The 72,089-nt window shown below is 39.6% G+C and overlaps 1 long non-coding RNA gene across 1 annotated transcript; it reads right to left on the bottom strand.

The window, feature by feature from the left end:
• Positions 1-32,458: 32,458 nt before the first annotated feature.
• Positions 32,459-69,600, bottom strand: LOC132279805 (uncharacterized). The gene is made up of 2 exons (XR_009471406.1): positions 69,375-69,600; positions 32,459-33,190 (listed from the first exon to the last, which is right to left on the bottom strand). It is a non-coding gene; the product is annotated as an uncharacterized LOC132279805 (long non-coding RNA).
• Positions 69,601-72,089: the final 2,489 nt, after the last annotated feature.

The raw sequence follows: 72,089 nt of genomic DNA, 5'->3' as shown, positions 1-72,089 counted from the left end.
ATGATATGTCTACCTAACCGACAAATAAACTAAGCGTAGTACAACCCATCAATTCTAAGCATGACCCATCAAACTAGTCACAATTGTACCACATATCAATCTAGAGAATCATGAAATTTGTAATAATAAGCCAAGAAATAGCAAATCAAGTAAAGATTGTCTACCTACCTACAAGCATGAATTAAATTGCAGAACAACCCATCAAGTATAAGCATAATCCATCAAATTAATAGACAAACCTATCTAATAAAAACCATACCTAGCCATCATTAGATTCTCAATCAACCACACATAGACATGCAATTAATATAGAAAAACTAGTGTAGAGATCAATTCCCAAATAATCATACATAAGACAACATGTAATCACATAAAGAATTAATAGAAAGAATTAATCATTAGAAATCAAAGGAGAACCTAAGATTGATTAAATTCACAAGGCTAAAACACTAATCACAAGATATTATTCCCCAAAAAGTATGAAAGAGATAGAGGTTTGATTATAAACTTGGGACTCATTTAAGCCCCAAGGAGAAGTCTAGCCAATCATGGAGGAGGTGGGTGTGATCTTGGAACCCTCATGGGCAATCTCTAAACATGGCTCCATCTTCTTCCTCTTCTTCATTGTTAAATTCTAGAGAGAGTGTGTGTAGATTTTGAGATGTGCTCTTGGTGCCTCCACTCTTCTCTTTTCTTCTAACCCTAATCTCTAATTTTTCTAGAGAGAGAAACTAACTATTACAATGAAATAAAATTGAAGACAAAAGATATATTACAAAATGGTTCAATTCCCTTTATATACAAGTTAGGTAGATTCTGATGCACTCGGGAATTAACAGCTCAATGCCAGCAGCCAGTTCGATCGATCGAAGCTGACGTGGCATGAATAAATCTTCTTAGCCTTATCCAGATTACTGAGCTGGCACCGTCTTCACCTCGATCGATTGTAGCTTTCTTCGATAGATCGGGACTTCCTTTGATCGATCCAAGCTTGATCAGTGTAGATTTTCTGACTTTTTCTAGATTTTCTCCTTAGCTCAAAAACTGAGTTAAAAGACTCTTTTTAGCTTGTTTGAACCTTATTAACGTGAAATAGAAAAAAAAACACAAATAAGTACTAAAACGGGAAAGTAAGATAGATGAATGGACTGAAATACCCTAGCTTAGGTGCTAAAATGCATCACATTTGAGCACTCGTCAACTTTCCATAAACTACGCTCTCTTCTTTCTTCAGCTCCTATCATGAATCCTGCAAACCGGGATCTTCCATCTAAGATCATGTGTGACGCATCTGATTATGCTATCGGTGCTATCTTGGGACAATAAGTAGATAAAATTCCTCATGTTATTTACTTTGTGAGCAAAACTCTTTCAGATGCACAATTGAATTATACCATTGCTAAAAAAGAGTTGCTTGTAGTTGTATTTACTTTGGACAAATTCAGATCTTATCTGTTGGGTTCCAAAGTAGTGGTCTATTCAGATCATTCTGCTTTGAGAAATCTTCTCTCCAAAAAGGAAACCAAACCCCATTTGATTCGATGGATCCTCTTGCTTCAAGAGTTTGATTATGAAATCCGGGAGAAGAAAAGATCAAAGAGTGTGGTAGCTGACCATCTTTCTTGAATTTTGATTGAGGATACCTCAACTTCACTTCCAGTTTGTGATTCCTTTCTGGATGAACAGCTGTTTAAGGTTTCTCATATAGATTTGCTTTGGTTTACTGATATTGTGAATCACCTTACACTAGGCAAAATTCTTTTGTCTTGGTCAAAGTAGAAAAAAGATTGATTCTTCTCTCAGATTAAGATGTACTATTGGGAAGATCCCCAGCTCTTTAAGTATTGTGATGATCAAATCATTCGTAGATGTGTCCCTGAAAGTGAGTTTCATAGTATTCTGACCTTCTGTCACAGTTTAGCTTGTGGAGGTCATTTCAGTGTAAAGAAAACTGCAGCTAAAATTCTTTAGTGTAGTTTCTTTTGGCCTTCACTCTTTCAGGATGCATACTTGTTCTATATGTCATTCCTTCGATGTCAGCAATTAGGATCAATTTTCTAAAGAAACATGATGCCCTTATTTAGTCATTGAGGTTTTTGGTCTCAGCCTGTTTGAACGTTATTGACCTGAAATAGACAAAAACACAAATAAGTACTAAAACGGAAAAGTAAGATAGATGAATGGACTGAAATACCCTAACTTGGGTGCTAAAATGCATTACATTTGAGCACTTATCATGCCCCCAAACTTAGATATTGCTAGTCCCTAGCAATGAACTACAAGGAAAGGAAAGAAATAAACAACTAAGTAACTATAAACTAGAAAATAATAAAAGGAACTCCACTTTCGTAGGGAACGCGATTGCATTTAGTATATGCAACAAGCCTTTTAAACCCCTAGGTTACCCCTAGTTGACGAGTGAAGTCTCGTGAGGGTTTCCAAAAATGATACCCACAAACATTGAGTTCTTTCTCACTAAAGAGGCACCAGTATACAAAACAAATATTGGGAGAAAATTACCTCAAGTATGCAATTTTTAACCCTTTCCAAACAATCTCCCAAAATCTCAACATCAAGCAAGCAAGTATAGCCTTCCACACATTAAGACAATGATTATGCGAATCAAAACAACTCTAGAATCCTTTTTAAGTGAATCGGCATCAAATATGTTGCTATCTAAGCCAACTAAAGAAATGATCACATCCGGTCTCAAACTAGCACACAAATCTAGTACCGATCATCAAGACAAAGAATGGACCTTTTATTAAAGCTTTATTGAACTAGGTGCACTTATTCTTTTCACTCAATTTTTTTTTTTTTTTTTTTTTTTTTTTTTTTTTTACTAACATAAAGGATCAAAGATGGAAGTATGGTGCAATGTAGTGATCTATTAAGCTGTCTAGCGATCCATAAGGTCGAGCGTTAGGTTAATGACTCCCAAACCAGACGGCTTTAGGGTATTAGGTGTTTAAACACCCCTAAGGACTTACAAGCTCAAATCAACTAGGTTATAAATCAAAACAACCTCCATCTAATCATTTCTCACTTCTCACCTGTTGGGAAAAGTCCTCATTTTATTTGCTTTTGCAACTTTTCTCTTTATTTTATTTTTTATTTTTTTATTTTTTAAACCTAGAGTTTGGGCCCTCCACCTTTCAACGCAATAAATTCAGTGCTTGATGATGCTAGAATCCCGGCTACTTAGTGAAAAGGGATTGTTATTCACCTTTGTGAAGAATGAAAGTTTTCAATGGACTACTAGCTCAATTGGGATATAATCAAATCAATAGTCAACAAAGCATGTACCCCACAAATGAATGCTAGTGTGCACCTGTGCTAGTGTAGAATCCTAGAGTGAATCTCAAAATAATCAGAAAATCAGGATGATGTGGACCACAACTGCAAGCAAGATATCAATTTCTGAAAAATTTACTCCTAAATGGCATCCACAAAGCATTCAAGGAGTATTGGACTCTCAAGTCAAGCAATTTTTAAATTCAAAGTATCATGGTCCTCAAAAGATTAAAATCGTCGCTAACAAGGATTTCACATCTCAATCATGCAATTAAAGCCCAATGATAAGCTCCGAATATTGCATATTCAAGCGCCCTTAATTGCATTATTTAAGTCCATTGTTTGTTTAATTATGTAGATTACCTTCATATGCATGTTTTTGCATATTTTCAGGTTCATTGGCCAAAAAGAAGCAAGAAGGATGCTTTCTGGAGTTTTGAACATCAAAGGTCACAATGCTGAATTTCTGGCACCTTGGAACCTGATTTTTGTTGCCATTTTCGACCTAGCAACCTCAAGAACTGGACTTCTATCATAACATGAAAGATTTAAAGCTCTGAATTAGCTTTCTAAATCTTCAAACGGTTCGTCATTCGGAGCTCGGAGCAGAGAGTTATGGCCTTGTTACCAGAGGTGCGCAGAACTGCCTGGCAGCACTGAAGTACTGCCTTTCTCCCCATTTTCGACCAACCAGACTTGAGATTTGGATCTTCATCAAAACATGAAGTTTTTAAAGCTCTGAATCAGCTCTCCAAATCTTTAAACAGTTCATCATTCGGAGTTCGGAGCGCAAATTTATGGCCATTTCATCAAAGTAGGTCTGGGCGGAGCAAGTGAAGCATGGAGCTTTTTACACTAAATTCGAGTGCTCGAGGCCCTATTTCGAGCACTCGAAATTTGGGCAGTTTGCTCCACGAGACAGCCCACTTGTGCTCTGAAATTTCCAATTTTGGATGGCCCTCTTTTATGAGATGGTTGGGGATGTTTTTGGAGGAGAGAGAGAGCCTTGACTTGAGCTTGATAAGAGAGAGGGAGGACCACACAATATGATGATCCTACATTTTCTACAAGATTAGAGGAGAGAGAAGAGAGCAAAAGAGGTGTGTTCTTCAAGCTCCAAGAAGGTTGCACGAAAATGGCCATGAAGATGGAGCTTCTTCCTTCTTCTAGCTTAGCAATGGGTAACTAACTCTTTCTCTAGGGAGGTGATGAAGTCCCTCCCTCGTAAGCATGTCCTAGGGTAGTCTATATTGGGGGATTGCAATGTATATTTATGGTCTTTTTCATAGCTAAGAGCACTTCATTTGGTGTAATGAATGTTTATATATGTATGGATGATTTCTTTAAGCTCATTATCTTATGTTAGGTGATGTCTTGTATTAATCTTTTTGCTTGAGTTTACATGGTGAGAATGGAAACAAGGTTATGAAATGATTTAATGGCATGTTGATAGGTGACTTTGATAGACCATTGCTTAGGAAATCCTTTGATGGTGTATGCTTAATCTCTAGCTCCATGTGCTTCATCATTTTGTCAAGAATTTGATAGTCTTTCATTTAAGTAAACGTGTATAAGCTACACCTTAGTTAGGTAGTCCCAACATGTTTACCCTTTTGATGGATTATACTTGTTTAAGACCTAATGTACCTCTTGATTACTTACATGGCAACTATGTGTTGCTATGTAGTTCTTGACCATCATATGTTGTTTTTTCCCCTAATTTAGGTCTAATCTAGCATGTGTATAGGGATGGAGGCGGATTCACTTCCTTAGTCTTCTTTACTCATCTTTCATCTCTTAAATTCTTGCAAGTTTTTCATTAATGCATATTTCAATTCATAGTATAAGTGACAAACCAACAAAACTCTATATACCCCCTCATCATTCTAAAAGTAATCTAGACTCTTAGGTTGCCATAGACTAGCGCAGTCTCAGTGGTTCGACTTACTCGACCAATAGCCCTATTTTACAATGATTCGTGCTATTGCGAAGGTTGATGTATAGTTGATCAACCGATCAACTTTAAATAGTATGTAACAAAGTCACCTTACCCCCAAACTTAAACCGTATATTATCCTCAATATACAATGAGAACAATGAAAAAGATGGAAAGAATATAGCGTGGTAGAAAAGACATCAAGCCAGTAGTGATCCATTAGGAAAGAGTACACCCCCAAACTTGGAATCAACAACTAACTTGAATAACCACACTAGCAAACTCACATCAAATATCAAATGGGATAAGATAAGTAAATTAAGTATTCTAAGGCAATATAGCACAAGATGGAAGAGAGATATGAGATCAAGCCCAAGATAAATCATAAAGTATGCATGACTACACAAAAGGGCACAACGGTGAAATTTTTTTTTTTTTTTTATTTTAAATGAAAGCAAGTATAAACAAAATTCAAGAAAAACAAAGAATAAAACATATGAACAAAATACAAAAAGAAAAAAAAATAAAGAAGGTTAAATGCAATAAAAGAATATATACAATGCAAGAAATAAAAAAATAAAAAAAGGAGTAAGAAAGGATGTAAGAACTCTTTATTTATTTAATTATTTATTTTTTATTTTATTTTATTTTATTTTATTTATTTTTGACATAACAAGTATGTACACACACACAAAAATAAAATAAATAAACATGCAAGGAATGAAAATGCAAGGAAATAAGGGATACAAATTTTTTTTTTTTATTATTTTTTTTTTTTATGAACAGTGCTCGATCGATTGAAAGGGGTGCTCAATCGATCGAAAATCTTGTAGAATGATGCCCTGGGAACAAAAATTTCTGACGTAATTCCAATCGATCGAAATTATTTTCGATCGATTGAGACCATTTTCGATCGATCGGAATAAGCGTTGATCAATCGAAAAAGTCTTCAATCGATTGAACTGGGCGCTGCTTGGGCACAAAATGCTGAATTTCAAAAATTTTTAAAAGGCAGAAATTTTTCTTAAGGCTCCAAAATGCAAGAATATGGTCTAAAAACCTAATTTTTGACAATGAAGTGCAATGGAACATATCTAGACGATGCAAAAAATAAAAAGAAATGGGAGAGGAATATAGTTGAAAACTCTACGAATGCTAGTGTTTAATGTCTCTAATTAAATAGTCGAAAGTATAAAAAAAACTAGATATGAAACATCTTTATTGACCTTCTTTTCAATTTTCTCATTTAATGCCTCACTTACAACAATGAAATCATCCTCCAAAAGAATGACTCGAAAAGAAATGAAAGAGATGATTTCGTTCCTTTCATCTACGGTCTTGAAAACAAAATTAATCATGGTTGGCCTTGTCTCATTTTTATGCTCTTGAAGTGTATTCAAAGAATCACTTCCTTTGTGAATTGGCAAGGCGATGTCTTTCAAAGACTCAATTGGAATATCAAGAAAAAGTACCTTCTCTTCATCCTTTTTCTCTTCCTTAAAAATCACCATTTCCTCACCTTCCAAGTTAGCTAAGGAGTCCATTAGAGATTTCACTTCATTTTTTGAGCTTTCAAGGTCAAAACCACAATTTTTATATATTTCAAAAAGGCATTTCTCGAGAGGGTCTTTGGAGATAATAGAAGGAAGTCCCTCTTCAACAAGTTCCTCTTCATCCTCTCCTACCTCTATAGTGGTCACCGTCTCCTTACTCTCTAAAGTAGCAATGGCCGGGATAAAATCATGATCAAAATAAGGAAAGTCCTTATTAATCATGTTATGCTGTATTGGATTAGCCACTAACTCACTTGCTACTTCCTCCTCTATACAAGATAGAGTGTTAGGCATTAGCTCACTTGTCTCATCCTCCTCTTCATTCTCATCATCCTTATCTATATAAATTGAAGTTCTTACCATTTTTTCATTTCCCTCTTCCTCCTCCTCTTGAAGAGAAAGAGTACTTGCAATTTGCTCAACTTTGAGCTTCAAGCTTGGCTAAGATTTGAGAATGTGAAAGAATAAGTTGAGTTTGTAAATTAAGCACATCAAGTAGAACTAACATTTTTTTCTTGAAATCCGGGTGAGTACCTAGAAGGTGGTAGAGTTGGTTCATCATAAAATGGTGGGGGAGGGCAATAGTCACAAGGAGGATTTAAAGAGTGATCATGTCCATGATAAAAGGATGCATGTTGAACATTGGACTCAATCTCATAAGGATTAAAATATGATGGAGGGGCATAAGATGAAGGGAAGAAATTCCCCCCCAAGCTTGGATCAAACAATGGCTCCATTCATATAAAAAATCCAAATGCAAGAAAAAATTTTGGCCTCCACATGGGCCAATGGTTGGACTTAAAAAAAAGTAATGAAATTAGCCTCAACAAGGGCTATCACAAGCAAGCAAAGAAGTGCAAAATTAAAATACAAGAGTTCCAAGAATTGCTCACAAAGGTCTTTAAGCAACTTCAAATTTTAATGTTAGCTTTAAGTTCCAATGATTGCTTCAAGTTCCAAAGTCTGCCTTTCTTTTAGTCAAGTACCTAATTGACAAATAATATCAAGAATGAGAAATGAATATACAATGGAAAATAAAATAAAAATAAAAACAATCAAATGAACACTATTTTCTAGTCTAATTCTAACAAAACCGTTAATCCTCGGCAACGGTGCCAAAACTTGACGAGCCCCACTTTCTATGTGTTTATAAAATGGACTTTGTAATACGAGAGGTCGTTTCACAAGGTCAAAATATAAATGTGGTTTAGGAAGCCTTTCTAGTTAAATTTACATTTATAAAAACCACTACTACAACTAATGAAGCATAATGAGTAGGTATCATCCGCACGGATTATGTGTTGGAATTTAATTTTGACTCTAATGTATCAATTGATTGCAAAAGAGAGAGAGTTAGGTTGGCTGATTAATCTAGAAAATAATTAATTAAAATGCAAGTAAAATAAAACTAAGTTGAGATAGGGATTTAAGAGATGAGAAGTGAGATCTTGGGGTGCATTGGAATCACCACCAAGCTCGTTCACTAAACCACACACTTTTAACTAATTTGGAGAAAACCTTCTTATGAACAAAATGTGACTACCAATTGCAATATTAAGCATGGACCATCAAATGCAATAATGAATTGTCTACTGATAGGTTAAGATTAGATCTATAATAAATCAACCATTTGCAATAGTACAAATCATTGTAAAATAGGGCTATTGGACGGGTAAGTCGAACCACTAGGATTGCTAGTTTATGGCAACCAAGGTTTTTAAATTCACTTTTAGTTTGAGAAAAGGGGTATAGAGTTTTGGTTGGTTTGTCACTAGAATTAGGAATTAAAATTGCATAAAACAATAATTTGCAAGAAATTTAGAGGAAAGAAATCTAGGTAGAGAGGACTAGGGAAGTGAATCCACTACCTACCCTATAAATATGCTAGAGAATGATTTACTTGGGAAAACAACATATACATATGACCATGGAATACAACAACACAAAATTGCTACATTACCTTCAAGAAATTCATGAAATCAATAGGTAAGAATAATCTATCAAAGTTTCAAATGCTTTGACCACCTAAACTAGGATGCAGCCTTAGACATATCCATTAAGCTAGAGATTATCAAGCCTTTAATCATATGATAAAAGCACATGAAGCTAGAAATCAAGAATAGTCTATCAAAGGAAGGCCCTAAGCTATAGACTATCAAACTTCCTAAACATCATGCCATTAAAACCATTCCACAACCTCATTTCCATTGTCACTATGAAAAACAAGCCATATAATCATGAGAAATTAAAATCTAAGACAAAACAATAACTTTAACATAATCATTTATAGAGATTGGAATTCATTACATCAAAATGAATGCTCTAGATTATGAAAAATCATAAATATACATCATTTCCCCCAAAATAAATCAAGACTAGAGCATGCTTACTAGAGAGGGCTTTATCACCTCCCTAGATGGGGAGTTAGTTACCCATACGAGCAATGGAGGAAGGAGAAATGATGAAAAACCCTTCCATTTTCGCTACTACAGCTCAAGAACAGCCCACACACTCAAGAACCCAATATTTCTCTCTCTAGACTTTGCAAAAATGTGAGATATCCTTTTACAATGTATATCCCCCATCTTATATCCACTATAGCCTTCTATCTACCCAAAATATGTGGTCCTCAAGCCCCAAGACCATTCAGAGCAATCCCATAAATTAAGGGATAACATTTGGTGAAGAGAAAAGGAAACCAAGCTAGCTTATCTGCAAAAAAGGCAAGTGCCCCCGGGTGTAGGGCAGGCGCCCGCGGACGCCTACATTTTGAGGATGGCTACTGGATGATTTGGCAGGCACCCATGGATCTATGGCGGGCGCCCGCGGGAGCACGTTGCCTCTGGAGACTTTGGTGGGCACCCGCATCTGCTGGCTTCACTGCTTTCACCCCTTTTACTTGAACTGCTTTGGATCGGTCCGTTGACATGGTCTTCATCTAGGCACGATGTAGCAAAACTCACGAGCGTAATGAATCACTTGGCTTGGCTAAAATGATGGTTCCCAGCAACGGCGTGCTTTGATTCTTCAAGAATTCCTCAAAACCGCACTTTTAACTATTTTTGGGGAACCAACATGAAAGTAGATAGAAACATACAAATAAAGCTAAAATATACATTATAATCAACTAATGGACTTAGCTAATGCAAATAAGGGCGCTTAAATATGCAATATTCGGCGCTTATCACACCCCCAAACTTACATTTTGCTAGTCCCATAGCAAAACCAAAATGCAGAACCTAACAAAAATGACAACATTTGAAATGCTATCAACATGCAGCAACCATAGCACACGAAAATACCTACAAAGCTCAAATGTGACTTGGAACAGACATAATGACGGAGACAGGATCATTAAGCAAACTACCTTGCATATATGAAGCTTTGATATACAAAATGGCTAAAAACATTTCAACTCTCATGCATCAACATCATAGTTTATATAAATACTTCAATTGTCATCTCTTGAATATAATTCAACTTTAACTTCAGTGAAAGTGAACCGGATTCCCAATATGTGACTTTTACCTTTTCTTTCCAATTTCAAAGCACAAGTCCTCAAATCATTGAATTCCCTTTTAAATAAGGTCACTAAGGCACGAATTTATTCAAACTACAATATTTTTGAGGTTTTTTTTTTTTTAAATATTATTATGGTTGTGCAATGCCGAAGTCCCTTAAGCTTTCTAACCGACCCATGTAGCAAGCGTTAGGCCAGCAACTCCCAAACTGGCTGGCTTTAGGGTGCTATTTGTAAAGACACTCCAAGGGCTTAATAACTCGAGTTGGCAAGGCTACAAACTCCAACGAACCATATTTATTTATTTTAATTTTGTGAATGACCGTGCAATGCTTAAGTCCATTAAGCTTTCTAACTAACCCATGTAACAAGCGTTAAGCCAGTAACTCCCAAACCGGATAGCTTTAGGGTGCTAAGTGTAAAGATACTCCTAGGGCTTAATAACTCGAATTGGCAAGGCTACGAACTTAAGCTAGTCATTATCCAAAAAAAATTTTATATATATATATATATATATATACATATATATTTATTTATTTATTTATTTATTTATTTATTCAATGCCAAAGATACCCATTCATTAGGGTCATCAATTCAAATCGACTGTGTCAAGGTCAAGGTCAATCAAGTTGCATGCCTTACAATTGAGTTTCCGATGTGCATCTGTGCAGTGTGAAGCGCAGAAGAGTATGAAATCCAATGAAAATCTAATTGAAGCATTTATACAAACCAGTTTGAATCCACATGATCATTTCAGATTTTTCTTTATTTTCAAAAATTATCATTTGCCTTTATACACAAAGTATTAAACATATGTTTTAATCTCCAACAAGTTTCAAGATTACTCTATCATTGCTTTTCCAAAAAAAATTGATTTTATTAAATACATGAACAATTTAGCACATACACTCAAAAATGCTACCAAAATGCACCCCCAAACTTGAATGGCACATTGTCTGCAATGTGAGAAGACAAAAAATGATAAATGAAAAAGAGAGAGGGTAACAAAGAACAATAGTACCAAGTGGAGAAGGAAACTCAGTGGCGGTTGTAAAAATATGCCACCATGTGAATTTCACAAGCACGCCTCCAAACTTGATCCTAAGAATCTGTCAAAACACAGCTACAAATAGCAGGCATCATAAAAATCCAGACAAATAGAAATAACTGCAATTTTATTTACCTAAAAACCAAATATCCATGCAAAATAGCAAAAAATTTGTAGTTATAAGTTCAAAATATGAGCTAAAAGTAAATGTCAAACGCAGCCTAAAATAAAGCAAAAGAGTACTACTAGAAAGCAAAATAGATAGCGAAAGCATAAAATCACTCCATCATTGGAGTGGAAGATAAACCACCAGCGCCGCCTAGGGCGGGGTCAAGCAAGGTCTACAACATGGCCTGCAATGTCTTCTGTCCCTCGTTAGTCTCCTTAAGGGTGCTCTCGATGTTCCCGACTCGCATGTGAAGGGCATCAATATGAGCACTGAGAAAGAAATAATCAGCTCGGGACATAGTCAGTGGAGGCGGTTCAATAGAAGCAGCCGGTACAGCAGGGGCAGGGGCAGGGGCGACAGGGACAGCCGGAGCTCCTCAATCAAGCACACCGCCAATGTGGGCTTGACGAGATGTCTTAAGCTGAACAGTGCTTGACTTTTAAACCCCAAGGCCAAAGTTAAACACATGTGTCAGCTTCTCCTCGCCACGAGGTAACCAGAGCCCTTGGTTCTTAAGCAGCCTTATGACAAGATATGGGAATGGGAACACCTAAGTGGTAGCATTATTTGTCCTCAGCAAAATTAGGTCACTATAGACCTTGAGAATTTGGTCCCCGACAAGTAGCAGGACGCAGAACCATTACTCCTTCTCAACGGCATATAGGGTGTTTAGGAAAGCCCCCTTATGCTTAGAATGCCCAGGGATGGGGAAGACATTCTTTGTAAAGACAGAGTCCACGAACCAAAGCCGGCACGAAAGGAATGATTTATTTGTGCTTGTGGTTCCAGTGCCGGTATACTGATTGTGGCAAATTTCTTCCATAATGTCCGATACGGTCAGCCCATCTAGAGGGGCAACATACAGAGACTGGCCCGCCCCATCCATCGAAGAGTCCATTGGACATGCCAAAGCCATGGCAAGGTCCTCAATATTGAATTCAAAAGGAACGTCATTTATGGTGGTCTTAATGATGTCCGGCTCGGTACATGAATGGAACATGTTTAAGAAGAATTGGTGGACTATGCATGGATAGTAAGAGTGAGCGCATGGCTTGAATAGAGATTGGAGGCCACGGTTCATCAATTCTTGGACCGCCCACGCCGTTTCCGAATTGACTTTGAAGTCGTCGTGGATGGCAAATTTGGCCTCAGTGGCAATGGGTCAATCTGCCCAATTTGGTGGTGGGGCATCCTCGGAGGGTCCCTCGGATGAACAAGCTCACTTGGAAGATGCTTTAGGTGCCATTTGGAGAAAAAAGCTGGTTGAGACAATTTATCGAACACCTAGAGTGCACAAGAATTATTAGGAGAGACAAAAGTGGGTTAAAGATGTGAAAACCCAAAAATTTGGCTCTATAATCAAGAAAATACAAGTCCCAACACATACAACACATCTACACAGTGATCCTATCCTCCATTACTCTGAAATTTCAAAGAAAGAGAGAGAAGAGACTTACCCAACAATGGAGAACAAAATACCCCTTTTTGCTTGGTGGTGAATGATGGAATGAGGAAGAAGATGGAAGAAGGAAGGATGGGAGGATGATGGAGATGGGGAAGGAAGAGATTAAGGTGAGGGATGAAGTTTAGAGGGTAAAGGAGATAGAGAGATCCACTCGAGAGAGGGAGAGTTAGAGTTTTAGAAAGTTAAAATGACTCAAGACACCTATTTTAACCAAGCTGGTAGGGGCGGCGGGCGCCCGCGGAAATGATGAACCCACTGCTCGAAACAGCAGGCGCCCGTCTGATTCTGGCGGGCGCCCGCAGGCCTATGAAGAAACTGCCTTTTGACGAGATTCTTGGCCTACAAAGGCCGGGCTGGGATCGAAGGCACCTCAAACATGAATTTGAAGCTCTTATAGTCCCGAGCCACCGTGTAGAACCGCCGGAACTGGATTCGGCGCTCAATTGCACAACGGATAGTCCAGAGATCTGAAGGTCACATAAATTTTGGATTAGACAAGAAAATAGCCGGGATGACCTTGAAAAATTCTGAAATTGGTACCAAGACATTTAAACGACTAAGAAAACCAAATATGACTGAGGGAATGCTATACGAGACAATTTCGGAAGAGTTCACCTTTTTATTAAACTTAGCGAATTTCTCGATAATTCTTGGCCAAGGCAACTTGAAGGAGAGGGAAGCTTGGAAGTTGAAAGAATTGCTTCCCATGAGTGCTAAATTTAACGTCGATAGCTAGACGAACCAGGATTTCGCATTAGTCTTCATAAATTGGGTCTGTCAATAGGACTTTCTCAACTTTTCAGATCGGGACTATGCCATCCACAAAAGGTTTAAGCTGTTGGCCATTAACCTTAAAGAGAGATCCATCTATAGGATCTTGGAGTTCAATTGCACCACGAGGAAAGACGGAAGTGATGACATATGGACCATCCCACCGTGAACGGAGTTTACCGAGAAAGAGTCTCAATCCAAAATTGAAAAGCCAAACTTTATGTCCAATGGCAAAAGACTTGTTGACAATGTGCTTGTCATGAAATGCTTTAGTCTTTGCCTTATAGATTTTGGCGCTTTCATATGCATCATTACGAATTTCCTCAAGCTCATTGAGCTGCAATTTATGAGTAGAGCCGGCTTGTTTGAGATCAAAGTTGAGCCTTTTTATGGCCCAATAAGCACGGTGTTCTAACTCAACTGGGAGATGACAAGCTTTGCCAAAGAGAAGTCGATATGGCGACATGCCAATGGGCGTCTTATACGCTGTCCGGTAAGCCCAAAGCGTATCGTTTAGTCTTAATGACCAATCCTTACGGTCTGGTCGTACTGTTGTTTCTAGAATATACTTGATTTCCTAATTAAATACTTCCACTTGACCACTCATTTGAGGGTGGTAGGGTGTGGCAACCTTATGAATGACGGAGTATTTAGAAAGGACGGATTTAAGGTAGCGATTTCGAAAATGAGATCCACCGTCACTGATGAGTGTTCGGGGCGCACCAAAACGACTAAAAATGTTCGATTGAATGAACTTGACCACAACTTTATGATCATTGGTTTTGGTAGCTTGAGCCTCAACCCATTTAGACACATAATCCACCGCTACAAGAATATACTCATAGCCTTAAGAAGATAAAACTGGTCCCATAAAGTCAATCCCCCACACATGAAAAATTTCTATGATTAAGATGGGGGTAAGGGGTATCATGTCTCTTCTAGACATGGAGCCGAGCTTTTGGCAATGCTCACAAGATTTACAAAAATTGTAAGCATCCCGAAACAAAAAAGGCCAATAGAATTCGCTTTGAAGGACTTTGTCAGCGGTCTTCTTGGCACTAAAGTGACCCCCACAAGCAAGAGTGTGGCAGAAATTTAGGACACTTGTGAATTCATTTTCAGGAATGTATCTCCGGATGATTTGATCCGAGTAATACTTGAATAATTCTGGATCTTCTTGTGATACCCCTCGGATCCGAGACACGGGTTGATCAGGCCCAGGCCCAAACCCGAGGGAATATCAAATAATTAAAGTATTTTAAAATGAACACAGATGACAAAAAGAAACAATAAAGATAGAATAAAGCTGAAAGAAATAATAATAATAAAACCCTCCATGTATAACTGAAAATTGAAACTCCAACCCTCCAAAACTTTAAGGTTACAACTTGGGAATCCACTGATGGACCCCTAACCAAAAGTTCAACTGAAACTGAAAACTGAAAATAGATAATGATAGAAACATCGAGAGAAGTCCTACGTAATCAGATGAAGGTGAGACTGTCCTCGACAAGCACGATCAAGCTCTAAGGCTGGAACCGTCCTATACCTGAAAAGAATATTGAATGAGTGGGTCAGACCTACGAGCAAGTTCTAATCTAACTGCAATCCATACAGTAACCCGATACGCAGCTACACCGTAGACACCTCACAATATCTATCTAGTCCATATGTATAAATATATCCACACTAAGGGACATTCACTAGTCTATGATAGGGGTCTCAACCTGAATAGAAGGCAACATGCGAATACGTACCCAAAGGTGGGCATAAGTACCTAGACCTAACAGGGTACACCTCTACCTATTATAACCAGCTACGCATCCACTGCATATACGCACCCTAACCAACGAGTCTGAGACACAAGCTCAACTCGTGGTACCATAAACATATATATAAAGTCCGTCCAAATCCAGGGTATGCAGTTCAACTATTTATTAAACTGACATACAATAAACTAACTAGTTAGTCACTCAACTTATTCAATTGCTATAACTTACTACAATCCATTAATCCAGGAAGCCACTCAACTTAGTTGCAGTTGACATGCCTTAAAAAAAATTAGGATTCAATATTTATAAACCCATTCCTTTAATCCGTTAGGTTAGGTTTAGGCGTTTTGAGCTAAACCGTCCCTAGTATGTCACCGTCCCATACCGGTGCATACAATCCTCCATATCCTTGTAAATTACATCATATATAACATTTTAGTAATTTACAATCCAAAACTAATAACCAAATAATTGCAGAAAGAAGTTTAACAATCTAGCAATTAAAATCCAGTATTAATCCATGTAACTGCATTGAATAATTTAATATTCTAACAATTAACATCCAAAACATGCATAGTTTTAATTTGATATAACAATGACCCTATCATGTTTTTTTTTTTAAATCAGTTCTATAATAATATTATAGTCCAATAAATCGCTAAATTAATTTAAGCGATTTAGTTCCTTCCATCCGGTAATAGCGTACTAAGTTGTATACTTATTTTCTGTTTTACCCTTTAGCACCGGGCCACACACTAAGCCACAAGCCAAATTATTAACTAAAAGACTTCATCATACATCTAAAATTTAATTTAGATTCATATTATAGCCCCGTACGCAAAGTTGATCAATAACGCACTGTTAATTCCACTATTACAAAGAGGGTATTTGATGCAATTCAAGACCTTTATTACATCATAAATTATTTATTAAAAAGCCCATTAAATTCTTAAAACTGTTCAAGAACCACAAGTGCCCAAACAGTAGCCAAAAACACTGTACGCATCAAAAATGAAAGAGCCTGCTCTAGAAAAATAGAGCAAGCTCTAAATCAGCATAGAGCCGGCTCTACCACCACCTTAGAGCCGGCTCTGAACAGGTGGGAGCCGGCTCTTGGCATTCCAGAGCCGGTTCTCTCTCCCCCTGCGAGCTTCCCCTCCGTTTCAGCTTCGTTCTGACCTCTGTTCCAACTCCGGCCAATTGAAATCTTTCTGTTGGGTTTTAAAACTAATTTAAGAGTCTTATTTAAGCCTAGTAGCATCCCCAAGATTTTATTACAATAATTTGAAACCAATTACAGAGATTAAACGAAGCCATTAATTTAGTATGCTTGAAGCACAACACTGAAAACTAATTTAAGAAAATTTCAATTCTCTTCCAAACCCTCTGTTCCTCTTTACCACTGAACCTAAAGATCTTATATCAATCCCAATAACATCACCATGGTTCATTTACAGAGATTAAAAACAATTCCAAAGACTAAAGTTACAACATGCCTAAAGAACAGAAAACTGAAACGAGACATGCATAAACTGTAATAAATTGATTTTCAACATAAACAGACCATTCACATGACATATATCAAACATATATCTTCCAGTTATTGATTAATTAAACCCTAGAGATTATCTAGATGCACAGAACATGAGCCAAAGAGAAAGAGAAAGAGAAGAACTTGCCTGTAGTTTTAGACTCAAAACTTGTCGCCGTCGTCCTAACTTCCGGCAACCACTGTAACACTGTCTAGCCTCCTATTACTTCTGTTCTTCCCTTTTCCTAAGCCAAATCTTGAAGCCTCGGTTGGAAACCTCACAAACTTGCTCTGCTCTCTTGAAACCTCACTCTGTAACTCTCTGTCTCTATGTTACGTGAGTAGGGGTTTTCCAACCCTTAATACAGATACAACTATGTATAAATAGGCATAAAAATCCTAAACCCTAAGCTTTGTTTAATTCAGCCAGAGCCCTAATGTAAAACTCTAGTCAGTCGGCCCATATAGCAATCTAGGTTATAAGATACTCGGCTATATACGCGTAACCTCTTAGGGAACCCTACTGTTTAAAATTAGACCAGTTAGTAATTTATTTTAATACAGTAACTGATACTAATTTAAACTATAATTTAATCTAATTAAAATATTTAAATAAACCAATTTACACATTAGAATGACCAACTAAACCAATTACAGAAAATACACATATAACTAAATACACAACCCAATTAAAGAAAATAAGAAACAATTAACGAAAATAAAATTCATAATTAAACAATTAAAATTCATAATTAAACAATTAAAACACTTAAACAATAAATGCCAACTAAATACATGTCACATAAAATTAATAAATAAAAATAATTAAACCAAATAATCACGCAAAAATACAATAAAAATAATAAATAAATGCCGAGACTATCCTTTTAAAATTAGGGGTATTACACTTTCCAAAAGAAATGCTTGACTTGGGAAAAGAACTGGTCTTTCTCTTGTTTGGACCATTTGGAAGGAATTTTTCCTACCGCAAGGTAGTTAGCAATATCCGCGAACCAAGGAAGACTCGAATGAGAAATCTGAAACAGTTGTTCATGCAGGAAGGAATCGCGAACCGTAGCAAATTCGGAGGATTTCTCAATGAGTAAGCGAGAGAGATGGTCAGCGACAACATTGTCTGTCTCTTTTTTATCTCGGATTTCATTATCAAACTCTTGGAGTAAGAGTATCCATCGAATTAGGCGAGGTTTGGTATCTTTTTTAGCGAGCAAATGCCTTAGAGCGGCATGGTCAGAAAAGACAATGACCTTGGATCCTAGAAGGTAAGAGCGGAATTTATCCAAGGCATACACCACAGCTAGCAATTCTTTTTTAGTGGCTGTGTAATTTAACTGAGCATCAGAGAGAGTCTTGCTAGCATAATAGATAGAATATGGAAGCTTGTCCACACGTTGGCCCAAAACCGCTCCTAAGGCATAGTCTAATGCATCACACATGATTTCAAATGGAAGAGACCAATTAGGCGGTTTCATGATTGGGGCAGATGAAAGAAGAGTATGAAGCTTCTTGAAAGCTTCCAAACAAGCTTCATAAAAATTAAATGGAACATCCTTGGCAAGGAGATTACACAAGGGCCGAGAGATTTTGCTAAACTCTTTGATGAAGCGGCGATAGAAGCCGGCATGACCAAGAAAGGAACGGATTTTTCGGACAGATGTTGGAGGAGGAAGATTAGAGATCAATTCGACTTTGGCTTTGTCGACCTCGATTCCCCTTTTAGAAATGACATATCCCAAGATAATGCCTTCTTGGACCATAAAATGGCTCTTTTCCCAACTTAGAATCAAATTTGTCTCTTTGCATCTTTGAAGCACAAGGGATAGATTATGGAGACATGAGTCAAAGGAAGATCCAAAGACGAAAAAATCATCCATAAACGCTTCCAAGAACTTTTCAACCATATCAGAAAATATGGACATCATGCACTTTTGGAAGGTTGTCGGTGCATTGCATAGCCCAAAAGGCATGCGCCTATAAGCAAAGGTTCCAAAAGGACATGTAAATATGGACTTCTCTTGATCTTGCGGATCAATTACCACTTGGTTATAATCAGAATAACCATCAAGGAAGCAATAGTAGCTTTGTCCGGCTAGCCTCTCTGGGATTTGATCAATGAATGGGAGTGGGAAATGATCCTTCCTAGTGGTAGAATTTAGCTTCCGGTAGTCAATGCACACACGTCACCTGGTGGTGGTGTGTTGTGGCACGAGCTCACCAACTGAATTTTCAACAACGGTGAGGCCAGATTTCTTAGGAACGACTTGAGTGGGGCTCACCCACTTGCTATTAGAGATGGGGTAGATAATTCCCGCATCTAGTAGCTTGATCACTTCTTTCATGACCACTTCCTTCATGTTGGGATTCAACCGGCGCTGCACCTTTCTAGAAGGTTTAGCATCATCTTCCAAATAAATGTGGTGCATACAAGTAGAAGGGTTAATTCCTTTCAAATCAGCCACTGCCCAGCCAATAGCTTCTTTATGCTTTTGTAGCACCGCTAAAAGGTAATTTTCTTGGTCCTTTAAAAGGTCTGATGCAATGATGACTGGAAGAGTTTGACTTGCACCAAGAAACACATACTTGAGGTAGGCTGGGAGCGGCTTTAATTCAAGTTGTGGTGCAGATTTCAAGGAAGGGACCGGAGGAGTAGTGGAAAGTTGAGGAAGTAGTTCTCTTGGCACCTTCCAAGGGGGAAAGTCCATGATAGCACCAATGTCAAGCAACGAATTCACTTCTTGGATGGCTTGGTCAATATAAAAGTTCGAGAAGTCAAAGTGAGACATGTAAGTTTCCAAAAGATCTTTGCTTAGAATGAAGGGGAGAGATTCTTTAACCACTTCATCTACTACATCAATAAGGAAACAATCATCTTCTTCGGAAGGATGTTGAGTTGCATGAAAAATGTGGAGTTTGACTTGTATATTGCCAAAGGCGATATCCATCACTCCGGTTTAGCAATTAATTGAAGCATTAGCCGTAGCTAAAAATGGCCTACCTAGGATCACGGGAATATGCTTCTTTGGGTCATGGATTGGTTCCGTGTCAAGAACCACAAAGTTTATCAGGAAGTAGAATTTGTCCACTTTGATTATGACATCTTCAAGAATGCCTCATAGTTGCTTGACCAATCTGTCGGCAAGCTGCAAGACCACAAACGTTGGCTTTAGATCTCCAAGACCACAAACATTGGCTTTAGATCTCCCAACCCAAGTTGTAAGTAAACTGAATATGGTATCAAGTTCACACTACCTCCTAAGTCAAGGAGGGCCCTCTCTATCTTATTGTCACCTATGACACACGAGATAGTTGGGGCGCCCAGATCTTTATACTTTGGAGGAGCACTATGTTGAGTGATTGCACTCACATTTTTAGTTAATCTTACTTTCTTTGGCAAGTGATTGTTGGAAGTGCACTTTTGAATGTACAAATCCTTGAGAAATTTTGCATAAGGAGGGATTTGCTTTATAACATCCAAGAGTGGCTAGTTGATCTTTACTTACTTGAAGACTTCCCATATGTCTTGAATTTTACAATTTTTGTTCCCAAAATGTGTCGACTCTTGGAGACGTTGAGGAAAAGGAGCCTTAGGCTCATAAGAAGTCTCCACATTTGGGTTGACAAGTTTGAAATTGTCGGTGCTAGAAAATGGATTTTCAGGAGTGAACTTTGGATTAGAAGAGAGGAGATTTGGATATTTAGGAGGAAGAACTTTGTCATCTCTTCTTCCATCAACCTTGTTGTCCACAACTCGACCACTCCGAAGAGTGGTGATTGCTTGGACTTGTTCATGAATAGGCCCACTCGAATGAGGGACTTCGTCAATCACATGCATCCCTCTAAGATTCTCAAATGGTTGAGTGGGAAGTTTCCCCTTATCTCTTTGAAGAAGTTAGTTCATTAAAATCTCTATTTGTCCTACTTGATTCTCAAGTTTAGCTATCGATTGCGTATGAGAATGAACCATTTGGAGAGTGGGCTGCAATGATGTCAAAAGTTGCTTGTTGGATTCCAACATTTGCTTGTTTAGAGATTCCATCATTTGCTTGTTTTTAGCCAAAATCTCATCAGTTAGAAACACAGGAGGTTGATTAGAGACATTTGGATTATAAGGGGGAAGGTAACTTGAAGAGGCCAGAAATTGCCTATTTTGAAATTGAGAAGAGGGCTGATTTTGATGCCCTTTATTTGGAAAATTTGAATTTTGCAGGGCGGGTTGCCTCTAGGAGAAATTCGGATGATCTCTCCATCCCGGATTATAGGTATTAGAATAAGGATTGTTTCTAGGCTTGGAAAACATCGCATTTGCTTGCTCTTGATTGGGACTAGGGAATTGCTCCGGTGTGGGGCAATCTTCCGAGAGATGGAAAGGACTAGTGCATAATGCACACACCGCACTTGCTGAATTTTGAGACAATGAAGGAGAGAGATGTGGTGCCATTAATTGATAGAATTTGTGAGCTATGGCATCCACTTGAGAAGATTCTTCTGTCATTGTTTTTTGTTGACAAGAGTTGGTGTTCTTTATATTGGTTGAGGTTGGAGCACTACGAGAATTATGTTGCAACGAGTTTTCACTCAAATTCTCAAGTAGGGTCCATGCCTCATCCGCACTTTTGGACATGAACATCCCTGCACATGATGAGTCAACCATGAATCTATGGGTGTCAGTTAAACCAGCATAGAAAGCTTGCACCAATTGCCATTTTGGAATTAGGTGGTGCGGACATTTCCTAAGGAGGTCTTGTAGTCTTTCCCAAGTCTTATGGAGTTGTTCTCCATCGCTTTGTGAAAAGCTAAGAATGGAACGCCTCATTAGGTTGGTTTTACTCACTGGATAATACTTTTTTAAAAATTCTTGTTGCAATTGAGCCCATGTAGTAATGGAATTTGCAGCAAGGGAGTTCAACCAATATTTTGCCCTATCTTTTAAGGCGAATGGGAAAAGATACAGATGGAGGGCATTTTCAGGGAAGCCCCTATGCTTGATGGTAGAGTAGATTTCAAGGAACTCATCAAGGTGCTTGTAGGGGTCCTTATGTTCCAAGCCATGAAAGGAAGGAAGCATTTGAATTGTACAAGATTTGATCTCATATTGGGCTACATCGATGTTTGGCATCACTATGCAAGAAGGGGAGGCATAAGTTGTATGGATGAAATGATCCCTAAGAGTCATAGGAACAACATTTGGGATTTCAGCCCTATTATTAATTTCCTCATTCCCGACATTTTCTTCATTATTAGCCATTGGATTAAGCTCAAGATCAAGTCCTCTTAAATTTTCAGATTCTCTAAGGTTTCTTCTAAGAGTTCGTTCAAGTGAATTTATATCAATTGGCACTTCAAGAGTAGGCAAAGATAATGACCAACGGCCCAACATTAACAACACAATTCACAATAAACATAATATCCCTTTACCATCACATCCACATACAATGTTCCTGTTCTTCTCAATTATCAATCAAGATAGGAAAGTAAATGGCCACGACAAGGACCGATGCTTTGCAATATACAGGAATAATAAATAGCCTCGATAAGGGCTTCACAATGTAACTATCTCTAATTTAACCGCATATGAGATATTCACAACTTTGAAACTAGAACATCGAAAACTTACCGGGAATCTTTTAGACTTACAAATTTGCTAGCTTTTCCCACGGCAAGCCTTGAGTACCTAGAATCTCACAAGAACACTTCAAACACAAATCAATCGAAACTAACACGAAAAATATCCACAAGATCACTATATTCACAATCAAACCAAAGTTAACCCAAAAACCTCGGTTACAAAACCGTTTGCAATCCCCGGCAATGGCGCCAAAATTTTGTTCGGTTAAGATTCGATCTATAATAAATCAACCATTTTCAATAGCACAAATCATTGTAAAATAAGGCTATTAGACGGGTAAATCGAACTACTGGGATTGCTAGTTTATGGCAACCAAGGTTTTTAAATTCACTTTTAGTTCGAGGAAAGGGTATAGAGTTTTGGTTGGTTTGTCACTATAATTAGGAATTAAAATTGCATAAAACAATAATTTACAAGAAATTTAGAGGAAAGAAATCTAGGTAGAGAGGACTAGGGAAATGAATCTACTACCTACCCCATAAACATGCTAGAGAACGATTTACTTGGGAGAACAACATATACATATGACCATGGAATGCAACAACACAAAATTATTACATTACCTTCAAGAAATTCATGAAATCAATAGGCAAGAATAATTTATCAAAGTTTCACATGCTTTGACCACCTAAACTAGGATGCAGCCTTAGACATGTCCACTAAGCTAAAGATTATCAAGCCCATAATCACATGATAAAAGCACATGAAGCTAGAAATCAAGAATAGTCTATCAAAGGAAAGCCCTAAGCTATAGACTATCAAACTTCCTAAACATTATGCCATTAAAACCATTCCACAACCTCATTTCCATTGTCACTATGAAAAACAAGCCATATAATCATGAGAAATTAAAATCTAAGACAAGACAATAACTTTAACATAATCATTTAAAGAGATTAGAATTCATTACATCAAAATGAATGCTCTAGATTGTGAAAAATCATAAATATACATCATTTCCCCCAAAATAAATCAAGACTAGAACATGCTTACTAGAGAGGGCTTCATCACCTCCCTAGATGGGGAGTTAGTTACCCATAGGAGCAATGGAGGAAGGAGAAATGATGAAAAACCCTTCCATTTTCGCTACTACAGCTCAAGAACAGCCCACACACTCAAGAACCCAATATTTCTCTCTCTAGACTTTGCAAAAATGTGAGATATCCTTTTACAATGTATATCCCCCATCTTATATCCACCTTAGCCTTCTATCTACCTCAAATATGTGGTCCTCAAGCCCCAAGACCCTTCTGAGAAATCCCCTAAATTAAGGGATAACATTTGGTGAAGAGAAAAGGAGACCATGCTGGCTTATTTGCAAAAGAGGCGGGCGCCTGCAGATGCCTACATTTCGAGGATGGCTACTGGATGATTTGGCGGCGCCCGTGGATCTGTAGTGGGCGCCCGCAGGAGCACGTTGCCTCTGGAGACTTTGGCGGGCTCCCGCAGATTCCATGCGGGCGCTCGCATATACTGGCTTCACTGCTTTCACCCTTTTTACTTGAACTGCTTTGGATCGGTCCGTTGACACAGTCTTCATCTAGGCACGATGTAACAAAACTCATGAGCGCAATGAATCACATGGGTTGGCCAAAATGACAGTTCCCAGCAACGGCGTGCTTTGATTCTTTAAGAATTCCTCAAAATCGCACTTTTAACTATTTTTGGGGAACCAACCTGAAAGTCGGCAAAACATACAAATAAAGCTAAAATATACATTATAATCAACTAATAGACTTAGCTAATGCAAATAAGGGCGCTTGACTATGCAATATTCGGTGCTTATCATCTACCTAACTGACAAATAAACTAAGTGTAGCACAACCCATCAATTCTAAGCATGACCCATCAAACTAGTCACAATTGTAGCACACATCAATCTAGAAAATCATGGAATTTGCAATAATAAGACATAGAATATCAAATCAAGTAATGATTGTCTACCTTCCAACAAGCATGAATTAAATTGTAGAATAACCCATCAAGCATAAGCATAATTCATCAAATTAATTGACAAGCCCATCTAATAAAAACCATAACTAACTATCACTACATTCTTATTTAACCACACATAGTGTAGAGATAAATTCCTAAATAATCACACATAAGATAACATGTAATCACATAGAGAATCAATAGAAAGAATTAATCCATAAAAATCAAAAGAGAACCCAAGATTCATTAAATTCGCAAGGCTAAAACACTAATCACAAGATATTAATCCCTGAAAAGTATAAAAGAAATAGAGGTTTAGATTACAAACTTGGGGCTCATCCAAGCCCCAAGGAGAACTCTAGCCAATAATAGAGGAGGTGGGTGTGATCTTGGAACCCTCAAGGGCAATCCATAAATATGGCTCCATCTTCTTCATCTTCTTCTTTGTTGAATTCTAGAAAGAGAGTGTGTATATATTTTGAGATGTGTTCTTGGTGCCTCCACTCTTCTCTTTTCTACTAAACCTAATCTCTAATTTTTCTAGAGAAAGAAACTAACTATTACAATGAAATAAATTGAAGACAAAAGATATATTACAAAATGGTTCAATTCGCTTTATATATAAACCTCTTTGAGTAGGCACCAATTCAGAAATACAGCCTATGATTGGAGAAAATTCGCAGCTACACAAGTTAACTAGAGTCTAGTGCGCTCAAGAATTAAGCAGCTCACTGCCAGCAACCAGTTCGATCGATCGAACAAGACTTCGATCGATCCAACAATTTCTTTGATCAATCGAAGTTGACTTGGCATAAAAATATCTTCTTGGCATTATCCGGATTGCTAAGTTGGCACTGTCTTCATCTCGATCGATTGTAACTTTCTTCGATTGATCGGGACTTTCTTCGATCGATCGAAGCTTGATCAGTGCAGATTTTCTGACTTTTTCTAGATTTTCACCTTAGCTCCAAAACTGAGTTAAAATGATCTTTTTAGCCTGTTGGAACCTTATTGACCTGAAATAGACAAAAACACAAATAAATACTAAAGCGGGAAAGTAAGATAGATGAATGGACTGAAATACCCTAGCTTAGGTGCTAAAATGCGTCACATTTGAGTACTCCTCTGCTTTCAATAAGCTTCACTCTCTTCTTTCTTTAGCTCCTATCATGAATCCTCCAAACTAGGCTCTTCCATTTGAAATCATATATGACGCATCTGATTATGCTATGGGTGCTGTCTTGGGACAACGAGTAGATAAACTTCCTCATGTTATCTACTATGTGAGCAAAACTCTTTCATATGCACAATTGAATTATACCACTGCTAAAAAAGAGTTGCTTGCAGTTGTATTTACTTTGGACAAATTCAGATCTTATCTGTTGGGTTCCAAAGTAGTGATTTATTCTGATCATTTTACTTTGAGACATTTTCTCTCCAAAAAGGAAACCAAACCCCATTTGATTTGATGGATTCTCTTACTTCAAGAGTTTAATTATGAAATCCGAGATAAGAAAGGGTCAGAGAATGTGGTAGGTGACTATCTTTCTAGAATTTTGATTGAGGGTACCTCAACTTCACTTTTAGTTTGTGATTTCCGGATGAACAGCTGTTTGGGGTTTCTCATATGGATTTGCCTTGGTTTTCTGATATTATGAATTACCTCGTAATAGGCAAAATTCATTTTTCTTGGTCAAAGTAGGAAAAAGATCGATTCTTCTCTCAGATTAAGATGTACTATTGGGAAGATCCCCAACTTTTCAAGTATTGTGATGATCATATCATTGGTAGATGTGTCCTTGAGAGTGAGTTTCATAGTATTCTGACCTTCTGTCATAGTTTAGCTTGTGGAGGTCATTTTAGTGCAAAGAAAACTACAGCTAAAATTCTTTAGTGTAGATTCTTTTAGCCTTCACTCTTTTTGGATGCATACTTGTTATGTTGGTTATGCCTTCGATGTCAGCAATTAGGATTATATTATAGAAGAAACATGATGCCCTTAACTCCGATCTTAGTAATTGAGGTTTTAAATGTATGGGGTATTGACTTCATAGGTCCATTTGTTTAGCCAAATCATAATGAATATATTTTTATAGTTGTTAATTATATGTCTAAATGGGTTAAAGCAGTAGCTACTAAAATCGCCGATCACATAATCGTGGTTGAGTTCATTCAAACAAATATTTTTAGTCGGTTTGGTTTGCCACGAGCTATTATTAATGATGGGGGTGCTCACTTCTATAATAGGTATTTCCGTACATTGGTACAAAGATTCTCCATCGCTCATAAAGTTGCTACTCCCTATCATCCCCAAACAAGTGGCCAAGTTGAAATATCCAATTGTGAGATTAAGAGAATTCTTGAAAAAATAGTTAAGCCAGTTCATAAAAATTGGTCAATAAGACTAAATGATGTTTTGTGGGCTTACCAAATAACTTTTAAGACTCCGATTGGTATGTCACCTTACTGTCTCATCTATGGTAAAGGGTGCCATATTCCTATAGAGTTAGAACACAGAGTTTTTGGGCAGTAAAAAAGCTCAATTTTGATATGAACTTGCTGGTTATAACATAAAGCTTCAACTAACTGAGCTCGAAAAATTACGTAATGATGCTTATGAGAGTGCTAAGGTTTACAAATCAAAGACTAATGCATTTTTTTTTTCCTAGTTGGTATTCACACACACTTGTCTTTTCTGAGACTTGAACCCTTGACCTCCCTTTGGGAAGTAAGAGGCTGATACCGCTAGGCCGCTTGCCCGTTGGTAAGACTAATGCGTTTCATGAAAAGCATATCTTGCGTAAGACTTTTGAGCTTGGGAAGAAGGTTTGGTTGTTTAATACAAGACTGAAACTTTTTCCTGGAAAGCTGAAGTCACGTTAGGAATGTCCATATATGGTTATTTCGGTTACACCTTATGGTGCAATAGAGATACAGGATTGTAAGACTGGACAATTGTCCAAAGTTAATAGACAGAGACCTAAACCCTACATAAATGGTAGTGTGCAGAGAGGCACAGTGGAGGCAGTAAAACTTCATGATCCTATTTACCTGGACTAGAGAGGTCAGTTTTCGTCGAGCTATCGAGGTTAAACTTAGCATACTATAGAGCTATCGACATTAAACTTAGTATTTATATGTTGTACCATAGTTTATTTTTATTTTTATTTGTATTTGTATTTTTTATTTTTGCTTTAATTTTTAGGTTTTAGTTATTTTTACTGTTATTTTAATTTTAGTTTAGTTTAAGTTAGGTTTATTTAGGAAAAATAAAATAAAAATTAAAAAAATACAAAATACAAATATTTGTCTCAAAGCTCGAGCTTTCATTCTGAAGCTCAAACATCAGCTATCAAAAGCTCGAGCTTGCACACGCTAAGCTCAAACCATTTTTCATCGCAAATTTTAGGGTTTTTGGCAGTAGGCTCGAGCTCTCATTCTGAAGCTCGAGCCCTCGATTTTAAAAGTTTTTAAAAGCCTGAGTCTCCTCCTTCTATTATCTCATATATCTCTCTCTTGTGAAGTTTCTCTCCAAGTTTCTTCTCCATGCTAATTCACCATGATTTTTAACATTCTCCTTCCCTAGATCTGGAGTAGGAGAGCATGAGTTTCTTTTTGGATGAATAATTATTTGGATCTTTATACATCATCTACATATAATGGTCGTCTAAAAAGATTCTTAGTTGATCTGTGTATTGATTTCTGAGATTTGTTTTGTTGTAGTTCCAGGTAGAGCTCGAGCTCTACAACTTTAAGCTTGAGCATTGGTTGAAGCTCGAGCCCAGAAGGTTAAGCTCGAGCCTCAATTTCCAGATTACAGGAATTGGAGATTTTTTGTGATTTTAGGGATTTTCTTAGGGGGTACTATTAATTGGAAGTAGAGATGGTTCGTCCTGCTCTTTCTAATCGTGTTAGGGTAACTAAAGATGTTTTGCTAAGTGCTTGGAAGGCAATTCCAATTTCTTATAAGACGACCTTTGATTATCAAGCGTTCATCACTGATCCTTGCACTAGATGGGCTATGAAGTCCTTCAGTTACAGGCATCTTCTGCATCTTATGGTCCCTGTTACTAAGATTGCTTATCCTCTCTTGTTCATTTGTTTTATGTCAATCTTGTTTATAGTAAGGATCACCCTTAGGAGCTTAGGACTATGATCGATGGGCATGAGCTGATTATTAATCCTTGTGCTATTGTTACAGGTTTAGAATGTTATCATATGTTTCTTGAGGTGGTAGATGAGAGACGTAGTTGTCTTACTTTCACACCTTTCCCTCGGGTACCAATTACAGAGAATTTGATTCAAAAATTGTGTGATGGTAGATTTGCCAGGCAAAAGCATAGTAGTACTACTAAGGCCAAGATTTTAAAGAGGTTATGGATTCTAGATTCTATTATCTCTGCTAATGTCCATCCTTTTGGGCATAAGAATATTAGGAATATTGATTTTCTCCAGACACTTTATGCTATTTAGTTTGAGCACTGGTATTCATTTCCTAGGATGATTTTTTGCCAGCTACTAAAGTTTTGGTTAGAGATTGGACCACATAAGAATGTTCTTACCCATATGCTACCTTTTTCATATATGATTACTAGGCTATTAGAGCTACAGGGTTTTGTGGTAGGTCAAAAAGAGAAGTCTTGTGATGAATCTCCAAAGTTTGGAATGAAGGAATGGAATAAGGTGTGGATACATATGCCGGCACATCGCCGCAGTGCAGTGGAGTTTGGCGATAAGGGTTATATAGCAGTTATTGCTAAGCTGCCAGATTTTGTTGATGAGGCCACGGAGGATGAGATGGATACCTCTGATGGCTAGGCCCCACTGAGGAAGAGGCCAGTTCCTGCAGCACAGCCTGAGAGTTCCTTTCAGGCTGAGATTAGAGAGTTACAGGCCAGGGTGACAGAGCTGTAGGATGGACAGATAGTGCTGAGGTAGATGCTGACTGCACAGTAGAGCATTATTGAGGAGCTATTACGCCGCACTCCATCTGCCCCTTCTACTTTTACCGATACTCCTCCACCTCATATAGATTAGCTGTCTAGGGCTTTTCTGTATTTATTTTTGCTAGATTGGCACTTTTGTTGACTAGGGCAGCATTTTTTATGTACTTATTTCTGTATGTTGTATTTCTGCCCTAAGTCTGTTATTTCAAAGCATTGTACTAATATTAATCATTTATATACATGTTTTTTGCCTATCTTATACTTGTGTTGATATTTGAGCTATATGTGATATTTCTCTGTTATTACTCCATATACTTAATACTCTAATGTGTGTTGGAGTTTGCAAATTTTACCAGGTACTATAGACTAAGTTTGGGGGTGACTTCTCATTTGCCTTTTATACTTCACATTGGTATATATTTGCTGGTCTTAGCTTTTATGGTAATATCATTCTAAACTTTCTTTTGTTTTCACACATTGAGGACAATGTGAACACTAAGTTTGGGGGTAAGGAAAATTCAATTCAAATTCAAATTCAATTTTTTTGATAAACACAAGGACATGATATTTGATGTTATAAGCATGATTTTGAGTCTGTTGATTGTCATATATTCTGATTGTAGTCTGATGTTGGTTAGAAATGGTTTGTATGCAATTTCTTTCAGATTTTAACGTGACTATCAGAAGCAAGTTTTCTCAGCTTCTAGAAGGAGGGAAATGAGTTTTCTTGTTGAATTTTGATGTTTTCCTAGATATAGGTTTTATCAGGATTGTCTTCTTGGTTTTTCATTTTGGATGTTTTGGATAGGGGTATGCCCCCATGACTTGTTTGTATTCTATTGTTCATATTTATGAAAAAATTTCCTCCATTTAGGGGGGGAAAAATGGTCTGTATGCCAAAATAATGTGAAAAAGGGATTCCTGAAATTTTTTGAAATCAGTTGGTGGCCTGTGATCTACTCTATTAGGATGATTATTGTTTAATGCTATTGATCTCTGAAATTCTATAGTTTGTAAAAATTCACACTTGTATGAATTATGTGGGGTAAAAACTAGAAGTCTTATTTTATTTTGTGTTAAACTGAGATGAGTAGGTGGATTTGATAATTTTGATAACCAAGGCATAGGAAAAATAAAAAATCAAAAAAAAATGGTATGTATGCCATGCAATAAATGAAAAAAATTCTTCAACAATGTGAAAAAAAAAAAAAAAATGTGAAGAAAACAAGTAAAAAATGGTCAAGTTCAGGTCTATACCTTAATTGCTTCAGCAATTAAGTCCTTAAAGGTGTGTTCTGACACCTAATGCCCTAAGACCATCTAGTCTGGGAGTCATTAGCTGAAAGTTTGTTACATAAGGGGTTTAGGTTACCTAGATTACTTGAACAATTAGGTCCGGAAGGGTGCTTTATCACTTAATGCCCTAAGACCATCTGGTCTGGGAGTCATTGGCTGAAAGTTCGTTACATGTGTGATTTAGAAAGCTTAATAAACTTGAACATTGCACAGTATCCTTTTTCAAAAATGCATACTTGTAGAAAAAATAATAATGCCTTGGGAGTTGGAATTTGAAAAGTTTGCCTGTGAATTGAGAAATAGCCAGGAATAAATGCAAGTATGGACAGTAAGCCACATGTTTAATTGTAAGATCACTTTCAAAGAGTTTTGGAGATTAAGATTATTGAACAAATGATTAAACTGACATATGGGGACCATAGCTGCTAAATTGAAATTGGAAGTTGAAAGTTTTTCTAATTATATGATTGGCTGTACTTGCTATATTTGACTGATTAATGAACTGTAGAAATATTATAATTTGAAAACAGGCTTTAATGAGCTTGTTGTGCAATTAAGGCACAATTTGAGATGTTTGTGGGTACCATGACTGGAAATCCTCAAGACACTATAACTCGTCCACTAGGGGTAACCTAGGGGTTTAAAAGCTTGTTGCACAGGTGACGAGCCCCTTTCTAAGTGTTTAGAAAATAGACTTTGTAATGCAAGAGGTCACTTCACAAGGTCAAAATATGAATGTGGTTTCGGAAAGCTTTCTAGTCAAATTTACATTTACAAAAACCACTACTACAACTAATGAAATATAGCGAGTAGTGATGACTTTAATGTATTAATTGATTGCAAAAGAGAAAGATTAGTTGATTAAACTAAGATACAAGGAAATTAAAATGCAATTAAAATAAACTAAGTTGAGTTAGGAATTTAAGAGATAAGAAGTGAGGTCTTGGGGTGCATTAGAATCGCCACCAAGCTCGTTCACCAAACCACACTTTCACCTAATTTGGGGAAAACATTCTTATGAACAAAATGCGACTACCAATTATAATATTATACGTGGACCATCAAATTCAATAATTAATTGCCTACTAAACAAACAATTAAATTAAGTGTAAAACAACCCATCAATTCTAAGCATGACCCATCAAAATAGTCACAATTATAGCACACATCAATCTAGAGAATCATGGAATTTGCAATAATAAGCCATGGAATATCAAATCAAGTAAAGATTATCTACCTACCTACAAGCACGAATTAAATTGTAGAATAACCCATCAAGCATAAGCATAATCTGTCAAATTAATTGACAAACCCATCTAATAAAAACCATGTCTAGCCATCACTAGATTCTCAATCAACCACACATAGACATACAATTAATATAGAAAAATTACTGTAGAGATCAATTCCCAAATAGTCAACCACACATAGACATTCAATTAATATAGAAAAACTACTGTAGAGATCAATTCCCAAATAGTCACACATAAGATAACATGTAATCACATAGAGAATCAAGAGAAAGAATTAATCCATATAAATCAAAGGAGAACCCAAGATTTATTAAATTCACAAGGCTAAAAACACTAATCACCAGATAACATTACCCAAAAAGTAAAAAAGATATAGAGGTTTAGATTACAAACTTAGGGCTCATCTAAGCCCCAAGGAGAAGTCTAGCCAATCATGGAGGAGGTGGATATGATATTGGAACCCGCAAAGGTAATCCCCAAACATGGTTCCATCTTCTTCCTCTTTTTCTTTGTTAATTAGAGAGAGTGTGTGTGTGCGTGTAGATCTTGAGATGTGTTCTTGGAACCTCCACTCTTCTATTTTCTTCTGACCCTAATCCTAACTTTTCTAGAGAGAGAAAATAGCTATTACAATCTAAAATTAAAATAAAATTAAAGAAAAAAGATATATTACAAAATGGTCCAATTCCCTTTAAATACAAAGTCCTTGGAGTAGGCAACAAGTTAGAATTTTGGCTTCTAATTGGTTCAATCTCGCATCCCATGTGGTAGGTGAAGTTCGCGCCAACGCAGGAATAAAACAGCTCTCTGCATCTATCGAAAACTTACTTCGATCAATCAAAGCTGACGTGGCATGAAAATATCTTCTTGGACTTATCCAGATTGCTGAGCTGGCACCGCCTTGATCTCAATCAATTGTAGCCTTTTTCGATCGATTAAGATTTCCTTCAATCGATCAAAGCTTGATCAGTGCAGATTTTCTGACTTTTTCTGGATTTTTTCCTTAGCTCCAAAAGTAAGTTAAAAGGCTCTTTTTAGCCTGTTTTAACCTTTTGACCTGAAATAGGCAAAAACACAAATAAATACTAAAACGGGAAAGTAAGATAGATGAATGGACTAAACTACCCTAACTTAGTTGCTACAATGCATCACATTTGAGCACTCATCAATAGGCTAAATGCAACCGTGATTCCCACGAAAGCGGCTTTTTAGTTCTGTATTGCTAAAGGACTAGTAATATGTAAGTTTAGGGGTGTGATGAGCGCTAAATATTACATATTTGAGTCCCTAAATATACATATGTTAAGGCCTAAAGTGATACTTCTATCCATTGTTAGATTGATTTATGTTTAATATGTGTTTATAGGTACTTTCCCAGATAAACGGTTAAAACTGGGACTTTATGATGAAAAGACAAATATCGAAGCTTATAGAGTCGTTGCTGGTCATTCAATCAAGCCGAGATCTTAAATGGTGAAGTTTGGAAGAATTCAGAAACCAAAGCTCGAGCCTAAGTCCTGAGGCTCGAGCCCAAGTCCTGAGGCTCGAGCCCTGCAAGAAAAAGAAAAAAAATTAATAAGGCATTAAAGCTCGAGCCTTGTACCTTCAGAGCTCGAGTCCTACTTAGGCTGCTCGAGCCTGACCTCAGGGTGCTCGAGCCTTAGCCCTCAAGCTCAAGCACAAGGCGTCGGAATTTGAAGAGTTGATTTAATAGAAGGACCAAGCTCCCAGGGCCTTGTGCCAAACCTCAAAGATCAAGCACCATCATTAAAAGCTCGAACCTTGAATACCTAAAGCTCAAGCTTGGTACCTAGAACTCGAGCCCATGAAGCTTGGATCGAGCAATGTTAGAAGAGGTAAATCCCAAAATATTCTAAGTGTTGAAGGAAAAGACGTTTCGGAAAATAGTTGAAGAAATTTGGCTAAGGGTAAAAGTGAAGATCGAGCACCATCTTTTGAAGCTCGAGCAATAATTCAATGAAGCTCGAGCCTTGTTCCCAAAGCTCGAGCTCTACTTCCTAAAGCTTGAGCCTTCCATGATAGATCAGATTTGAGTTACGGGATTATTCTTTTTAAAGTCGTATCTCATTCCAGTTGGACCAGAAGGCCTAAAAGCCCACCAGACCTTTATTTTCTTCTACAAATGCTATTAGAGACTAACCCAGCCAGAATTATGGCAAACAAGGATGTTGAACCCCAAAGAGGGTGATTATGGCGACCTTGTGGGCGAGGCGAGACACTGATAGGCTATCATGCTAGTAAGGTGTACAATCAAACTGGGTATGGAAAGAAAAAACGTTATATATGTGGTATTGGTACACTTTATGGTATTAGAGTCGGACCCAGCTAGAAGTGTGGCCAACAAAAAATAATTACAGGAACAACCTAACACCAAAAAAAAAATAAAAAAAAATAAAAAAAACAACCACACATCAACAAATAATAAGAAAAAGAAAAACCCCAACAACAACAAATAACTAAAAGAACACTAAAAACAATAAATAAAAACTAGAATAGCCGTAACAATAATAAATAATAACTAAACCAAATAGAAAAAGACAAACCCAAACTACAATAAACAATAACTACAACCAACTTAACAACAGCAAATAATAAATAAATAAAAACTATAACAATAAACAAACAATAAAAAAAACACTACCACTATCAAATAACAATAAAAAAGAAAAATCTAAATAACAAATAATAAAAACGACAAATGATAGAAAAGCATAAACCCTAACAACAATAAATAAAAACTACAACCAACCTAACAACAAATAATAATAAAAAGAAACTATAACAATAAACAAATTTTAAAAAAACAGCCGGCCAGTGCCTCGCACCTGCCCACAAATTCGTCACGATCACCCCCTTTAGGGGCTCAAGTGCTTGTTAGCAACACTTAACGGTTGGTAAGGCACTGATACCATTTGAAATGACCCATTCGAAGTATAAAATTGTAAGCTTTGGGCCTCGGACTGGACGACCTCATACCAATTGGAGTGTACCAAAACTACATATACGTCGCTTCTCCCTTCCACAACCAGTGGGATTATACACCTTACCAGCATGATAGCCTACTAGTGCCTCGTACTAGTCCACAAGGTCGCCACAATAACACCCTTAGGGTTTCAACGTCCTCATTGACCACAATTCTGGCTGGATTAGTCTTTAATAACATTTGTAACGACCCTCTACCACATGGTATGAAATTGTCCACTACAGGCGCGAGCCCGCACGGTATTACTCTTTAGTTTTAACCCAAAAGGCGTCATGCGAATTGGAGATAGTACCAGTACATAAAAGCACTTCACCTTCACCTTACCCAGGCGATATGGTATTGCGCACCTATAGCTTGCCAATGTGGTAGCCTACCAGTTCTTCTTGCAATCACCCACTGCACACCCACCCACATTCATTGCCAGAATCACCCCCTTTAGGGAGATAACATCCCTATAGGCAACTCTTTATTGTGGCGACCTTGCGGGAAGGTACAAAGCATGATCCCACATCGCCTTAGTGTGGAAAGGAGAAGTGATATATGTGTAGGATTTGTACACTCCAATTGACGAGGATTTTTGGGCTAAACCCAAGAATAAAACCGTGCGGGCTCAGTCGAACAATATCATACCATGCGATGGAGTAGCAAAGCAAGAGTGAGACCAATGGGAACGTGAGGTGATTGTCGTGACCTTTATGCGCAAGAGCAAGAGACACTAGTAAGGCTACCTCACGTTACAAGTGCACAATCCCAGATCGCCTGGGTAAGGTGAAGGTGAACTGCTACTATGTACTCATGCCTTCTTGATTTCGTAAGAAGCCTTTTAGGTAACACCTAGAGAAAAATAAAGCGGGCTGAAGCCTAAATCAATTAATAACATACCATGTGGTGGAGTGAGTCTTTATAAATGGTGTCAGAGCCTAAAAGAGTCTGAAGTGTGTCGAATTTGGGCAACAAACCGTGCAATGGTAGGTTACTTGCTGGCTAGCTACGGGTACAAAATCCCAAAATCACCTCATAAGGGCCTAACGTACGCGTTGGCCACTTTTGGCTGAGTCAGGCTCTGATACAATTTATAACAATCCACTACTACACATGGCATTATGTTGTCCGCTATGGGTCCGAGCCCACACGATTTTGTTCTTGAACTTAGCCTCAAAAGGTCTAATACTAATTGAAGGGTACCAATCCAATAAATAAAGCATTTTCCCTTTCCACACCCAGGCGATCTGGACTGTGCACCCTTAGCCCTCTAGTACCTCGTACCAGACCACGGACACCCGCCCACAACGTCACTATAATCACACTTCCGACTAGGTCTAGGTCAGATACCATTTTTAACGACTCAATACACCACATAATATGATATTGTACGTTTGGACCCGAGCCCACACAGTTTTGTTCTTGGAGGTAGCCTCAAAAGGCTTCATACCAATTAGAGTGTATCAATCGTACATATAAAGCACTTCAACTTTCACTACCAACGCGATGTGGGTGTGTGCACCCGTAGCTTGCTAGATAGTAGCCTGCTTGTTACTAACACTTCCCGCTAGAAAAGGAGGCTCTGATACCATTTGTAACAACCCATTCCAAGTAAAAAATTGTACGCTATAGCCCACGCCTGCACGGCCTCGTGCAAATTGGACTATACCAATACTATATAGTGTTTCCCCTTTTCACACCTAGTGGAATTGTACACCTTACAAGCATGATAGCCTACTAGTGCCGCGCACCCGCCCACAAGGTTGCCACAATCACTCCCTTAGTGGTTTAACGTCCTTGTTGGCCAAAATTCTGACTGGGTTAGTCTTTAATAACTTTTGTAACTACCCACTCCACCATATGGTATAAAATTGTACGCTTCGGCCGCGATCCCGCACGGTTTTTCGATTTAGTTTTATCCTAAAAGACGTCATACAAATTGGAGATAGCATTACTAAATAAAAGCACTTCACCTTCACCTTACCCAAGTGATCTAGGATTGTCCATCTATAGCTTGCCTAATCTGGTAGCCTACCAGTTCCTCTTGAACACACCCACGGCACACCAGCACATATTGGTCACCAGAATCACCCCCCCCCCCCCCCCTCTCTTCCCCTTAGGGGCCAACGTCCCTATTGGCCACTATTCATGATCCCGCACGGTTTTTCGATTTAGTTTTATCCTAAAAGACGTCATACAAATTGGAGATAGCATTACTAAATAAAAGCACTTCACCTTCACCTTACCCAAGTGATCTGGGATTGTCCATCTATAGCTTGCCTAATTTGGTAACCAACCAGTTCCTCTTGCACACACCTACGGCACACCAGCACATATTGGTCACCAAAATCACCCCCCCCCCCCCCCCTCTCCCCTTAGGGGCCAACGTCCCAATTGGTCACTATTCATTATGGCGACCATGTGGCGAGTACGATGCACGATCTGGCATCGCCTAGGTATGGAAAGAAGAAGTGATCTGTTTGTAGGATTGGTACACAATTGGTATGAGGCCTTTTGAGATAAATAGAAGAATAAAACCGTACATGCTCGGTCCCAAAGTAGACAATATCTTACCATGCGATAGAATGGAACATTACAAATGGTATCAGAGATGAAGCACATCTGAGGACGTTGACCACTTATGTGAGGCTTTGACACCATTTATAATGACTCACTCCACTACAAGATATGTTATTGTTCGATTTGGGTTGAGCCCACATTATTTTTATCTGGGTTTACCTAAAAGGCCTCATATACCAATTCGAGAAGTCACTAGTATAAATTAGCACTTCACATTCACCTTACCCTAGGCGATGTGGGATTGTGTACCTATAACGTGAGATAGCATGTCAGTGCCTCTTGCACGCGCCCACAAAAGTCACCACAATCACCACACTTAGGCCACACTTCCAGCTATACTTTATCTCTCTTACCATTTGTAACCACCCACTGCATTGCATGGTATGATATTGTTCGCTTTAGGACCGAGCTTGCACAGTTTTGTTCCCGGGTTTATCCAAAAAGGCATTCTACCAATTGGAGTGTCCCAATCCTACATATATATCACTTCTACTATCCATACCCAGACGATGTAGGATCGTGCCTCGTACCCGCTGACAAGGTCGCCATAATGAAAAGTGGCTAAAACGGACGTTATCCCCCTAAGGTGGGTGATTATGGCGACCAATGTGGGCGGATGTGACGTGGGCGGGTGCAAGAGGAACTGGTAGGCTACCACACTGGGTAAGCTACAGGTGCACTATCCTACATCGCCAGCGTAACCTCAAGATGAAGTGTTTTTATGTACTGGTGCTATCTTCAATTCGTATAAAGCCTTTAAGGGGTAAAACTACATAGCAAAACCGTGCGGGCTCGCGCCCGATATGGACAATATCATACCATCTGATGGTGTGGGTTGTTAAAAATGCTATTAGAGACTAACCCACCCAGAATTGTGGCCAACAAAAATGTTGAACCCCTATGGGGTGTGATTATGGCGAACTTGTGGGTAATGGCGAGGCACTGGTAGGCTATCATGCTAGTAAGGTGTAAAATCCCTGGGTGTGCAAAAGAAGAAAAGTTATATATGTAGTATTGGTACACTCCAATTGGTACGAGGCTGTGTGCAAGCCCGAACCAAAACTTATAATTTTATAATAATGGTATTAGAGTCGGACCCAGTTGGAAAACAAAACAAAAGAAAAACCCAAACAACAACAAATAACTAAAAGAACCCTAAAAACAATAAATAATAACTAGAATAATCGCAACAATAATAAATAATTAAAAAAAAAAAAACTAAATAGAAAAAGACAAACCCAAATAACAATAAACAATAAATACAACCAACTTAACAATAGCAAATAATTAATAAATAAAAACTATAACAATAAAAATTAAAAATTAAAAACAAACACTACCACCCACAAATAACAATAAAAAAGAAAAATCTAAAAAACAAATAACAATAAAAAAGAAAAATCTAAACAACAAATAACAAGTAACAAAAACAACAAATAATAGAAAAGCTCAAACCCTAACAACAATAAATAAGAACTACAACCAACATAATAATAAATAATAATAAATAAAAAAAGAAATTATAACAACAAATAAATCCTAAAAAAAAAAAGCCAGCCAGTGCCTTGCACCCTCCCACAAGTTTGCTACAATCACCCCCAGGGGCTCAAGTGCTCATTGGCCACACTTCCCGATTGGTAAGGCTCTGACACCATTTGAAACGACCCATTCCAAGTATAAAATTGTAAGCTTTGGGCCCGGGACAGCACAGCCTCATACCAATTGAAGTGTACCAAGACTACATATATAGTGCTTCTGCTTTCCACAACCAATGGGATTATACACCTTACCAGCATGATAACCTACCAGTGCCTCGCACCATCCCACAAGGTCACCACAATAACACCCTTACGGGTTAAACATCATCATTGGCAGCTAGGTTAGTCTCTAATAACATTTGTAACGATCCACTCCACCACATGGTATGATATTGTCCGCTACGGGCGCGAGACCGCACGGTTTTAATCTTTAGTTTTACCCCAAAAGGCGTCATGCGAATTAGAAATATCACTTCACCTTCACCTTACCCAGACGATGTGGGATTGTGCACCTGTAACTTGCCCAATGTGGTAGCCTACCAATTCCTTTTATAACCTCCCACGGCACACCCGCCCACTTTCATCGCCAGAATCGCCCACTTTCATTGCGACGTGTGCCCACTTTCATCGCCAGAATCGCCCACTTTCATTGCGGCGAATTTGCGGGCAAGTACGAAGCACGATCCCACATCGCCTGGGTGCGGAAAGGAGAAGTGATACATATATAGGATTGGTACACTGCAATTGGTATGAGGACTTTTGGGGTAAACCCAAGAACAAAATTGTGCGGGCTCAGTCCCAAATCGAACAATATCACACCATGCGATGGAATAGCACAGCCAGAAGTGTTGCCAACGGGAACGTGAGGTGATTGTTGCGACCTTTGTGTGCAACAAGTGCACAATCCCAGATTGCCTGGGGTAAGGTGAAGGCGAAGTGCTAATATGTACTCGTGCCTTCTCAAATTAGTATGAAGCCTTTTAGGTAAAACCCAGAGAAAAATAAAGCAGGCTTAAGCCCAAATCGAACAATAACATACCATATGGTGGAGTAAGTCGTTACAAATAGTGTCAGAGTCTAAACGAGTCGGAAGTGTGTTGACTTTGGACAACAAACCGTGCAATGGTAGGTTACTTATTGGCAAGCTATGGGTGCGCAATCCCAAAATCACCCCTGATGGCCTAATGTCCGCGTTGGCCACTTTCGGCTGAGTCAGGCTCTAGTACAATTTATAACGATCCACTACTCTACATGGCATTATATTGTCCGCTATGGGTCCGAGCCCGCACGATTTTTACTAAAACTTAGCCTCAAAATGTCTCATACCAATTGAAGTGTACCAATCCTATAAATAGAGCACTTTCCCTTTCCACATCGCTCCACACCCAGGCGATGTGGACTGTGCACCTGAAGCCTTCTAGTACCTCATACCAAACCACGAACACCCGCCCGCAAGGTCGCCATAACTAGGGCTACAAGTTGGGCTGTCCCAACCCAGCCCAGTCCCAATCCAACCTCAACCCGAATCGAGTTGGGTTGGCTAACCCAAATTATACCCAACATGGGTTATGGTTAAAACCCAACCCAAATATTTTCGAGCCGGTCAGGTCAGGTTGACGAGTTAAGTTTTTTTTTTAATAAAAAATATTTTTTTTTTCCCGAAAATTTATATATATATATATATATAATATATATTTGATTATATTATTATTAAAAAACAAAAAAAAAAAATTAGGGCAAATCATTTCAGCCTCCATGTCTCAGATTGGTCAAAAAATCGAAACCCATATCTTTCAATTTCCATCGCCCGCTGTTCCAACTCGACGGTGGATCAGCATAACGGCGGTGGTGGATCAGCATATCATTTCAAATTGTTCAAAAGTTCAAAACCCATATAGGCAGTGGATCAGCGGTAGCGGTGGCGGTGGCGGTGGCGGGGACGGCGGCTGAGAGAGAAAGAGAAAAAAAAAAGAGAGAAAGAGAGAGAGATAGGACAAAAAAAAAAATTTAATTTTGGGTTTTAGGTCAGGTTCGGGTTGAGCCCGAGCCCAACCCGAATATGTCTTGGTTTTGACAAAACCCAACCCGAGCATGAGCCTGATTTGTGAATTATATACCTAAATTTCAAAATTTCTGGGTTGGGGTTGGGCTAGGCTGGGTTAGCCCGCCCAAATTGCAGCCCTAGCCATAATCACCCCCTCAGGAGCCATTTTTAACGACTCAGTCCACCACAAGATAATAATATTGTCCGATTGGACCCGAGCCCGAATAGTTTTGTTTTTGGACTTAGCCTCAAAAGACTGCATACCAATTAGAGTGTACCAATCCTACATATAAAGCACCTCCCCTTTCACCACTAAGGCAATGTGGGTGTGTGCACCCGTAGTTTGCTAGCTAGTTGCCGACCAGTGCCTCGCACCCGCCCACAAGTTCTTCAGAATCACCCCCTTAGGGGCTAAGTGCTCGTTTATAACACTTCCCACTGGATAAGGCTCTGAAACCATCCAGTGGAATTGTACAACTTACAAGCATGATAGCCAACCAGTGCCTCACACCCACCCACATGGTCACCACAATCACTGTTTTAGTTGTTTAACGTCCTCGTTGGCCATAATTCTAGCTGGGTTAGTCTTTAATAACTTTTGTAACTACCCACTCCACCACATGGTATAATATTGTACGCTTTGGACGTAAGCCCACTCGGTTTTGCTATTTAGTGTTACCCCAAAAGACGTCATACGAATTGGAGATAGCACCACTAAATAAAAGCACTTCACCTTCACCTTACCCATGATCAGAGATAGCACCACTAAATAAAAGCACTTCACCTTCACCTTACCCAAGTGATCATGGATTGTGCACTTGTAGCTTGCCTAATGTGGTAGCCTACCAATTCCTTTTGCACAAGCCCATAGCACACCCACCCACATTGGTCACCAGAATCACCCCCTTTAGGGGGCCAACATCCCTATTGGACAATATTCATTGTGGCGACCTTGTGGCTGGTATGATGCACGATCTCACATCGCCTAGGTATGGAAAGGAGAAGTGATATATTTATAGGATTGGTACACTCCCTATTGGCCACTATTCATTGTGGCGACCTTGTGGCTGGTATGATGCACGATCTCACATCGCCTAGGTATGGAAAGTAGAAGTGATATATTTGTAGGATTGGTACACTCCAATTGGTATGAGACCTTTTGGGGTAAATCCAAAAATAAAACCTTGTGTGCTCGGTCCCAAAGCGAACAATACCATATGATAGAGTGGAACAATACAAATGGTATTAGAGATGAAGCACAACCAAGGACGTTAAAGCAGTGTTGAGCACTTATGTGAGGTGATTGTGACAAACTTTGTAGGCGGGTGCAAGAGGTACTGACAAACTACCTCGTTATAGGTGCACAATCCCACATCGTTAAGGGTAACGTGAAGGTGAAGTGCCAATATGTACTAGTGCCTTCTCTAATTGGTATAAGGCCTTTTAGGTAAAACCCAGAGAAAAAATAATGCATGCTCAAGCCCAAATCGAACAATAACATACCATGTGGTAGAGTTGGTCGTTACAAATGATGTCAGAGCCTAACCGAGTCGGAAGTGTACCGATGTTGGGAAACTAATGAGGGGCGATTGTGACGACCTTTGTGGCTGATGTGCAAGAGCTAGTGTGAGCTAGCAGATTACAGGTACATAATCCCACATCACTTGAGTTTGAAAAAGGGAAATGTTATATTTATATGATTTGTACACTCAAATTGGCACAAAGCCTTTTTGGGTAAAACCCAAAGTGGACAAACCGTGCACTGGTAGGCTCCCTGACAAGCACGGGTGCACAATCCCACATTGGCCACTTTTGTCCGAGCTAGGTTCCTTTAAATAGTATGATATTGTAAGCTATGGACCTGAGCCCACACAATTTTGTTCATGACCTTAGCCACAAAAGGCCTCATACCAATTGAAGTGTACTAATCCTACAAATAGAGCACTTTCCCTTTCCACAATGAGGCGATGTGGAATGTGCATCCAAAGTTTGAAAGGAATAGGCTTCTAGTTCCTCGCAGCAGCACGCAAGGTCGCCCCAATCACCCTTTTAGGAGCTCCAATCATGCTTGTTGGCCACATATCTGGCAAGGTCTAGGTCTGGCTCCGATACCATTTTTAACGACTTACTCAACCACATGATATGATATTGTCCACTTGGACCCGAGCCCGCACAGTCGCCACAAGCATTATAGCTTACTAGCGCCTCACACCTGCCCACATGGTCGCCACAATCACCCCCTTAGGGGTTCAACGTCCTCGCTAGCCACAATTTTGGCTATGTTAGTCTCTAATAACATTTGTAACGGTTCACTCCACCACATAGTATGATAATGTCCGCTTTAGGTGCAAGCTTGTACAGTTTTGCTCTTTAGTTTTACCCCCAAAAGGTAATAATTGGAGATAGCTCCAATGCATAAAAACACTTTACCTTCACCTTATCCAAATGATGTAGGATTCTGCACATGTAGTTTGCCCACTGTGGTAGCCTATACAAGTTTCTACGAAATACTTCATAAGACCATTCTGTATCATAGATAATCATTCTGTCAAATTCAATAAGAAATGATAGAAGAGCAAAAAATCATTCATGAACCGTAAATGAACACAAACCTTAAGATCTTGAATTTCCTCTAACCGTGGCTCTTAGAATTTAGACCTTCGGATAACCATTCTGTCTGTATTATCCTGCACATAGGACGATCCAAGTGATGGTGCACTAAATAAAACACAATTGAAACTTAATGTTATATAACTATCTAATACCCAGTTTGAACCTTAACATTTAACAAAGGCAAAGACTGGATTGTCATTTATTGAAAAGATAAAATTGACTTAGGCCATGAACCTTTGCTTCCGTAACTCCCTGCCCAAACAATTAAAGAATCAAAATCATTGTTAAACTATAAGTGGCAAACCTTTCAAGCTGATAAAAGCATACTGAAGACACAGCTTGTCTTCAGTTGATCCGAAATGGCACCGCTTTGACACCAATTTGGTGCCTTCAAAAAACCCTCCGATGGTAAAGTCAGTCACCAGTGCCTCACACCCGCGCACATGGTCGCCACAATCACCCCCTTAGGGGTTCAACGTCCCCGCTGGCCACAATTCTGGCTGGGTTAGTCTCTAATAACATTGTAACGGCCCACTCCACCACATGATATGCTAATGCCCGCGAGCTTGCACGGTTTTGCTCTTTAATTTTACCCCAAAAGGCGTCATACGAATTGGAGATACCTCCAGTACATAAAAACACTTCACCTTCACCTTATCTAGACGATGTGGAATTGTGCAATGTGGCAGCCAACGAGTTCCTTTTGCACCCGCCCATGGCAAACTCGCCCACAATGGTCGCTAAAATCACCCCATTAGGGGGCCAACATCCTTGTTCGCCACTCTTCATTATGGCAACCTTACGGGCAAGTACGAGACACAATCCCATATCGCCTGAGTGTGAAAATGAGAAGTTATATCTATATAGGATGGATCTCAAAGCAAACAATATCATACCATGCGATGGAATGGGTTATTACAAAATAGTAACAGAGATAAAGCACAGCCGAAAATGTGGCCGATGGGGTCATTGAGCCCCCAACTAAGGTGACTGTGGCGACCTTTGTGGGCCAGTGCAAGAGGCACTAAAAGGTTATCGCACATTACAGATGCACAATCCCACATCGCCTAGGGTAAGGTGGAGGTCAAGTGCTAAAGTGTACTAGTGCCTTCTCCAATTGTTATGAGTCCTTTTAGGTAAAACCCACAGAAAATTAAAACGCGCTTACCCAGGTGTGCGTGGGTGGGATCGAGGCACAGGAAGGCTACCTTGCTTGCAAGTTACGGGTGCATAGTCCACATCACCTAGGTGTGGAAAGGGAAAGTGTTCTGTTTGTAAGATTGGTGCACTTCAATTGGTATGAGGCCTTTTGAGGCTAAGTTGATGAACAAAATCATACGGGCTCCGACTGTAGCGGACAATATCATACCATATAGAGGAGTGGATCATTATAAGCACTATCAGACCCTGACTCAATCGGAAGTGGCCAACGCGGACGTTAGGCCCCTCAGGGGGTGATTGTTGGATTGTGCACCTGTAGTTTGCCAGCAAGTAACCTACCAGTGCACGGTTTGTCCGCTTTGGGTTTTTACCCCAAAATCCGCCATGCCAATCTTAGTGTACAAATCTTACAAATATAGCATTTCCCTTTTTCCAACTCGGGTGATGTGGGATTGTGCCCCCGTAACCTGTTAGCTCACACCTGCACTTGCACATCCACCACAAAGGTCATCACAATATCACCCAACATTAGTTGCCCAACATCGCCATACTTCCGATTAGGTCAGGCTCTGACACCATTTGTAACTACTCACTCCACTAAATGGTATGTCAGCACTTGGAGAAGGCACTAATATATATTAGCACTTCACATTCACCTTACCCTAGGCGATGTGGGATTGTGTACTTGTAACGTGACATAGCCTGTCAGTGCCTCTTTCACTCGCCCATAAAGGTCGCCACAATCACCTCACTTAGGGGTTTAACTTCCTCGTTGGCCACATATCCGGTAATGCATCATCTCTCTAACCATTTGTAACGATAACGTGACATAGCCTGTCAGTGCCTTTTTCACTTGCCCATAAAGGCCGCCACAATCACCTCACTTAGGGGTTCAACGTCCTCATTGGCCACACATCCTCATTGGCCACACATCCAGTAATACATCATCTCTCTTACCATTTGTAACGACCAACTGCATTGCATGGTATGATATTGTTCGTTTTGGGTCCGAGCTTGCACGGTTTTGTTCTTGAGTTTACCCAAAAAGGCATTGTACCAATTGGAAGAGCGTACCAATCCAACATATATATCACTTCCACTATATATACCCAGGCGATGTGGGATCGTGCCTCGTACTCGCTCACAAGGTCGCCACAATAAAGAGTGACTAAAATAGAAGCTGGCCCCATAAGGTGGGTGATTATGGCAACCAATGTGGGTGGGCGTGCCGTGGGCGGGTGCAAGAGGAACTAGTAGGCTACCACACTAGCAAACTACAGGTGCACAATCCCATATCGCCTGGATAAGGTGAAGATGAAGTGCTTTTATGTACTGATGCTATCTCAAGTTCGTATAAAGCCTTTAAAGGGTAAAACTACATAGCAAAACGGTGTCATACCATATACTGGTATGGGTTGATAAAAATGCTATTAGAGACTAACCCAACCAGAATTGTGGCCAACGAAGACGTTGAACCCATAAGAGGGTGATTATAGCGACCTTGTGGTCGGGAGCGAGGCACTGGTAGGCTATCATGCGAGTAAGGTGTACAATCCCACTGGGGGTGGAAAGGAAAAGCGTTATATATGTAGTATTGGTACACTCCAATTAGTACGAGGCTGTGTGCAGGTCCGAACCCAAAACTTATAATTTTATAATAATGGTAATAGATTCGGACCCAGCTAGAAGTGTAGCTAACAATAAATAATCACTAGAACAACCCAACAACAGGAAAAAAAAAAAAAAAAAAAAAAAAAAAAAAAAAAAAAAAAACAAAAACAAATACACATCAACAAATAATAAGAAAAAGAAAAACCCCAACAACAACAAATAACTAAAAGAACCCTAAATCCAATAAAATAAAACTAGAATAATCCTAACAATAATAAATAATAACTAAACCAAATAGAAAAAGAAAAATCCAAAGAACAATAAACAATAACTACAACCAAATTAACAACAAATAATAAAAAATAAAAAATAAACTATAACCACCAAAAATAAATAAAAAAACACTACCACCAACAAATAACAATAAAAAAGAAAAATCTAAACAACAAATAACAAAAACGACAAATAATAGAAAAGCAGAAGCCCAAACAATAATAAATAATAACTACAACCAACCTCACAACAAATAATAAAAAAAGAAGCTATAACAACTGAAAAAATCTAAAAAAAACAGCCGGCCAATGCATCGCACCCGCCCACAAGTTCGCCACAAACACCCCCTTTAGGGGCTCAAGTGCTCGTTGGCCACATTTCCCGAATGGAAAGACTCTGATACCATTTGAAATGACCCATTTCAAGTATAAAATTATAATAACTAGAATAATCGTAACAATAATAAATAATAACTAAACCAAACAGAAAAAAGACAAACCAAAAGAACATTAAACAATAACTACAACCAACTTAACAACAGCAAATAATAAAATAAAAACACCTATAACAAAAAACAAAAAATAAAAAAACACTACCACCAACAAATAACAACAAAAAAGAAAAATCTAAACAACGAATAACAAAAACGACATATAATAGAAAAGCACAAACCCTAACAACAATAAATAATAACTACAACCAACCTAATGACAAATAATAAAATATATATATATATAAAATAAAAATAAAAATAAAAATCTAAAAAAACAGTCAACCAGTGCATCGCACCAGCCCAAAAGTTCGCCAAAATCACCCCCTAGGGGCTTAAGTGCTCATTAGCCACACTTACCGTTTGGTAAGGCTTAGATACCATTTGAAACGACCCATTTCAAGTATAAAATTGTAAGCTTTGGGCCCAGGCCTACACTGCCTCATACCAATTGGACTGTACGAAGACTACATATGCTTCACCTTTCCACAACCCATTTCAAGTATAAAATTGTAAGCTTTGGGCCCAGGCCTACACTGCCTCATACCAATTGGACTGTACGAAGACTACATATGCTTCACCTTTCCACAACCAGTGGGATTATACACCTTACCAGTATTATAGCCTACCAGTGCCTCGCACCAGTCCACAAGGTTGCCACAATAACACCCTTGGGGGTTCAATGTCCTCATTGGCCACAATTATGCTTGGGTTAGTCTCTAATAACATTTGTAACGACCTACTCCACCACATGGTATGATATTGTCCGCTACGGGCGCGAGCCCTTACGGTTTTACTCATTAATTTTAACACAAAAGGCGTCATGCGAATTGGAGACATCACCAGTACATAAAAGCACTTCACCTTCACTTTACGCAAGCGATGTGGGATTATGCACCTGTAGCTTGCCCAATGTGGTAGCCTACCAGTTCCTTTTACAACCGCCCACGGCACACCCGCCCACTTTCATCGCCAGAATCACCCCCGTTAAGGAGAACATCATCCCTATAGGTCACTCTTCATTGTGGTAACCTTGTGGGCAGGTACAAAGCACGATCCCAAATTGCCTGTGTGTGGAAAGGAAAAGTGAAATATATATATGATTGTACACTCCAAATGGTATGAAGAATTATGGGGTAAACCCAAGAACAAAATTGGGCGGGCACAGTCCCAAAGCGAACAATATCATACCATGCGATGGAGTAACTTAGCCAGAAGGGTGGCCAACGGGAACGTGAGTTAATTGTCGCGACCTTTATGCATAGGTGCAAGAGGCACTGGCAGGCTACATCACGCTATAAGTGCACAATCCCAGATCGCTTGGGGTAAGGTGAAGGCGAACTACTAATATGTAATCGTGCCTCCTCGAATTGGTAAGAAGCCTTTTAGGTAAAACCCAGAGAAAAATAAAGCAGGCTCAAGCCCAAATCAAACAATAACATACATTGTGGTGGAGTGAGTCGTTACAAATGGTATAAGAGCCTCAACGAGTCAGAAGTGTGTCGACTTTAGGCAACAAATCGTGCAATGGTAGGTTTACTTGCTGGCAAGCTACGGGTGTACAATCCAAAAATCACCCCTTGGGGGCCACTTTTCGCTGAGACAGGCTCTGATACAATTTATATCAATCCACTACTCTACATGGCATTATATTGTCCGATACGGGTCCAAGCCCGCACGATTTTGTTCCTGAACTTAGCCTCAAATGGTCTCGTACCAATTGAAGTGTACCAATCCTACAAATAAAGCACTTTCCCTTTCCACAGCCAGGCGATGTGGACTGTCCATCCGTAGCCTTCCAGTACCTCGTACCAGACCACGAACACCCGCCCGCAAGGTCACCATAATCACCCCCTTAGGAGCCCAATGTGCTCATTGACCACCGGCTGGGTCTAGGTCAGATGCCATTTTTAAGGACTCAGTCCACCACATTATATGATATTGTCCGTTTGGTCCCGAGCCCGCACAGTTTTGTTCTTGAACTTAGCCTCAAAAGCCTTCATACCAATTAGAGTGTACCAATCCTAAATATAAAAGCACTTCCCATTTCACCACCAATGCGATGTGGGTGTGTGCACCCGTAGCTTGCTAGCTAGTAGCCTGTCAGTGCCTCGCACCCGCCCACAAGTCAGAATCACCCCCTTAGGGGTTAAGTGTGCATTGGAAACACTTTATGCGGGATAACGCTCTGATCCCATTTGTAACGACCCATTTCAAGTACAAAATTCTACACTTTAGGCCCAGGCCTACACGGCCTCATACAAATTGGAGTGTACCAATACTACATATATAGTGCTTCCCCTTTCCACACCCAATGGAATTGTACAACTTACAAGCATGATAGCCCACCAGTGCCTCGCACCCACCCACATGGTCATCACAATCACTCCCTTAGTGGTTTAACATCCTCATTGGCCACACAATTTTGGCTAGGCTGGAAACACCCTGATACCATTTGTAACAACCCATTCCAAGTACAAAATTGTACGCTTTAGGCCCAGACTTACACAGCCTCATACAAATTGAAGTGTACCAATACTACATATATAGCGCTTCCCCTTTCCACACCCAGAGGACACCTTACAAGCATGATAGACTACCAGTGCCTCGCACCCACCCACAAGGTCACCACAATCACTCCCTTAGTGGTTTAACGTCCTTGTTGGCTACACAATTTTGGCTAGGTTAGCTTTTAATAACCTTTTTAACTACCCACTCCATCACATGGTATAATATTGTACAGTTCGAACGCAAGCCCGTGCAGTTTTGCTATTTAGTTTTACCCCAAAATACGTCATACGAATTGGAAATAGCACCACTAAATAAAAGCTAGGTGTGGAAAGGAGAAGTGATAGATTTGTGGCAGGTACGATGCACGTTCCCACATCACCTAGGTGTGGAAAGGAGAAGTGATACTTGTAAGTGATAAAACCATGCGGGTTCAGTCTGAAAGCAGACAATATAATACCATGCGATAGAGTGGAACATTATAAATGGTATCAGAGATGAAGCACGGCCGTAAGTGTGGCTAACGGGGACGTGGAGCACCTATGTGAGGTGATTGTGGCGAACTTTTGAAGCGGGTGCAAGAGGTACTGATAAGCTAACTCACATTACAGGTGCACAATACCACATCGCCCGGGATAACGTGAAGGTGAAGTGTAAATATGTACTAGTGGCTTCTCCAATTGGTATGAGGCATTTTAGGTCAAACCCAGAGAAAAAAATAAAGTGTGCTTAAGCCCGTATCGAACAATAACATACCATGTGGTGGTGTGAGTCGTTACAAATAATGTCCGAGCCTGACCTAGTCGGAAGTGTGCCGATATTGGGAAACTAATGAGGGGTGATTGTGACAACCTTTGTGCCCGATGTGCAAGAGCGAGTGTGACCTAGCAGGTTACGGGGGCACAATCCCACATTGCCTAAGTGTGAAAAAGGGAAATGTTATATTTGTATGATTTGTAAACTCAAATTAGCACAAGGCCTTTTGAGGTAAAACCCAAACCGGACAAACCGTGCACTGGTTGGCTACCTGCTAGCAAGTTACGGGTGCACAATCCCACGTCGGCCACTTCCTGCTGAGTCAGGCTCCTTTACATGGTATGATATTGTCCGCTATGGGCCCGAGCCCGCACGATTTTGTTCATAAACTTGACCACAAAAGGCCTCATACCAATTAAATGTACCAATACTACAAATAGAGCATTTCCCTTTCTGCAACCAGGTGATGTGGAATGTGCACCCGTAGCTTGAAAGCAATAACCTTCGAGTGCCTCGCACCTACCCGCAAAGTCGCCACAATCACCCCTTAAGGAGCCCAACGTGCTTGTTGGCCACACTTCTGGTTAGGTCTTGGTTTGGCTCCGATACTATTTTTAACGACTCACTCCACCACATAATATAATATTGTCCGCTTTAGACCCGAGCCCGCGTGGTTTTGTTCTTGGACCCTCAAAAGGCTTCAAATAACCAAAAGAAATATGTCCTAAATGCATGACTCAAGTTGTGGTGGAGATTTCAAGGAAGGGACCGGAGGAGTAGTAAAGAGTTTAGGGAAGTGGTTCTTTTGGCATCTTCCAAGGAGGAAAATCCATGATAGCACCTATGTCAAGCAACGAATTCACTTCTTGAATGGCTTGGCCAATATCAAAGTTCGAGAGATCAAAATGAGACATGCAAGTTTCGAAAGGATGTTTGCTTAGAATGAAGGGGAGAGATTCTTCAACCACTTCATCGACCACATCAATAAGGAAACAATCATCCTCTTCGGAAGGATGCAACTTCACAATCTCTGAAATGTAAAGTTTCGCCGACTGCTCCGAAGTGAAGTCAGTGTGAATAGGCAATAAATGAATAATTAAACAAAATATTCAAGGCTCATTCAAATATTCTCAATTCAAGGGATGTTAATGAACATATCAAGGCCCACTTTAAAATCATATTACAAGAATCGCGAACGACGAAGAAAAAGTCGTCGTTGCAGAACCCCGCGAACACAAAAAAAACATCGATCAAGACTGCAATAGATAAAAAACAGGTCCAAAAAACTTTTTTTCGGGGCCTCACCCCGAACCCCAAGCAGGGGCGCACTGCCCCCTGCAACCCCTAGCCAACTCACCGCGTTTCTTGTAGCACCGCTAAAAGGCTATTTTCTTGGTCCTTTAAAAGGTCCGATGCAATGCCACGTTAGGTACTTTAGAGACAAATACCTAATTGCTTCATTCCCATTCTCAATCCATTGCAAAACTAGAAACCCAAGTCGGGCAAATATCTAGTACCTTGAATGCTAGGGAAAAAGGGAAGATGCCTCTAAATACCCCACCAAAGCAATAATTTGTGGTGGAAACCAATTCCTCATTGGAGGGTCACATAATTGAACATGTTAATGCGGTGACAATCAATTTTGATGTTGACGTGGCCAAACAAGTGACCAATTTGTTGTTGTTGATGTGTGAGAGGGCCCCACAAGCTTGCTTGGGTGCCCTCGTGCCACAAAGACATCATATAGTGGGGCCCACCACTACGCTCACATAAATTAAATCCGCCGGTCGATTGAAATAGGCCGAAATCCCATTTCAAACGACCGAAGTAAAGCTGTGATAAGGGCTTCAGGCTATTTCGGACGACAGAAATAAAAGCCTATTCATTTCGGTCGACTGAAGTAAAATGTGATAAGAGCCTCAAGTTATTTTGGAAGACTGAAATAAAGAGTCCATTCATTTTAGACGACCGAAACAGTTATCTGATCCATTTAAGTTGACAAATGCAAGTCCTAAGAAAGATAACACCACAACTTCATCTCTGAAATGAACGACAACAATGTCAAAGACTTCGCCCCCTATATGGGAGTAAGTTGACCAAAATCCATTAAATCCTCACCAAGGACTCAAAACAACAATGGTGATCCTCACGGACCAGCTCGAGTATTCTAGGACCTTTACTATCTTACTTTCCAATTTTAGACTAACTTCATGTTATTACCCTTTTCAGGTGCTTATCCCCAAAATAAGTCAATTTAGCCAAATTAGAGCATAAAAGAAGCAATCTCAAGCTGAATGGAAGAAATGATCAAAGTGGTGGAAATCAGCAATCTTCGATCAATTAGGAATACTTTCGATCGATCTCACATTGATCGATCCAGCCTCATCAAGATGGATCAAAACCCTTGACCTTATCCTCAAAGAATTTCCATCTTCGATCGATCCAACTTTCTTCAAATCAGAGTTCAACATCCACATTAGCCACAATTCTGGCTAGGTTAGTCTCTAATAACATTTGTAACAGCCCACTCCACAACATGGTATAATAATGTCCGCTTTGGGCGCGAGCTTGCACGGTTTTGCTATTTAGCTTTTACCTCAAAAGGCGTCATACGAATTGAAGATAGCTCTAGTACATAATAACACTTCACCTTCACCTTATCCAGACGATGTGGGATTATGCACATGTAGTTTGCCAGTGTGGTAGCCTAAGAGTTCCTCTTGCACCCACCAACAGCACACCCGCCCACAATGGTCACCAAAATCACCCCCTTCGGAGACCAACATCCTTGTTGGACACAATTCATTATGGCAACCTTATGGGCGGGTACGAGGTACAATCCCACATCACCTGAGTGTGAAAATGAGAAACGATATATATATATAGAATTGGTACACTCCAATTGGTACGAGGCACTTTGTGGTAAACCCAAGGACAAAACCGTGCGGTCTTGGTCCCAACGCGAACAATATTATACGATGCGATGGAGTGGGTCGTTATAAATGAAAACAGAGATGAAGCACACCTGCCGACAATGGTCGCCAAATTCACCCCCTTAGGGGGCCAACATCCCTATTGGCCACTCTTCATTGTTGGATTGGTACACTTCAATTAATATGAGGCCTTTTAAGGATAAGTTCATGAACAAAATTGTGCGAGCTCAGGCCCATTGCGGACAATATTATACCATGTAGAGGAGTGTATCGTTATAAATGGTATCAGAGCCTGACTCAACCAAAAGTGGCCAACGAGGACGTTGGCCCGTCAGGGGGTGATTGTGCACCTGTAACTTGCGAGCAAGTAGCCGACTAACCAGTGCACGGTTTGTCCGCTTTGGGTTTTTACCCCAAAAGGCCTCATGCCAATCTCACTCTACAAATCTTACAAATATATCATTTCCCTTTTTCAAACTTGGGCAATGTGGGAATGTGCCCCCGTAACCTGTTAGACCACACCCGCCACAAAGGTCATCACAATATAACCCAACATTAGTTTCCCAACGTCGCCACACTTCCGACTAGGTCAGGCTCTGACACCATTTGTAACGACTCACTCCAATACATGGTATGTTATTGTTCAATTTGGGTTGAGCCCGCATTATTTTTATCCGGGTTTCCCTAAAAGGCCCCATATCAATTGGAGAAGGCACTAGTATTTATTAGCACTTCACATTAACTTTACCCAAAAGATGTGGAATTGTGCATCTGTAACGTGAGATAGCCTAACAATGCCTCTTGCAGTGGCCCACAAAGGTCGCCACAATCACCTCACTTAGGGGCTCAACATCTTCGTTGGCCACACTTCCGGCTATGCTTCATCTCTTATACCATTTGTAACAACCCACTCTATTGCATGGGAAGATATTGTACGCTTTGGGACCGAGCCCTAACGGTTTTGTTCTTGGGTTTACCTAAAAAGGCATTGTACCAACTGGAGTGTACCAATCCTATTATATATCACTTCTACTACTCATACCCAGGCGATGTGGGATCGTACCTCGTACATGCTCACAAGGTCGCCACAATGAAGAGTGGCTAAAACGGACATTGCCCCCTAAGGAGGGTGATTGTTATGACCAATGTGGGCGGGTGTGCCGTGGGCTGGTGCAAGGGGAACTGGTAAGCTGTCACACTGGGCAAGTTACAGGTGCACAATCCCAAATCGCCTAGGTAAGGTGAAGATGAAATGCTTTTATGTACTGGTGCTATCTCCAATTCGTATAAAGCCTTTACAGGGTAAAACTAAATAGCAAAACTGTGCAAGGTCGTGCCCGATGCGGACAATATCATACCATATGGTCGTGTGGGTCATTACAAATGCTATTAAAAACTAACCCAGCCAGAATTATGGCCAACGAAGACGTTGAACCCCTAAGAGGGTAATTATGGCTACATTATGGGCGGGGGCGACGCACTGATAGGCTCTCATGCTAGTAAGGTGTACAATCCAACTGGGTGTGGAAAGGAGAAGCGCTATGTATGTAGCATTGGTACACTCCATGGTATTAGAGTCGGACACAGTTAGAAGTGAGGCCAACAAAAAATAATTACTAGAACAACCAAACACCAGAAAATAATAAAAAAAATAAAAATAAAAATAAATAAAAAACCACCACCACACATCAACAAATAATAAGAAATAGAAAAATCCTAACAGCAAAAAATAAATAAAAGAACCCTAAAAACAATAAATAATAACTAGAATAATCGTAACGATAATAAATAATAACTAATCCAAATAAAAAAAAATTAAAAAAAATTAAAAAATAAAAATAAATAAACAAACCCAAACAACAATAAACAATAACTACAACCAACTTAACAACAACAAATAATAAATAAATAAAAACAATAACAACAAACAAACAATAAAAAAACACTGCCACCAACAAATAACAATAAAAAAGAAAAATCTAAATAACAAATAATAAAAAAGACAAATAATAGAAAAGCACAAATCCTAATACCAATAAATAATAACTACAGCCAACCTAACAACAAATAATAAAAAAAGAAACTATAAAAACAAACAAAATCTAAAAAAACAGCCGGCCAGTGCCTCGCAGCTACCCACAAGTTCTCCACAATCACCCCCCCTAGGGCTCAACTGCTCGTTGGCCGCATTTAATGGTTGGTAAGGCTCTGATACCATTTGAAACAACCCATTCCAAGTATTAAATTGTAAGCTTTGGGCCCGGGCCTGCATGGCCTCATACCAATTGGAGTGTACCAAGACTACATATATAGCGCGTCTCCTTTCCACAACCAGTGGGATTATACATCTTACCAGCATGATAGCCTACCAGTGCCTCGTACTAGCCTACTAGGTCGCCACAATAACACCCTTAGGGGATCAACGTCCTCATTGGCCGCAATTCTGATTGGTTTAGTCTTTAATAACATTTGTAACGACCCACTCCACCATATGGTATGAAATTGTCCACTACGAGCGCGAGCCAACACGATATTACTCTTTAGTTTTAACCCAAAAGGCATCATACGAATTAGATATAGTACCAGTACATAAAAGCACTTCACTTTCACCTTACCCAGGCAATGTAGTATTGTGCACCTGTAGCTTGCCAATGTGGTAGCCTACCAGTTCTTCTTACAACCGCCCACAACACACCTGCCCATATTCATTGCCAGAATCACCCCTTTAGGGAGACTACATCCCTATAGGCCACACTTCATTGTGGCGACCTCTTAGGCAGGTACGAAGCATGATCCCACATCACCTGGGTGTGGAAAGGAGAAGTGATATATGTATAGGATTCGTACACTCCAATTAACGAGGACTTTTGAAGTAAACCCAAGAACAAAACCGTGTGGGCTCAATCGAACAATATCATACCATGCGACGGAGTAGCACAGCCAGAAGTGTGGCCGACGGGAACGTGAGGTGATTGTCGCGACCTTTGTGCGCAGGTGCAAAAGGCACTGGCAAGGCTTCCTCAAGTTACAAATGCACAATCCCAGATCACCTAGGGTAAGGTGAAGGCGAACTGCTAATATGTACTCGTGCGTTCTCGAATTCGTACGAAGTCTTTTAGGTAAAACCTAAAGAAAAATAAAGCGGGTTCAAGCACAAATCAAACAATAACATAACATCTGGTAGAGTGAGTCGTTACAAATGGCATCAGAGCCTAAAGGAGTCGGAAGTGTGTCGAATTTGGGCAACAAACCGTGCAATGGTAGGTTACTTGCTGGCTAGCTACGGGTGCAAAATCCCAAAATCACCTCATGAGGGCCTAACGTACGCATTCGCCACTTTTGGCTGAGTCAGGCTCTGATACAATTTATAACGATCCACTACTATACATGGCATTATATTGTCCGCTATGGTCCGAGCCCGCACAATTTTGTTCTTGATCTTAGCCTCAAAAGGTCTCATACCAATTGAAGCGTACCAATCCTACAAATAAAGCATTTTCCCTTTCCACAACCAGGCGATCTGGACTGTGCACCCGTAGCCTTCTAATACCTCGTACCAGACGACGAACACCCGCAAACAAGGTCGCTATAATCACCCCCTTAGGAGCCCAATGTGCTCGTTTGCCACACTTCCGGCTTGGTCTGGGTCAGATACCATTTTTAACGACTCAATCCACCACATGATATGATATTGTACATTTGGACCCGAACCCGCACAGTTTTGTTCTTGGACTTAGCCTTAAAAGACTTCATACCAATTAGAGTGTGCCAATCCTACATATAAAGCACTTCTACTTTCACCACCAAGGCGATATGGGTGTGTGCACCCATAGCTTGCTAGCTAGTAGCTTGCCAGTGCCTCGCACCTGCCCACAAGTTCGCCAGAAACAACGTATAAGGACTAAGTGCTCGTTACTAACACTTCTAGCTAGATAAAGCCCTAATACCATTTGTAACGACCCATTCCAAGTAAAAAATAGTACGCTATAGGGGGCCTACACGGCCTCATACAAATTGGAATGTACCAATACTACATATATAACATTTCCACTTTCCACACCAAGTGGAATTGTACACCTTACAAGCATGATAGCCTACCAGTGCCTCACACCCGGCTATAAGGTCACCATAATCACTCCCTTAGTGGTGTAACGTCCTTGTTGGCCACGATTCTGGCTGGGTTAGTTTTTAATAACTTTTGTAACTACCCATTCTACCACATTGTATAATATTGTACGCTTCATATGCGAGGCCGCACGGTTTTGCTATTTAGTTTTACCCCAAAGACGTCATACGAATTGGAGATAGCACCATTAAATAAAAGCAATTCACCTTCACCTTACCCAAGTGATATGGGATTGTGCATCTGTAGCTTGCCTTATGTGATAGCCTACCAGTTTCTCTTACACAAGCCCACGGCATACCCGCCCACATTGGTCACCAAAATCACCCCTCTTAGGGGGCCAATGTCCCTATTGGCCACTATTCATTGTGGCAACCTTGTGGCGGGTACGATGCAAGTTCTCGCATAGCCTAGGTATAAAAAGAAGAAGTGACATATTTGTAGGATTGGTATACTCCAATTGGTATAAGGCCTTTTGGGATAAATTCAAGAATAAAACCATGCGTGCTCGGTCCCAAAACGGACAATATCTTACCATACGATAAAGTGGAACATTACAAATGGTATCAGATATTAAACACAGCCATAAGTGTGGCCAACGAGGACGTTGAGCACTTATGTGAGGTGATTGTAGCGAACTTTCTAGGCGGGTGCAAGAAGTACTGACAAGCTACCTCACGTTACCAATGCACAATCCCACATCACCCGGGGTAATGTGAAAGTGGTGTGCAAATTTGTACTAGTGCCTTCTCCAATTGGTATAAGGCCTTTTAGGTAATACCCATAGAAAAAATAATGCATGCTCAAGCCCAAATCGAATAATAACATACCATGTGGTAGAGTGAGTCGTTACAAATAGTGTCAGAGTCTGACCGAGTTGGAAATGTGTCGATGTTGGGAAACTAATGAGGGTGATTGTGACGATCTTTGTCACTAGTGTGTAAGAGCGGGTGTGAGCTAGTAGGTTATGGGGGCACAATCCCACATCGCCTAAGTGTGAAAATGGTAAATGTTATATTTGTATGATTTGAAAACTGAAATTGGCACGAGACCTTTAGGGGTAAAACACAAACCGGACAAACCGTGCACTGGTAGGCTACCTACTGGCACGTTGGCCACTTCCGGATGAGTCAGGCTCTTTTACATGGTATTATATTGTCCGCTATGGGCCCGAGCTCGCACGATTTTGTTTAAGAACTTGACCACAAAATGCCTCATACCAATTGAAGTGTATCAATCCTACAAATAAAGCATTTTCCCTTTCCACACTGAGGTGATGTGGAATATGTACCCGTAGCTTGTAAGCAATAACCTTCTAGTGCCTCGCACCCACTCGCAAGGTCGCCACAATCACCCCTTTAGGAGCGAGCCCGAACGTGCTTGTTGGCCACACTTCTAGCTGGGTCTGGGTCTGGGTCTGGCTCCGATATCATTTTTAACGACTCACTCCAACACATGATATAATATTATCCGCTTTGGACCCGAGCCCGTATGGTTTTGTTCTTGGACTCGGCCTCAAAGGACTTCATATCAATTGATGTGTACCAATACTACATATATGGCGTTTCTCCTTTCCACACTCAGTGAGATTGTACACCTTACTAGCATTATAACCTACCAGTGCCTCACACCCGCCGACATGGTCTTCAACGTCTTCGCTGGCAACAATTCTAGCTGGGTTAGTCTCTAATAACATTTGTAAGCCCACTCCACCACGTGATATGATAATGTCCGTTTTGGGCGCGAATTGGAGATAGCACCAGCACATAAAACACTTTACCTTCATAACAATATGGGATTGTGAACATGTAGTTTGCCCAATGTGGTAGCCTATGAGTTACTCTTGCACTCGCCCACTGCACACTCGCCCACAATGGTCACCAAAATCACCCCCTTAGGGGTCCAACATCCCTGTTAGCCACTATTCATTATGGTAACCTTGTGGACGGGTACGAGACACAATCCCACATCTCCTGAGTGTGAAAATGAGAATATATATATATATATATATATATATATATATATATATATATATAAGATTTGTACACTCTAATTGGTGTGAGACATTTTGTGGCAAACTCAAGGACAAAATCGTGCGAGTTCGGTCCCAAAGTGAATAATATCATACCATGCAATGGAGTGGGTCATTACAAATGGTAACAGAGATGAAGCACACCCTATCCATAATGGTCGCCAAAATCACCCCCTTATAGGGCCAACATCTCTATTGGCCATTCTTCATTGTGGCAACCTTGTAGGCGGGTATGAGACACGATCCCACATCTCCTGGTTGTGAAAATGAGAAGATATATATATATATATATATATCATTTGTACACTCCAATTGGTACGAGGCATTTTGTGGTAAACCCAAGGACAAAGCCATGCGATCATTACACATCGTAACAGAGATGAAACAAAGCCGGAAATGTTGCCAACGAGGACGTTGAGCCCCCAACTAAGGTAATTGTGGCAATCTTTGTAAGTGGGTGCAAGAGTCACTAATAGGTTATCGCACGTTACATGTGCACAATCCCACATCGCCTAGGGTAATGTGGAGGTGAAGTGCTAAAATGTACTAATGCCTTCTCCAATTGGTTTAAAGCCTTTTAGGTAAAACCCAGAAAAAATTAATGCGGGCTCACCCAGGTGTGCATGGGCGGGTGCGATGAAGGCTACCTTACTTACAAGTTACGGGTGCACAATCCACATTACCTAGGTGTTTATAAAGAAAGTGCTCTATTTGTAGGATTGGTACACTTCAATTAGTATAAGGCCTTTTGAGGCTAAGTTCAAGAACAAAATCATGTGGGCTCGGGGCCCAAAGCGCAGAATATCATACCATGTAAAGGAGTGGATCGTTATAAATGGTATCAGAGCCTGACTCAACCGAAAGTGGGCAACACGAACGCTAGGCCCCTCAGGGGTGATTGTGGGATTGTGCACCTGTACCTTGCCAACAAGTAGCCTAGCAGTGCACAATTTGTCCGCTTTTGGTTTTTACCCCAAAAGGGCTCATGCCAATCTCAGTGTAAAAATCTTACAAATATAACATTTCCCTTTTTCAAACTCGGGCAATCCGGAATTGTGCCCCCATAACATGTTAGCTCACACTCGCTCTTGCATACCCGCTACAAAGGTCATCACAATATAAGTTACTCAACGTCACCACACTTTCGACTGGGTCAGGCTCTGACACCATTTGTAATGACTCACTCCACTACAGAGTATGTTATTATTCGATTTAAGTTGAGCCCGCATTATTTTTATGTGGGTTTACCTAAAAGGCCTCATATACCAATTGGAGAACGCACTAGTTTATATTAGCACTTCACATTCACCTTACCCTAGGCGATGTGGGATTGTGTACCTGTAACGTGAGATAGTCTGTAAGTGCCTCTTGCACCCGCCAACAAAGGTCGCCACAATCACCTCACTTGGGGTCTCAACGTCCTCGTTGGCCACACTTCCGGCTATGCTTTATCTACCATTTCTAACAACCCATTGCATTGCATGGTATGATATTGTTCGCTTTGGGACCGAGCCCGCACAGTTTTATTCTCGAGTTTACCCTAAAAGGCATTGTACCAATCCTACATATATATTACTTCTACTATCCATACCCAAACGATGTAGGATCGTACCTCGTACCCGCTGATAAGGTCGCCACAATGAAGAGTGGCTAAAACAGACGTTGGCCCCTAAGGTGGGTGATTATGGCGACCAATGTGGGCGGGTGTGCCGTGGGCGGGTGCGCCGTGGGCGGGTGCAAGAGGAACTGGTAGGTTACCACACTGAGCAAGCTACAGGTGCATAATCCCATATCGCCAGCGTAAGATGAGGATGAAGTGTACCAGTGCTATCTCCAATTCGTATAAAGTCTATATGGGGTAAAACTACATAGCAAGACCGTGCGCGCTCAAACTCGATGCAGACAATATAATACCATATGATGGTATGGGTCGTTACAAATGCTATTAGAGACTAACCCAGCCAGAATTGTGGCCAACGAGAACGTTGAACCCCTAAGAGTGTGATTATGGCGAACTTGTGGGAAGGGGCGAGACACTGGTAGGCTATCATGCTAGTAAGGTGTACAATACCATTGGGTGTGGAGAGGAGAAAAGCAATATATGTAGTATTGGTACACTCCAATTGGTATGAGGTTGTGTGCAAGCCCGAACAAAAATTTATAATTTTATAATAATGGTATTAGAGTAGGACCCAGCTGGAAGTGTGGCCAACAATAAATAATTAATATAACAACCTAACAATAGAAAATAATAACAAAAAAACAAAAACAAAAACAATACAACACAGACACAGATCAACAAATAATAAGAAAAAGAAAAACCCTAAGAACAACAAATAACTAAACGAACCCTAAAAACAATAAATAATAACTAGAATAATCGTAACAATAATAAATAATAACAAAAACAAATAGAAAAAGACAAACCCAAACAATAATAAACAATAACAACAACCAACTTAATAACAGCAAATAATAAATAAAAATAAAAACACTACCACCAACAAATAACAATAAAAAAGAAAAATCAAAACAAATAAAAAAAACGACAAATAATAGAAAAGCACAAACCCTGACAAGAATAAATAATAACTACAACCAACATAATAACAAATAAATAAAAATAAAAATAAAAAAAAAGAAATTATAACAACAAACAAAATCTAAAAAATAGTCGGCCAGTGCCTCGCACCCGCCCACAAGTTCACTACAATCACCCCCCAGGGGCTCAAGTGCTCATTGGCCACACTTCCTGGTTGGTATGGCTCTGATACCATTTGAAACGACCCATTCCAAGTATAAAATTGTAAGCTTTAGGCCCAGGCCAGCACAGCCTCATACCAATTGAAGTGTACCAAGACTACATATATAGAGCTTCTCCTTCCCACAACCAATGAAATTATACACCTTACCCACATGATAGCCTACCAGTGCCTCGCACCTGCCCAGAAGGTCGCCACAATAACACCCTTACAGGTTCAACGTCCTCATAGGCCACAATTCTGGCTAGGTTAGTCTCCAATAACTTTTTGTAAGGACCCACTCCACCACATGGTATGATATTGTCCAATACGGGCGCGAGCTCACACGGTTTTACTCTTTAGTTTTAACCAAAAAGGCATCCTGCGAATTGGAGATAGCACCAGTACAAAAAAGCACTTCACCTTCATCTTACCAAGGCGATGTGGGATTGTGCACATGTAGCTTGCCCAATGTAATAGCCTACCAATTCCTTTTACAACCACCCACGACACACCCGCCCACATTCATCGCCAGAATCACCCCCTTTAAGGAGACATCATCCCTATAGACCACTCCTCATTGTGGCGACCTTGCGAGTAGGTGCGGACTCAGTGCTAAAGCAAACAATATCATACCATGCAATGGAATAGCACAGCCAAAAGTGTGGCCAACAGGAACGTGAGGTGATTGTTACAACCTTTGTGCGCAGATACAAGAGGCACTTGCAAGGCTACCTCACGTTACAAGTGCACAATCCCAGATCGCCTAGGGTAAGGTGAAGGCGAAGTGCTAATATGTGCATGCCTTCTCAAATTAGTATGAAACCTTTTAGGTAAACCCCAGAGAAAAATAAAGCGGGCTCAAACCTAGATCGAACAATAACATACCATGTGGTGGAGTAATTCGTTACAAATGGTGTCGGAGCCTGAACGAGTCAGAAGTGTGTTGACTTTGGGCAACAAACCGTGCAATGGTAGGTTACTTTACTTGTTAGCAAGCTATGGGTGCAAAATCCCAAAATCACCCCCTGAGGGCCTAATGTCCGCGTTGGCCACTTTCGGCTAAGTCAGGCTCCCACACAATTTACAACACAATTTACAACGATCCACTACTCTACATGGCATTATATTGTCCGCTATGGGTTTGAGCCCGCACGATTTTGTTCTTAAACTTAGCCTCAAAACGTCTCATACCAACTAAAGTATACCTATCCTACAAATAGAGCACTTTTCCTTTCCCCACCCAAGCGATATGGACTGTGCACCCGTAGCCTTCTAGTACCTCGTACCAAACCACGGACACCCGCCCGCGAGGTCGCCATAATCAATCCCTCAGGAGCCCATTGTGCTCGTTAGCCACACTTCCAGCTAGTCTGGGTTAGATACCACTATTCAGTCCACCACATGATATGATATTGTCCGATTGGAACCGAGCTCGAACAGTTTTGTTCTTAGACTTGGCCTGAAAAGACTTCATACCAATTAGAGTGTACCAATCCTACATATAAAGCACTTCTCATTTCATCACCAAGGCGATGTGGGTGTGTGCACTCGTTGCTTGCTAGCTAGTAGCCGGCCAGTGCCTCGCACCCGCCCACAAGTTCGCCAAAATCACCCCCTTAAGAGGTAAGTGCTCGTTTGTAACACTTCTTGCTGGATAAGGCTCTGATACCATCTATAACGACCCATTCCAAGTATAAAATTGTACGCTTTGGGCAAGGGCTGCATGGCCTTGTACAAATTTAAGTGTACCAATACTACATATATATGGCTTCCCATTTCCACACCCAGTGGCATTATACATCTTACAAGAATGATAGCATACCAGTGTCTCGCACCCGCCCACATGCTCGGTCCCAAAACGGACAATATCATACCATATGATAGAGTTGAACATTACAAATGGTATCAAAGATGAATTACTGCCGAGGACGTTAAACACTTATGTGAGGTGAATGTGGCGAACTTTGCAGACGGGTGCAAAAGGTACTGACAAGCTACCTCGTAAAAGGTGCACAATCCCACATTGCCAAGGGTAACTTGAAGGTGAAGTGCCAATATGTACTAGTGCCTTCTCCAATTGGTATGAGGCCTTTTAGGTAAAACCCAGAGAAAAAATAATGTGTGCTCAAGCCCAAATCGAACAACACACCATGTGGTGGAGTGAATCGTTACAAATGGTGTCAAAGCCTAACCGAGTCGGAAGTGTGCCGATGTTGGGAAACTAATGAGGGGTGATTGTGACGACCTTTGTGGCCAGTGTGCAAGAGCAAGTGTAAGCTAGCAGATTACGGGGACACAATCCCACATTGCCTGAGTGTGAAAAAGGGAAGTGTGATATTTGTATGATTTGTACACTCAAATTGGCACAAAGCCTTTTGGGGTAAAACCCAAAGCGGACAAACCGTGCACTGGTAAGCTACCTACTGGCAAACTAAGGGTGCACAATCCCACGTTGGCCACTTCCGTCTAGGTCAGGCTCCTTTACATAGTATGATATTGTCTGTTGCGGACCCGAGCCCAAACGATTTTGTTCATGAACTTAGCCATAAAAGGCCTCATACCAATTGAAGTGTATCCTACAAATAGAGCACATTCCCTTTCCACACCCAGGTGATGTGGAATGTGCATCCGAAGCTTGAAAGCAATAGGCCTCTAGTGCCTCGCACCCGCCCGCAAGGTCACCCCAATCCCCCCTTTAAGAGCCCCAACCGTGCTTGTTGGCCACACATCTGGCGGGGTCTGGTTCTAGCTCCGATACCATATTTAACGACTCACTCAACCACATATGATATTGTCCGCTTGAACGCGAGCCCGCACGGTTTTGTTCTTAGACTCGGCCTCAAAAGGCTTCATTCCAATTGATGTGTACCAATACTACATATATGGCGCTTCTCCTTTCAACACTCAATTGGATTGTACATCTTACTAGCATTATAGCCTACCAATGCCTCGCACCTGCCTACATAGTCGCCACAATCACCCCCTTATGGGTTCAACATCCTCGCTGGCCACAATTCGTGCTGGGTTAGTCTCTTATAACATTTGTAACGGCCCACTCCACCACATGGTATGATAATATCCGTTTTGGGCGTGAGCTTGCACTGTTTTGCTCTTTAGTTTTACCCCAAAAGGTGTCATACGAATTGGAGATAGCTCCAGTACATAAAAACATTTACCTTCACCTTATCCAGGCAATGTGGGATTATGCACATGTAGTTTACCCAGTGTGGTAGCCCACGAGTTCCTCTTGCACCCGCCCACAGCACACTAGGGTGATTATGGTGACCTTTGTGGGCGTGTACGAGAGGCACTAACAAGTTATCGCACGTTACAGGTTCACAATCCCACATTGCCTGAGGTAAGGTGGACATGAAGTGCTAAAATGTATTAGTGCCTTCTCCAATTGGTACGAGGCCTTTTAGGCAAAACCCAGAGAAAATTAATGCGGGCTCACCCAGGTGTGCGTGGGTGAGTGCGAGGCGCAAAAAGGTTATCTTGCTTGCAAGTTACGAGTGCACAATCCACATCACCTAGGTGTAGAAAGGGAAAATGCTCTATTTGTAGGATTGGTACACTTCAATTGTTATGAGGCCTTTTGAGGATAAGTTTATGAACAAAATCGTACGGGCTCGGGCCCATAGCGGACAATATCATATCATGTAGAGGAGTGGCTCGTTATAAATAATGTCAGAGCCTGACTCAACCGGAAGTGGCCAATGTGGGCCCGTTAAGGGGTGATTGTAGGATTATGCACCTGTAGTTTGCCAACATGTAGCCTACTAGTGCACGGTTTATCTGCTTTGGGTTTTTACCCCGAATGTAGCCTACTAGTGCACGGTTTATCTGCTTTGGGTTTTTACCCCGAAAGGCCTCAAGCCAATCTCAGTGTATAAATGTTACAAATATAGCATTTCCTTTTTACAAACTTGGGCGATGTGGGATTGTACCCCCATAACCTTTTAGCTCACACCTGCTCTTACATACCTGCCACAAAGGTCATCACAGTATAACCCAACATTAGTTGCCCAACATCTCCACACTTACGACTGGGTAAGGCTCTAACACCATTTGAAACGACTCACTCCACTATACGGTATGTTATTGTTCGATTTGGGTTGAGCCCGTATTATTTTTATCTAGGTTTACAAAAAAGGTCCCGTACCAATTGGAGAAGGCACTAGTATATATTAGCACTTCACATTCACCTTACCCAAGGCGATGTGGGATTGTGCACCTGTAACGTGAGATAGCCTGTCAGTGCCTCTTGCACCCGCCCACAAAGGTCGCCACAATCACCTCACTTAGGGGCTCAACGTCCCTGTTGGCCACACTTTCGACTATGCTTCATCTTTCTTACCATTTGTAACGGCCCACGGCCCACTGCATTGCGTGATATGATATCGTTTGCTTTGGGACCGAGCCCGCACGGTTTTGTTTTTGGGTTTACCCAAAAAGGCATTGTACCAATTGGAGTCTAGCAATCCTACATAACTATCACTTCTACTGTCCATACCCAGGCGATGTGGGATCGTGCCTCGTACCTGCTCACAAGGTCGCCACAATAAAGAGTGGTTAAAAAGGATGTTGGCCCCCTAAGGTGGATAATTATGGCAACCAATGTGAGCGGGTGTGCCGTGGGCGGGTGCAAGAGGAACTGGTAGGCTACCACACTGGGTAAGTTACATGTGCACAATCCCACATCGCCTACGTAAGGTGAAGATGAAGTGTTTTTATGTACTAGTACTATCTCCAATTCGTATAAAAACTTTAAGGGGTAAAACTACATAGCAAAATCGTGCGGGCTCATGCCCGATGTGGACAAAATCATACCATATTGTGGTGTGGGTCGCTACAAATGCTATTAGAGAATAACACAGCTAGAATTGTGGCCAACAAGGACGTTGAACCCCTAAGAGGGTGATTATGGCGACCTTGTGAGTGGGGGCGGGACATTGGTAAGCTATCATGCTAGTAAGGTGTACAATCCCACTAAGTGTGGAAAAAAGAAGCGTTATATATGTATATTATTGGTACACTCCAATTGGTATGAGACTGTGTGCAGGCCTGAGCCCAAAGTTTATAATTTTATACTAATGGTATTAGAATCGGACCCAAGAAGTAAGAAAAAGAAAAATCCTAACAACAAATAACTAAAAGAACCCTAAAAACAATAAATAATAACTAGAATAATCGTAAAAATAATAAATAATAATTAAACCAAATAGAAAAAGACAAACCCAAACAACAATAAACAATAACTACAACCAACTTAACAACAACAAATAATAAAAAATAAAAAACTATAACAACAAACAAAAAATAAAAAAACACTACCACCAACAAATAACAATAAAAACGAAAAATCTAAACAACAAATAATAGAAAAGCACAAACCTTAACAACAATAAATAATAACTACAACCAACCTAACAACAAATAATAAAAAAAGAAACTAAAACAACAAACAAAATCTAAAAAAACACTACCAACAACTAATAACAAAAGAAAACAAAAAAACTAACAACAATAATTATTAACTAGAATAACCTAACAAAATTATTAATAAAATAAAAAATAAAAAACCATAATAAGAACAACCAAACAATAACAAATAATAAGAAAATGAAAACCCTAACAATAATAAAGAACTAAAAGAAAATACCTAACAACAATAAATAACTAGAATAACCGTAAAAATAATAAATAATAACTAGAACGACAAATAATAAAAAAGGACAAACCGTAACAATAATTTGAAAAATAAAAAAAATAAAAAAACACTACCAACAACAAATAATAATAAAAAAGGAACCAAAGCAACAAATAACAAAAAAAAAAAATCCAAACAACAATAAATATTAACTAGAACAAATCTAAAAATAACAAATAATAGAAAAAAGAAAACCCAAGCAACAACAAATAGCAAAAGTAAACCTTACAATAATAAATAATAAGAAAAGGAAAACCGTAACAATAAACCCTAACAAAATACCTCAACAACAATAAATAATAAATAAAAAAAGCCCCAACAACAACTAATTAACAAAAAACCTAACAACAATAAATAATAACTAGAACAACTCTAACAACAACAGATAAATACAAACAAAAAATTAATAAAATAAAATAAAACACTAACAACAAATAAATAATAAAAAGAACTACCTTAACAATAATAAATAATAAGAATAAAAAACTTTAGAAATAATAAATAAAAACCGGAATCCTACAACAACAAATAACAAAAAGAAATACCTAACAACAATATATAATTACTAAAACAACCCTAACAACAACAAATAATAAGAAAAAGAAAACCCTAACTACAACTAACAAAAAGAAAAATCATAATAACAATAAATAATAAAAAGAACTATCATAACAAAAATAAATAACAAGAAAAAATCCCAACATTCATAAATAATAATAATGACTGAACCTAGGGTCACCTAAGCTGCCTACGTATCCCGTCGTTGGGGAATCAAGTCAAACGTAGTTCTATTTAGGTGAACTTATAGACCTTTATCCACAAATGGGATAAATAAGTCGTGATTGACTCGAGATTAATTTAATAACCTCCGTCTGTGATTGATAATGAGATGAGTCGTGTGTGACTCGATTCGAAGTTGAATGAGTTGTGATTTGACTTTCGTTGACTCACTGGAGTCGAAATGGAATGAGTGGTGATTGACTTGAGTTTAATTTAAGGACCTAAGCCTAATAATAATAATTATTATACTAACAATAATAAAAGTAATTATAATAATACTAACAATAATAACGACAAATAATAATAATAATAATAATAAAACTAAAATGGCAGTAAAGAATCAAAATTACCATACTCACCTGGTCTGAATACGCTACAATTTCATAAAACTGGGCAAGATGTTCCAAAATGGCAGCAACTCCGATCCTTTTGAATTTCTGCAAGGCTTTGTCAAGCTTTAAAAATGATAAATTACAAAAGCTAGAACTGGTCAGACATTACATTAAGAAACAAATATAATATAATATAATATAATATAATAATTGAAAAAGGCGAAATTAATGGGTGAGAGTGAGAGAGAGTTGAGCGTTACCGAATGTGGAAGAGCTCAGAGATGTCACCCATTTCGAGGAAGAAGTTTACGGCATCCAAGAGTAGATGGAGATGTGGAGTCCGTCCAGTTGAGTAGGGAAGCCGAGGCCTCAGCGGCTTGTGCAGTGATTCATCAGTGCCACCGGTATCGGCGTTAGGTTGAGGGAACGGAGGAGCCGCAACAAAGCAAATAATGCATAATTGAATAGCTCTCTTCACTGTTGCTATTGTTCTCATTCTTGTTATTGCAATATAAATTGTATATGGTCCAGTGTTCCTTCTCTATAAACAAAGATATCATCATCGTTTTCCATATGATTCTATGTGGCATTCCCCTGAAACAAAGTAAATTCGTACAGATCAAACAACTTGTTTAAAGTTCAACATATTGTACCACATTCAAATATAGTCAACACGGGTTTATATAAATCTTAAGGAAATTATATTAATTTTTCGTGAATTTATAATGATTATCATAATTTCATAAATTAATTTGAAATTAAAATAAAAATATGTTCAAGCCTTGTTAGATACAAAGAAGAAGAAAGATGACAAAGTTGTTAATTCTCATTTGGGTAAAAGTCAAGATTGATAGTTGGTCGAGTGGGGAACCCATCAGAACCAGGACATGCAACATAGAGATGTTACCTCCAAATTTATAACAAAATTAGCTACTCCAAGACCCCCAAACCAGAAGAACTTGCCTGAGACAAGCACCAAATACTTTTTGGAAACCATCATTAATTTAAAATCAAAATCAGCATATGAAGCTCTCTTAAGTAAACTACGTTTTTTAAGGAAGGGGGAGAGGGGAAACAAGCCCCAAATATAGGGAATTGGATCAATTTGTTTTATTTCAAATGGTATGTTTGGACAACAACCATATATACGCTAGAGTCACAATGAAAAAAGGAGCTCAGTTTCACGAATGATAGGACCTGGTGTTAGCTTGAGCAGTATCTCCTATCACCCTACAAAGTTCAAGTCCAAGTTGGGACATAGATGTACATGCTTTATTAAATAAGAACAAGAATCACCATAGATTGTAACATGATAGAAAGAACCAGATTTCATTAACATCTAAACTGTTACACGTGCAGATATTACCATTATTTATGGAAATGCTACACAAAATGCAGAGACTAATTTGACATTCTAAATAAATGCTATGAACTGATTCACTATCTATGGAACATTAACGTGCTCCTAATCGTATATGAAATTGCTTATTCTTGGTTTTTTTTTTTTTTTTGGACAAATAATAATAGGTATTTAAAATAGATAAGAGGAGGCCAGTCACAAAAGTAATCCATATAGATACCGGAAGTTCCCAAAAGCAGGCAACAAGTTACTTCGGAATTTTCTGAAAATAATGTGGTCCCCATAAAGTAAATGACAACTATACACTAAATCCTAACTAGTACATGGTTATCACTTATAAGATTTTTTTTTTTTTTAAAAATAAGTTGTAACTTATCATTTTGATTTTCAAAGAGAATTCATTACAATAAATAACTTAGAAGAACGTTTAAATCATTATGTTATCTTCAGCCAACCCACTTAAGTTTTGACCATATCTACAAAATTCAGATCTTGTTTACTACACGTTCACTTTAATATGGTGTGATGACAGATTCTTCTATGAAATCTTTAATCCCTGTAATCATGGGGTCACATAGATAAGATTCCCGTAATCATGGGATCCCGTAGATAAGATCCCCGTAATCATGGGATCACGTAAATTTTGGCATATTTTCTGTCTTTCTTTGATTTAATTTCCTTTCTTTGTACCCTATTCTTGTATATAAATATAGATCTTGGATCTCGGTTTGAATAAACCAAAACCCAAATCTTCTTCTTTTTGGTATCAGAGCAGAGCAAAAACCTTCGCCTCCCCATCTTCCTCCGACACACCGCCACTTTCTCTCTCCCTCTATCCATTTTCCCTCACCTCCGACACACCGCCATATCCTCCCACCCTCTATTTTTTACTCCTTTTTTAGGAGAATTCCCTTAGATTTTTATGATCTAAGGGTCCTTCTAGTGTTTTCTTTTTCTTTGTGGGCTACCAGTGTTTGTTCGGCAGCATATTTGGAGGAAAGTGCCGATTTTTCCGGCCTTGTTTTTCTCTTTCCTCCCTCTTCGACGTGTGGACCAGCCTTATTTTGGTACTATGAGTGATTCTAGTAGCCAAAAGGACACTTTATCTTCGGGGCCATGGCCGCACTGCCGCAGTAGCCAATGCTATTGGTGGGTATACTACTCAACAGATTGTTGTCCCTCCTGCTTCAACCCTCCCAGACCATCTTTTCAGGACTTCGAACAGTTAAAATCCCAGATTGATCAGCTTCAGGAGCAGTTCAGAACATTATCTACCAGGGCCGATTCTTCTAACCCCACGACTACTATAGCTACAGGTACTCCTTGTGCTTATCATGTTAAAGTAGGAAAACCTACTTAGGTTCTGGATTTCAGAGCCAATG

This window comes from Cornus florida, unplaced genomic scaffold (genome assembly GCF_030987335.1).
Source record: "Cornus florida cultivar Cherokee Brave unplaced genomic scaffold, ASM3098733v1 CherokeeBrave_3.0.0_Hap2_Chr01, whole genome shotgun sequence".
Lineage (NCBI taxonomy): Eukaryota > Viridiplantae > Streptophyta > Magnoliopsida > Cornales > Cornaceae > Cornus > Cornus florida.
The sequence above is the reverse complement of the archived record's forward strand: the minus strand, read 5'-3'. Positions and strand labels throughout refer to the sequence as shown.